Consider the following 72,089-nt stretch of genomic DNA (forward strand, 5'->3'; position numbering starts at 1 on the left):
GAAAAGGCATGCTCCAGAGGATGTAAGAAACCTCTCTATCAGGCGACCCCGGGCATCCGTACGAGAAGAGCCCCAAAGAGAATTGTGAGCATTAAGGTCGCCTGTTAGAATGTACGGTTCGGGCAGCTGGTCAACCAACACCTCGAAGTCAGAGCTCAAAAGTGTAACATCAGGAGGAATGTATATGGAGCATACCGTTATCAACCTATTAAATATTATTAAGCGTATTGCTACAGCCTCAAGGACGGTATTCAAGGTGACAGGGTGGCATGCTAAGGATTTTCGGGCTATGATGGGCACACTGCCAGAAGAGTGTGTGCAGCCATCCCTGTCTTTCCTGTATACGAGGTAACTATTCAAGAAATTAGTGTGTTTAGAATTCAAATGTGTCTCCTGAACACACATTACACTTGGCTGATTGGTATGCAGAATCTCATACACGTCGTCAAGATTACGCAGAAGGCCTCTGCAGTTCCATCGAACAATATTTTCTCTTCCCATTATTTAGTGTGAGAGCTACTGGAGTGTATATGTTATGTGTCGTCTTTCGGGGCTGTGACTCTTGGATTGGGCTTTCTGGGCCTTTCTGTAGGCTTGGACGTCCGAGGCCAATCCTTGCGCTGCGTTGCAGGCAAGAATGGCACGGTGTCCATCTCGTCGTCCGATGTCCTGGGTGTGCCCGTCGAACCGGGACCCCCGGACTTGGCCCCCCTTCGAGGGCCCTTCGTTTGACCTGCCACCGCCGCAGGTATCGGAGGCACCAGAAGTGGCACGGGCGGTGCGGTGGCAGTGGGAGCCGGTGCGGAGCACGAGGTGTCCATGGCACCCTCCAACGCACTGGACGATGGGGAGGCAGGGACGGGAGCGGCACCGGTCCCGACGGAAGAGGTTGCCACCACAACCGCCGCTGGCCCAGTGAGCGGTGCGGAGGCGGGTTGGGCTGCAAGAGGCAACCCAGGGGGGGGCGAGGGCGGGACCAAATCCGACTCTCGGTACTGGGTCCCCGCCGAAACAAGACGCCGCTCCGCCCCCCGGCGAGCTGCGTCGGCGTACCTGCCCAGAGGGAAGGAGGCGAACCTCTTCCGCGCCTCTGGGAAGGTGATGTTTTCAGTGATTTTGAGGTTGATTATTTTCTTTTCCATCTGGAACCTTTCACACGTGCGGGAGTACGCAGCATGAGGTCCATGACAGTTGCTGAACATTAATTGTTGAGCCTGGCAGTTATCTGTATCATGATCTTGAGATGAACAATTTGCACATGTTGTTTTGCCACGACAGGAGGTGGTGCCATGCCCGAACCGTTGGCACTTGAAACAGCGCCGTGGGTTCGGGATGTAAGGCAGGACAAAACAATGAATGAAACCCGCTTTGATGGATTCGGGGAGTGTCGAACGATCAAATGTCAAGATTATATGCTTTGTCATGATTTGCTTATCATCTCGCCGCATGGTGATGCGCCTCACTGTCGTCACGCCCTCGCCTTTCAGACCTTCGAGCAGATCAGCTTCTGTCTCATTTATCAGATCTGGCTCAGAGATCACACCCTGAGAGCTATTGAGGCTACGGTGGGGTGTGACTCTGATGTCCAGATCTGCCATGCGATTCTGGGTAAGGAGGCTTGTGGCTTGCTGGTGAGTGTTCACCTCGACCAGAACTTCGCCGGTTCTATGTTTCTTGGCTTGGAAAGACTTGCCCAAGATGCCTTCAAGGAATTTGGTGATAAGGAACACTGACTGGGAGGAGATAGGATTTGACTTGTCAAGAGATTCAAGAATCAAGAAGCGCGGATAGTTATCCGGCTTTTGGGATGCAATTGTTGGCAACGGTGGGAATGAAGCTTCGGTGCGGCCCCTTTTCTGGGGCCGATCACGTTTGGGGGGGGGGGGTTTGAAAAATGCCATATGATACATTGGAAAGCAGGGAGACGGGGGTACTTTCTTCTTTGACCTTACCCTGGTAGTCAAAGAGGTCCCGGAGCTCCCTGCCTGGTAGACAGGCAGGGAGCCCATCGGCGGGAGCTTGACCAAGGCTCCGACAGCTACCGTTAGAGGTTTCTACCCTCCACCTTAAAAACACGTCACCACGGTAGGTCACAGCTTATGTTGGGGGCTCGGGGTCCGCGGTATCGCCAGTACCGTCACCATGAATACTCAAGGTGCCCCGTGCGGGGGATCACCCGCAACAGACCACTTGAAGAAATCGGGGATGTTATTTCTTCCAGATGCACCTTCCTTCGAAGTATCTGGGACTGTCACTGTGTATGGATTGCGGGATGATACGAAACCGTCGCAAAACAAGGTGGAACCAAACGAATGCGGCTTCTACGTCTTTTGGGTAGAAATGTCATGGTGCGTTCGGATAGAAGCGGCATTGTGCGACCTGTCACATATCCATGTAAAAGGTCGCACAATGCGCGTTTCATCGACCAGTGGTGCACAGGTCAAACCGACGCTCTAGTAACCCTTCACGAAGGCAAACACCGTCAGCCATTTTTTGCAAGCATGCCGCCTATATATTTTTGTTACTTGCACGAAGAATTTTGGGCTAAGCATAAATGACTAGCAATTTCACAATGAAATTTCATTGGTGTAGTACCAACGTAAAGTTACGAGTTACGCATAACCGCCGTTGGAGGCCACAGAGATGGCGTTACTTGCCTTGAAGAACGCATCTACAGTAGCACTGGCCCGATGTCAGTGGTCAGTTAAAACCCAAAATTCTTAAACCAGTTGTTGTTTTATATCGAGACATTAGATGACGTAATATTTAGACAACCTAAAAAAATGTTGTGTATCAACAAAACGAAAGGGCTGACATGCCCCTTCTCGTTATCCCGTGACCTTCTGCCCGCTCGCTTTTCAATTAGCAAAGGAATTTAAATTATCCGTATGCCACAAGAAAAAAATTCTCAACGCCAGTTTACAGCTGGAATTGAATGTTTTGAACACCCAATTACAATGATTCCTCTTTTAAATGCATTTTTGAAAGTTAAAAGTGCCCTGCAATCCACTTTAGAGGCCATGGTGGAGCAGTGGCATCGAACGTTCGCTACAGTGCCAGACACTACAGGCTAGGCCCGGCTGTTGCTCAATCTTTGAATTGAAACAATTGAAACAACTACGCGACGACATTTCATTAAATTGGTCGACTCCGAATTACCTGAAGAAAGCCCACTGAGCCACTTTTAATAACTAAAGCCATATTGGCCCGCAAATCCCCAATGCTTTCTTTCATCAAATAGGTGCTTCGGGGAGCTTACCTTTGGCTGCTAGTCACCAAACCGTGCATTTGAAACGTTGGAAACTTATCCTATTACCACAGGAACAACACCTGCATCTCCGACACTAAGAGACAAAATGTCATAATTGCAGATTTGAGAAAAATCACTCACTTCGCGTGTTTGCCTTAGTTAACCTTTTTTCTGAAGCTTCAGAACGATAGAATGGCACTCTGTTTTTTAACACAAGCAGTATACGTTGTAGCTACGGCATATTTTTCGGTTTTCAAATGTCAATGGTGTCATGGTAAGCCCAGTTCTAGCTAAACAAAAAAGCTCATAGTTGGACCTATGGTTCAGTTTTAGCTATGAAGTCACCTCTGCCAACGTTTGCGTACTAATCGCAGAGTTATTAAACGAAGAACACAATATCAAGGTATGTTATGTTCACACAAAAATGCTTATTCTATATTGCTTTTGACCTGTGAGATTTGTAAATTTTTGAATCAGATGTGGGTCAAGAGTGCAAAATTTTATCATTGCCACAAATATCGAAGCATCTTTTGAACCATTTTATGCTACGAGCTATCTTGCCGGCAGAAATAAAATATATTTAATAAATTATTGCTTAAATAATGAAGACAATAAATATTGAAAAAATAATAATTTACGATTCTCCTCTGCTTCTATGCAAACTGAGTGGGTTTCTTTCAATCATGGGCATGTACGCCCTCTTGCTCTTCACATCTTTAAATGAAGACGTTCGAAACTATAGCACTTCTTTCTAGCCACACCTAGAGAAACATGCGAACGTCTCGCCAATGGAATATTTTGCACTACATTCATTACACGTCACAATGTTTTAACTGCTGCTACGGTATTCTCAATTTTAACGTTATCGAACTTGTCTGGAGTCAACCTTCGACATATTATGGTGAAGGTAGTAGACAAACAGCGGATAAACATTGAAAATACAATTACCAACGTAGTTGCAGTTCATACGAACAACGTTTCTGTGTACCAAGGTGTACAAATCCTTCTCAACCTCGTGCGTGTTTTTTTTATATTTATACATATTACAATAAACCGTAACTTCCGATTTCGGTTGACATATAGTTTTCTAGTTACCATCAGGTACGTTTTCGTATAGACCCACCTGTGCTTTTCTATGATTTATTAATTTTGGAAACGCATAAAAAACCCTATGTCCAATATGCGATGTCAGAATAAAACAATTGGCCGTTCTTTCCTCTGCTCCCGTGATGTGACCCCTAAAAAAGCTGACGTTCCATTAAAGTAAGTTAGAGTAGATCGGTCTTGTCTTCTGCAACGACTGCTTCTAGTAACAAATCCGCAAATATCCCAAGACAACGCGGACCCCTCATTGACACTGCATACAGTTAAAAACGAGAGCGCCGCAACACTTGTGGAAGCGGCGGGAAACGCTCATTTTGTCAATATCAAATAAATAGCGTAATGGAAACATCAATCAACTGCATTATACATTACGCTACCTTTGAGCCAAACTGATGATGTACATTGCACAGCAATGTAACTACAGTTGTACGGTCACAAATCTGAACTATGCAAAAAACGTAGCATCAGTCAGGTGTTATCCGACATCCTTAAAATATCAAAAAACACTGATGTACCTTTGTTCATCGTAAACAGACGATTGTGTTCACTAGTCTGGTGATGGTGTATTAGTCATACTACCGTTTGTCTCTCAGTGGGCCGTTGCCTCTTTTTGAATCTGTCGATGTACTAAGCTTTGTTCTATAAGATATTTACATCTTCCATGCACATCCAACCTTACCGGCATCCATAAATTCATAACTGGAATCTGCAGTACAATCGATTCATGAGCCGTTCAATGGGAACATAAATTTTCCAAACATAGGTGTAGCTGTTTAAAACGCAGCCAACCTACTACGATATTGCACACATGCAGCTTTGTTCATTTATTTTCCGAATAGTTCTTTCACTTCCCCCTAGTTTTAAAGCATCATTACAGCTTTTGGAACACTTCTTCTTAGCATAACACCTGTAGAAAACCCGTGCGCACTGCTTAGATTTTACGGAACAATCCCAACGTTCATACGCGCCAGTATGCTACTTAGGAATTGAATTTTGTAGTACTGCCGCGGAAGATAATCTGAATTGTCCGGATAACTACATATTTCAGACACCTTCTATGATATAAATTATTCAAATGTCTTGTAAAATAAAAATCGTTGTCTCATGTGTAACACAAACAAGACCTCGGGTATTTCGCTGCTACCAATGTGCACACAGTCACTAGAAATTATGTTGGCATTAACATAATAAAGGATTATGTGGGCCACGACGGTTAAAGCCCGACGTTGGTAGGAGCAGACACCCGCAAAATTCTAGACATTTTCAAATAAACTCGCATAAACACTACTCACACTAACGAGAAAGGATTAACTACTTTCGAGGTACATGTCATATAAGTTTGCTTACAACTTTGGGTAAGACAGCCTAGGCGCGTTTCCTGACGATCCTTTACTGCTGTTTTGTAAGTGCCATTCCGGGTTCATGAATATATCCCTGTAGAGAATTCCTGTTCCTCCATGCGGAATTCCGAATGGTGTCCATGCTGGCCTCCGAAATCTTCGGATGATTTTAAACAATTTTTAATATTTTAGTCAATGAGTGAACGATTCTTGGGATACGTTATTGGCAGAGTCAATTTTTTCTTCGGAATATCCTATTTTATGGATCGGTTCTACGCATTTGTTCAAAATCATTCTTTCCGTGAAATTACAAATGAGATATAATTAGGGTATATTATTCTTAAATAGTATACATGTAGCTACTTTATTCCGCAAGCGGTGTTTGATATCTTAATAAAGGAAGTCCCCGGGGATCCCTCTCAGGTACAGGACGTCCTCCTGTAGTGGTTATAAAAATAGGATCCGAATTTCAAAAGTGACAAAGCAGGTTCACTAACAATACGAATTCTAGGAACTCGTTTTCTGCCTCTTTTCCTTATATGCAATTTCAAAAAGAAATAAAGTTTGCTGGTACATTGTACCGTCTTTGTGCATGTACTGTTCTCGCTGACACCATATTAGATCCCGAAGTTCTGGCTACCCAGGTGAAAGAAAAAACAATAAAAATAATACGTCATAAGCCGTAATTGTGGAACGGGTCTGCACTGCGGTAGAGTTATTTGACTGTGATGAACGGGCCATCTCTTTTAAGGAAGAGATTCCGCAGAATGTCCATTTCCAGATGATTCAGATAGCAAGCGTTTTTGCTGTTATACGCAGCCAATATTACCGTTTTGCAACAGTGGAGGTACATTCAGCTTTTTAAATACATTTTTGCGAAAGGTACGTTGGATACTTCAGACATTTTAATTAGTTTGCTAACCCAGCAATGTAAAGGAGTTCCCATGATATTTCGGTTTTTCATAGCAAATAAATAGAAAACTGTAAATAGCGTTGTTGGCCGCAGTTAAATACGTGACTGTGAGTCAAAATGAAAGGAAAAGACCCATGAACATTGGTTTGCGACATATAAAAGGACGGTGGACTGACTGGTTCTTTGTCAACTTCGAGCCTTCATTTCGAAGCCACACTGAGCCATCTTCTTCAAGTTCTTTTTGTAAGCTACGATTTGATGTGCTGCTGGTATTTGCGCCTAACAAAGTGTTTCTTTATAGTAAAACGTTGCCCAGGCAGCGCAGGACTGTTCGGCCTAAAACAGGCCGGTGTACTTTGGCCGGTGATTTTCTGTCCGGCCGTTTTCCGGCAGCCATGTTCGGCCCATGTCCAAATGTGGGCCTTTTGGCCGTATACGGCCGTACTCCCATGGCTGTCCAACGGACAGTGTCCGTCGGCCAGTCGACCGGCTTACGGTCATACGGCCAGATTCCAGCCGTAGGGCTCCGGCCATTCCAAAGCCACCCGTGTACGGCCGAAGTACGGCCGACGGATTACAGCCGAGATGCGGTCGTCGGACTCCAGCCGGACTAAAGCTACCGGAAGTACGGCCGTGCTACGGGCATTGGAGTTCAGCCGCAGTACGTTAACTGTACTGAGGCCGGTCAATGCATGTCGCGAAAGCAGATGACTCATTCGCGCAGTGCAGAAGCAGCTCAAACCCAGCATTTTGGGTCCAATGCAGCCACATGAAAGTGAGCTCGCGCGCAACCACCAGCCGTCAAGCTTTCAGCGCAGCCTTGCTTAATTACCAGCCTCAGTTGACAGCAAAATTCATTTATTAAACAGTGCTCACAAATTGTCGTTCCTTTAATTGCTGTGCCTCTTTTACTGCCCAACCCAGAAAATATTCAGTTCTTTGTAGAGCTTGAATAGATGTATTGTCCAGGTCCTGATATCCTCTGTGGGGCGGCTTACCTGTAATAAACGGGAAAAGAAAAGTGGGGGGGGGGCGGCAGAGGGCGCATACTTTAGTGGGTTGAATTTCAGAGAGATAAATTGCGCCGCTTTTAGCCAATTTCTTTTAGGGCAATATTCCGGAACACTTTCATGCTATGACTACATAAACTATTTTTATAACAGTTGCTTGACCAATTTTGCTGTATATAAAACCGGCGTGAATGCGTTTACGAAGCGTTTTGGTTCTCAACAAAACACTCAGGAGCATTTAATATAACTCCTTCACAAAAAAAGTATGTCCAGTTTTTGCCCATTTTTCTTGCAAAGACATTTCTACTCGATCAACTTTTTTGATGATCTTGGGCAGGGCTGATCCTAAGAAGGAGCGAACAGGTACTTTCATTTTCAATCTATTTTAATGTTGTTTTCATGAGTATAGGTCCACACCACGTAATAGTCTAAAAGAACTTAATTTACTTCTAATGTCATACTACGTTCAAAAAATTCTAGACGCGTTGCGAATGACGCCCTGCTTCAGGTGGCTGCAGTTGTATACCTCTGTGATCACGCAAGGAAACGCGTAAAATTAGAGTTACATAATTTGTTTCAAACCAATAACATAGCAATGCTAGCATGCATACAGGAAACCTTGCATACTGCAACGAATAGGGCAATAAATATTTTATTGGTCAAGGTTGAATCCGTAGGGTTCTCAACCCGTCGGAGGCAAACTTGCGCCTCTGGAAGTTTATTTATTTATTTATTTATTTATTTATTTATTTATCTATTTCTCTATTTATTTATTTTTATTCATTTATTTATTCATTGTTTTATTTATTTATTATTTATTTATTTATTTATATTCATTTATTTATTTATTGTTTTATTTGTTTATTTATTTGATGCCTGCTTGCCTTTGCATGCATTACAGAAGGGAGATACATAACACTAAGCATTAAATATGAGACAAAATAGAGAGTTTTAGTATAGCGTTTTAGCTGTAGCGTTAACGTTTTGCGGGCCGCAATCGCGAACGGATAGCGCCTCGTTATGCTACGGTTAGCGTGCCCGCTAACGCTATGGGCGCGCTAAAGTGGTGCTTTCCGCTATACTAAAACTCCCTAATAACAAAATAATTCTACAAAGCGCGCTGAAAATCGTAAATATAAACAGTTAATGCAATCATATATAGGTGGAAGATAGTTACACTGCAGTATTGATGTAAAATAAAATGAATCGCGCAAGGCGCCACTTTTAAAAGAAAGTTAATAATTTGCTTTAAGCTAGTGGTCCCACTTTGCGATATGTAGAATGGCGCTTGGACATACTTCTCCCCTTCTACTTCAGTTTTCGAATGATAGATATTACGAAAAAAGTTCAACCTGTGGTTTCGTCTGTGATCTTTCACGTCCTGCCATTTCAGTTTACTTTTACTTTCTCTCATGCTAAGTTGAGCGTGACAATTACCTATTGCACTGACATATTCTGTATGTTTTCGAGCGTATCAACCAGCTCTTTGGTGTAGGGATCCACGAAAACACATGCGTACTCCAAGATTGAGCGCACATGAGTGAAATACGGTTGTTATTTTCAGTTAGATGGAGGTTCACTGAAATTTCGTCTCAGAAAGACAAAAGCATATGCAGCCGTAACGTTTATGGTGTGAACCTGCCTATTTAACCTCTAACCACTCCCTAAATAAACTCCTAGGTATTTATATTCCTCGGCCGTTGTCACAGCAGCATAATTTACGGTATACGTATTCAATTGGAATGAAGGTTTTCTTGTAAAGGTCCCACGTTAACACACTGTTTAACATCCAAAAACTTTTCTGAATCAGCACAGCAGGATGTTATTAAATTCGAATAAAGCTGCAGGTATACGGAATCACGCTCATTCGCTATAGTCCGGTAAACTACACAGTACTTTTTGACAAAGTTAAAGGGCCAATAGTAATAATAATGCAAAAACCATTCATTCAGTTCATAGGACGAAATGTACTACGCAGAAGGGGATATGGAACACCATCATTTCCTTTTTTGCAGTCCAAGAATATACAGTCAACCACTGTAAGCTTATAAGAACCAAATCGTGCGTGAACTCAACAATCTGCGTTGAGCAAGAAAATCCTGACCAAATCCGTGTTTGCTAGGATGCTGGCGATTATGTTTAACCAAATGAGTCATATCCCAAGAGTAGCTAAGCTCACCTTCAAACATCGGAACTAAATTAACAGCTAGGCTTCGTCAGCTACAAGGCTCTGTTGTTATCGCAAATTTAAAATATACTTTTTTTTCTAAATAGGCAGTCGTAAAATCCCATGAAGTAACATAGTGCAGGGCATGAAGTTGATCCCACCAATGCGCGAGCGAGTCTCTTCTACGATTATCACCAACAACATAGTGCAACATTGCTTGTCGCAGTTTAATTGTACGCAGAATAACTTGCGCTTTTGCTCGCACTTGCCTTTCTTTGGTGGGGAGTCCTTAACATGGTGGCGTTTTAGCTCCTGCGTGGTGGCCGCTTGCTCGACGCCCTTGAAGGCCAGTTATTCTGGTGAACCATCTTCATCTCGGATCGGACATCTCTGCCGGGTCGATGTCTCCAATGCTCTCCATTTCTTGAGGGGGCGAATATCCTCGAGCTGATGCGTCGACGAAGCCGGCGGCAGAGGCGTCGTAGCGGCGATGACTGGAGAGGCTTAGCTCACCCGTCGGTGTGGCACAGTCTTCTTGTGGCAATAAATGACATTTCGATGGCCTAAAACGTTCCCTGCTAATGTCCAGTGAGTCCTTGCTCCTTGCCCGTTCACCGGGAACACTCATTACTGTTTGAAAAACGATGTTCGTTCATTTAAAACGTAGAAACACAGAGCGGATGAAAAACGCGTCCCCGTCGTTCGGCTCCCTAACGGCTTTTTCTGCCCCCAGGAAAAACCCAGTCGGTCTCCTTCCAAACACGTCTTTGCATGAATTCTCGGCGCCCAGGCGCGTGCCGTTGTTCGGCTGTATGCCGTTTGCCGAAAAAACGACGTATAACCAGATACCTTACGTAGGCCGGTCTCCTCTTGAACACCGGTTGCCATATATTCGGTGGCCATTCGCTTGCCGTAATTCGGCCTAGGACAGCTAACCGAATGAAAAACGTATATTCTGGGGCCGTACGTCGGCCGGCATCCTTCATAACACTGGTTGCCCGAAGAAAACGCATATTCTACCGCCGGACGCGCGGTTCACCGTTGAAACAACGAATGCACGGCAGCCGCGCTCCGGCCGGTCTCCTTTCGAACACCAACTGCCGCAAGAATACGCATATTCTGTGGCCGGTCGCTAGCCGTGCTTCGGCCTGTTACCGCTTCCCGAAAAAAAAAACGGATGCCCTAGGGCCGTACTTCGGCCGTTCTCTTTCTCAACATCGGCAGCCGTAAGAGAACTGAATATCTGGCAGCCGGTTAGGTGCCGTTGTGCGTCCGGACACGGGCGGACGGAAAAATACCGAAGCGCTGGTTGCCGAATGTTGGCCGTTCAACGCATGATCAGTGGCTGCCAGAACCTGGATGCTGGCCGGACATGCCAGAAAGCGGCCATAGACGGGCCGGTCTTGGGGCACACTTTCTGTGCCGCCTGGGTGTCTAGATGAGTTACTTAGCAATTCAATTGCATTATTTCAATTATTTATAATTAAAATGTTACTATTAGAACCAGCTGTTGCGTATCGTTTTAAATTTAAAATATTTATCCTAAAATTTATAGTTCCAGGTGTTGGTATTATTTTTGTTATATACATAATTGGGGAATAAAAAATTGTCGCGCTCTATCAAAATAGCTCCTTGTGTTCTTGGAATATCAGCATGGGCGTAAAAAAGGCGATGTTATCCTTGCACTGTGAAGACAATTTTCATCCACTGTCTTTGAAATGGCCCAACCGAAATCTCTAATATGTTCTCCAATGTTCCAACTAACTTTAGTTTTTTCGCGATTTCACTGTGCAACTGTAGCGGAAGACTTGCAGCAAAATATTCCGGTTTATATAGGTATGGCAGCAGCACCTTTGAAGCAGGAGGCTTGTCACAGCGTCGCCATATCGTGTTTAACGCCATGAACCCATTTTTTGTTTCAGCAACTAGTACCATCATGTTCCGCAACTTCGGAGTCCAGATTGTGGTCGTGGTTGGAACCATTCTGGGTAATTACACCAATGATTTTATAATCTTAAATTTTTCACCACTTTGCCCTAATACCCAGACGGGTATACATACCCACAGAGCATGAAATAAAGAAGTTCGGGGGTAAACCGTGGAGTCGAGGAGTGCAGTACAGGAGATGCTGGACGTCAATGGGAGAGGCATTCATCGTGCAGTGGACCTGAGTAGGCTGGTGATGACAATCAAAGCAGTACATAGCCGCGGGTACGCAGTATATGTATATTCTATTCCGGACCACAATGTTACATGGCCAGCTCAGCAAGAATGCCGAGAGCTGGTCTTTTCAAGAGAAAATTGGTGGCGAAACGTCTCGTTAGTTGTGATAAATCTAGTACCAGATTGTCAGTAGTATTAAAGGATGTAAAACTGCCCACCATAGAAAACGTTGGCTTCATCTAGAGGCTTCAGAGTCACCTACGAGAAGGATTGCTCTGTGAAGAATTACGTAACTTACCGCTCAGAAGTATAAAGCATCTATATCGTCCCCAGCCGCAGCCCCTGCATTTGCGCCGTGAGACCTTTCAGCCCAGCGCATCACACAGACCCCGCCGCATAACTCCAAGCCAATACTTGCGCATTTTTCTTGCGATAGCCATTAGTAACGTTCAGGTGACCTTTATTGATTTAACAATAGTTTTTCAGGGTTTTGATGTGTTTTGGTAGGAATCACTACACGCTTCAAGTTGGAATATAAACAGCTTTTGTCTCGAATTCGTCTCGAAGTTCGAATATGTTTATGCAGCTTTTGTTTTGAGGTACTTTTGTCTCGAGTATGCCCAGGATTTCGATTGTACAGTGTTGTTGGGATTTTTCTGAGTCGTTCCCAGAGCTTTAGTCCTTTAAACTGATCCTGTCTAAATATATTTTCAAAACCTAATTAATTAGCGTAATAATAGCGTTTAATAACAACTAAAACTCATGTCTAGGACGGGGATGCTATCTTATTTTATTTGTGAGCAACAATGCTCATATCGTAGGGAGCAGTGATGATGACTAGTGGCGGTCGTGGCCCACTTCATTTCCGTAGCAGTGAAATATTCTGAAACGGCTCAGATGTGACAAGACATATGAAATGGGCATTCCTCACGTCTGGGAGCTGCGGGAGGGGCAGGTGAGAACTATCGCGGCTAGTCAGCGGTATGGTATAGGAGCTGTCGTGTTTTTTTTTTCTGTTTTTTTTCTGGGGTGGGGGGCTGGTTCCAAGTTTCCAAAATATTCTGGCATTTACCCGCGGAGTTTAACGCATGTCTTTCTAGGAAAACTTCCCTTTAGTGCATTTCAAGAAACGGGAGCGTACCCGTAGGTGTGCGAAATATTTGTTCCAATTGCAAGGAGAGGTCATGGTGGTCGCCTCACAAGGAACAGTAGGTAGTTCCGTAGAAGGGTATGGTACAATGGCCTTCGCGCGTTGCCGTGGACACGAATTCGGTGGACGTTGTTTTCAATCTATCATAATTTTTTGTGCTTGAGCACAAAGACGCTTCGGTCACCTATTCTCGAATGGGGCAGACGGACTAAATTATTTGAAACAATGTCCCAGTTTGTAGTTATTTATCGACAAGTATGCCGTTTTAAAGCCACGTATTATTGTTATATGCAGTTTAAATTAGACAAAGCTCTTCACAGAGAGAACAATGCAGTCCGTCAGATCGCGAGTGCATGAAGCTGAATTTACTAGATATCTGAAGGATGCCAGTGCCTAATCTGTGGTGTTAGTGCCTCGAGCTGCCATTTTCAGTGGTTGTGAAGGTTGAGCATGACGCTATGTATACAACTATTTGGCTTATGGTGGGGAACTACAGAAGTTCTCCATAGTAACACGGGGGTAATTAGCCTCCTGGCACAAAGTTTTGAGACAGAAAAGCGCGAGGTTAAATTAGAGGGGAGAATTCAAAACTCGTCCGTTAAAACTCGTTCAGGTCCGAAAACACACATGCCCGCTTTTTAGCGACATATGCAGGAAAAAACCACGCCCCCGGAAGGCCGAAGAGTTATTCCTGATCGGAAAAAGTAGCACAGCATGCATTAGACACACAAACTTTCAAACTTCAAAATTGTCCTCAATTTAGTAGAACATTTTTCAAAGTACAAGCTCTGTTACAATAGCACCAAAATACGGATACAATGGCCATTAAAACAATTGTGTAACTAATCATAAACACGAAAAGACATTTTAAAAAGGGGTAAAAGTAAAGAGTGAGCGCTTACGCATCTGAGCCGATACAAATGAGTAGAAACTAGAAAGCGAAAGTGTAAAATGCCAATGGCAAAAGCAAAGCATGCTTTCTATAACGACCTGCCACTCTATTTTTATTCTCTTACGATTGCAGCCATGTTGGCAGTCCCTGGTGCCGCTCTAGGAGGTGCAGTCGGTGGTGGCCGTGCAGAAGAAGCCATGGCACGTGCCGAAGACGCTGCCTCGCAGTAGCAGTATACGCTTGGCTCACTGCTAAAGTAACTAATTCGGCGATGATATGAGATACTGTGAACGAGATACAATAAAAATTGTTGCATCTGAAAATTGTAGCGGAAGATATTTTATTCACCTTTTTCCTAGAGTGACTCAGTACCTGTTAGGGCCTTCGCGCTAGTTTGTCTAGGGCAGAAATGATTTCGTTTTCATATTCAATGCTGTCTTTTAGAACTTCAAGGAGTTGACTTCACGCAATCACTCCTGAGTAAACAGTTAAAGCAATCGGAGGGTCGAAATGCCGAGATACAGCTGTGCAGAGTTGACTAAAATCCTTTGTGTGCTCTGGTGTTGTCAATGCAAGGTGAGCATGTTTGGATATCATTATACCGGTGTGCATTGCACACAAAATATAGTTCGGGAGAATTTCGCCAAGTGTCACTACAAAATCGTTATAAGGAAAAAAGTTATGAATGTTTGCGTGAGGAGCAATCGCCGAAAAATAGGCTGGGAGAAAATCAACAGAAAAGACTTCAAGCAAGAGCAGCGCCCACATGAAATGTTCAGGAGGGCAAATATTCCCCACATTTGTAGCTACTTTTTTTCTAGCCCTGACAGAATGCTTTTGCGATGCGGGGCTGATCATTCGTTGCTCAATTATGGTTTTTCGTTTTGTGAGTTTTTTTCACTCTAAACTTCGCCATGCTCAGGCTTCCAGTATCATGATCATGGTTGGAGATTTCGGCGCAAGGCCAGCTGGGGCAAAGAGCGCCAAACAAAACAATACAAAAGAGAATAGTAGCTACTAAAGCCAGAATAACAATAAAATCAATTAACGGCAATGGTGATGGCTCGTGTTTAAGGCCAGCTTCGATTACGCATGGTAGGAAATGAGGATTAAAAAGTTTACTTCAGAAAAATATTTCAAAACGCGTTGCACTGAAACCATGGCATCGTCACCCAAAAACAAGGAAGGGTGTTGCGGAAAGGGTTGTCTGCATAGTTCCTTGAAGTGCCTGTGTCTTGTGTCGAGTGCCTTGCATGTTATTAGGATAAGGACTACGGATAGGCCCTTCCTACTCCTGCTACACATGGGTCTTGGAGAGCCAGTGAGCGGGTGTGAGTGTGTTACATGTGTGTGGCCTATCAGCAACCTAGCAAATTAGATAACTACAATGTGTCTGTTGTACGAGTCAGTTGTGTACGGTCACAAATGTGGTTTTATTACGTATAGTTTTTATCTGTCTGTTCATTTCATCGTGCTTGCCAGTTGCTACGAAGCTGTTGTCGAATTTGTGGCTTAAGGTCACTATGTGGTAGTATTGTTATATCTGCTGTGTTTCTAAGTACGGCAACTGCGGCCTTCTGATCAGCAAACTCATTGCCAGCCATTCCAGCGTGGCCTGCAACCCAACACAACAGCAGAACAAGTTTTGGGCATATATAGACATGATAGTGTTGAACAAAATATGGACAATTCTGTTTTTTCATGGCTTGTGTGATGCCAAAGCGCGCACAACGCTCAAAGAATCTGTATATATGATGGACTTTGAGATTTGTGTTCAAAAATGTGTTCTGCAATTAGTAGGACGCCGTATGCTTCAGCTGAGTAAACTGTAGGGCATGTGCTCATGGTTCTGTGTGCATCAAAGTTTGGCTCATGAGCAGCACAAAACACTGTGGTTGCAGTTTTTTATGCTTCACTATAAATCTCTGCACATCGATACTTAAACTGCAGGGACAAGAAGTGCTGCGAAATTGCAGTTTGTGGTACCCTGGTTTTATCAATTTTCATGAAAGACAAGTCACAACATACAGGTTAAAGCTGCCAGGGTGATAAAACGTCAGTAAAAGAAGATGTGTAAATGTCTAAAGAGAAAATAGAAATCTTGTAATCCCCCGCACGGGGCACCTTGAGCAATCTTGGTGACGGTACTGGCGATACCGCGGACCCCGAGCCCCCAAACATAAGCTGGATCCAACCGTGGTGATGTGTTTTTAAGGTGAAGGGTAGAAACCTCTAACGGTGGCCGTCGGAGCCCAGGTCAAGCTCCGGCGGATGGGCTCCCTGTCTGTTTACCAGGCAGGGAGCTCCGGGACCTCCTCAGCTATCAGGGTAAGGTTGTGGAAGAAAGTACCCCCGTCTCCCTGCTTTTATACTATGCTTTATGGTATTGTCTAAAACCCCCCCCAACCGTGATCGGTCCCTGAAAAGGGGCCGCACCGAAGTATCCTTTCCTCCTTTGCCGTCGTTAACCTTTCCTGAACCGGACCATTTTTCTAGATTTCTTGTGATGGAATCCCTCAATCCAACCCACCCTCTTGCATCTCAGTCAGTCTTCTTGATCGCCAAGTATCTTGAAGCCATAGTAGGAAAATCGTATAAATGCAAAAAACAAAGGTCTGGTGAACTCTTAATTGAAATAAATGACAAGCAGCAGTCTGCAAAGCTTCTAGCTCAGACTAGACTGGCTGATCTTGACATCCGGGTCACACCCCATCGGAGCCTCAACAGCTCGCAGGGTGTGATATCCGAGACAGACCTCCTGAACGAAACCGATGCGGATCTCCTTGCCGGCTTGAAGGATCAGGGCGTCACTGCCGTGAGACGCATCACCATCCGCAGAGACGACAAGGAGATTCCCACCAAACACATTATCTTGACTTTCGACCACGCAATTCTTCCACAATACATAAATGCAGGTTTTATCCGTTGCTCTATCCGTCCGTACATCCCGAACCCGCGGCGCTGTTTTAAGTGCCAGCGGTTCGGGCATGGTACGAACTCTTGCCGTGGCCGAACGACATGTGCAAAGTGCGCGGCGCACGATCATCCGAGCGAGAACTGCTCAGCCGAAACTCTCACTTGTGTAAACTGCGGGGGGCCGCATGCGGCATACTCCCGCAAGTGCGAAAAATTTCAACTAGAAAAGAAAATCATCAACATCAAAGTCACTGAAAACATCACCTTCCCAGAGGCGCGAAAGAGGTTCGCCTCTTTCCCCCTGGGGAGGTACGCCGACGCGGCTCGCCGGGGGGCGGAGCGGCGTCTCGTTTCCACAGGGACCCAGTTCAGCGAGTCTGACCTGGTCCCTCGCCCGCCCCCCCCCCTGGGTTGCCTCTGGCAGCCCAACCCGCCACCACGCCGCTTGCTGAGGCAGCAGCGGTTGTGGTGGCAACCTCTTTCGTCGGGACCGGTGCCGCTCCCGCCTCTGTCTCCCCGCCCTCCAGTGCGTTGGAGGGTACAGAGGTGATGGACACCACGGGCCCCGCACCGGTTCCCACCGCCACCGCACCGCCTGTGCCACCTCTGGCGCCCCGGACGCCCTCGGCGGTGGCGGCTCAAACGAAGGGCTCCCGAGGGGGGGCCAAGTCCAGGGGGCCCGGTCCGTCGGGCACCCCTCGGACATCCGACGACGAGATGGATGTCGGGCCGTTCCTGCCTGCAACGCAGCGCAAGGAACGCGTCCCGACGCCAAAGCCTCCCGACAAGCCAAAAAAGGCGAGAGTCACAGCCCCGAAAGACGACACATAAACAAACACACACACTCCAGTAGCTCTCACACTAAATAATGGGAAGAGAAAACATAATTCAATGGAACTGTAGAGGCCTTCTTAAAAATCTTGACGATGTATACGAAATACTGCATGCTAATCAGCCAAGTGTGATGTGTCTTCAGGAGACAAATTTGAATTCCAAGCACACAAATTTCTTAAATAGGTACATGGTCTTCAGAAAGGACAGGGATGGCTGCACACACTCTTCGGGCGGTGTAGCCATAATAGCCCGGAAATCCCTAGCATGCCACCCTGTCGCTCTCAACACCGTCCTTGAGGCTGTAGCAATACGCACAATAATTTTTAATAGGTTGATAACGGTATCCTCCATATACATTCCTCCTGATGTCACACTTTTGAGCTCTGACTTCGAGGCGCTGGTCGACCAGCTGCCCGAACCGTACATCCTAACAGGCGACCTTAATGCACACAACTCTCTTTGGGGCTCCTCCAGAACGGATGCCCGAGGTCGCCTGTTGGAGAAGTTTCTCACATCCTCGGGAGCATGCCTTTTCAACAAAAAACAGCCCACATATCATAACTTAGGACACAATACATACTCTCATCTTGACTTGGCGATTGGTTCCGCAGTTCTCTTTCCATGTCTTGAGTGGGTGTGGGCACAGACCCATATGGTAGTGACCATTTCCCCACTTCATTAACGTATATAGGTATAGGCCCGAGCAGTCCATCTTCCCATAACAGGTTTAATGAATCCAAAGCAAACTTGAGTACATTCACAGAAACATCTAAACTACACCACACAACCATAAAACACCTACACGTGGAGGAAGCCGCCCAACTCGTCACGGCGCACATCCTCGACGCCGCCGAAAAGTCCATTCCCCAGGCCTCCAGTGGGTCCCGCAGCCCAAGGAGGCCCTGGTGGAACGAGGACTGCAGGCGGGCGCGAGAGGCCCAGAACAAGGCGTGGGGTGTCCTTCGCCGGTACCCCACGTCAGATAACATCATTTCTTTTAAACGGGCAAAGGATTTTGGAAAGCGAGTGCGTCGTGAGGCGAAAAGGGAGAGTTGGCGCACCTTCCTCACTTCCATCAACTCGTACACTGACACACATAAAGTCTGGACACGAATACGAAAACTAAAAGGACAACAGACACACAGCCTGCCCCTGGTTAGTACAACAGGGGACACACTGGAAGACCAGGCTAACACACTTGCACAACACTTCGAACACGTGTCCAGTAAAGCACACTACACAAACACTTTCATGAAACACAAAACATCTGTAGAAAAGAAGTCCCTGCGTGATAACAACAAGTCGCACACTTCTTACAATTCTCCTTTTTCAATTCATGAGCTGAAGTTTGCCCTGAGCACATGTAAGCCTTCAGCTCCAGGTGCAGACAAAATCACATACACCATGATACAACACCTACACCCAGACACTCTTGAAACACTCCTACATCTATACAACAACATATGGCTTTCGGGGCACATCCCTCGCTCTTGGAGGGAGGCTATAGTAGTGGCTTTCCTGAAGGAAGGAAAGGACCCTTCCTCTCCCGCCAGTTATCGCCCCATTGCCCTGACAAGCTGCCTGTGCAAGCTCCTCGAGAAGATGATAAACAGGAGACTCGTGTACTTCTTAGAGTACAACGGTCTTCTCGAGAGCTGCCAGGCGGGCTTTAGGGCGGGGCGATCTACGAATGATCAACTCGTTGCGTTAGAGTCATATATTAAAGATGCTTTCCTGCATAAGCAGTACTGTATGACAGTATTCTTTGATCTAGAAAAGGCGTACGACACTGCTTGGCGGTACGGCATCCTCAGTGATTTGAAGTCCTTTGGTATGTCGGGTAACATGTGGAACACGCTTGCCAGTTACCTCTCTGAAAGAACGTTTCGCGTGCGAGTTGGAACTGCACTCTCTAGAGTTCATGTGCAGGAAAACGGTGTTCCGCAAGGTGGAGTTTTGAGTTGCACGTTGTTTATTGTAAAAATGAACTCTCTTCGGAAGGCTCTGCCACCAACCATTTCCTGCTCAATCTATGTAGACGACGTGCAATTATCCTTTAAGTCTTGTAACCTGTCTATCTGCGAGCGCCAAGTCCAGCTTGGTGTTAACAAGCTAGCTGGATGGGCAGATAGCAACGGTTTTAAATTCAATCCAGTGAAGTGTACTTGTGTTTTGTTTTCGAAAAGGCGCGGCATTCGGCCGGATCCAGACATCAAACTCAATGGTGTCTCAATTCCAGTCAGAAATGAACACAAGTTTTTAGGTGTAGTCCTTGACGAAAAGCTCTCGTTCATTCAACACATAAAACAACTTAAACATAAATGCTTAAAGGCCATGAATATACTCAAGGTTCTCTCCCACTCTTCATATGGGGCTGACAAACAACTTCTTTTACGTGTTTTTACCAGCCTGATAGGTTCACGATTAGACTATGGAAGCGTTGTTTATGGGTCAGCAAGTAAGACATCCCTCAAAATGCTGGACCCAGTGCTTCATCTGGGGCTCCGGTTAGCATGTGGCGCCTTCCGGACTAGCCCGGTCGAAAGCCTCTATGTGGAGTGTAATAAGTGGAACCTACAACGTCAGCGAGCATACACAGATCTTCTTTTTGCTTTTAAAATTTCATCTATGCCACACCATCCTTTTAAATCGGCTTTTTATGATACGTCTCAGACTGCACTACTCCTAAACCGACCATCGTTCTCTGCGCCCTTCTCTTACAGAGTTAGAGAGGAAGCGTCAGAGCTTTCTGTCTCCTTTTTAGACACCATACAAAGTTCTCAAACAGATTTTATAGCACCATGGCATCTCCGCCCTGTATCATGCGACACATCCTTCACACATGTAGATAAAAACCGAGCTCCCACATGTGCAATTCTGCAGCACTTCTTGTATTTGCAGCAGAAGTATCAATATTCTGAATTTTATACGGACGCCTCTAAAACTGCCACCTCTGTGTCCTGCGCGGCGCATGGGAGCGGCCTTAATTTCACTAGAACTCTTAACACTAATACCAGTATCTTTACGGCAGAGGCTAATGGTGTACTTCTTGTTGTTAATCATATCCTTCAAAGTCACATCCCACAATCCATTATATATACAGACTCCCTCAGTGTCGTGCGGGCGTTGTCGTCATCAACGTCTTCAAAAAATCACGTGGTAAATCTAATAGTCAAGGGTATTATGTCGGTGTATGTACGCAAATTTGAACTGGTTCTTTGCTGGGTCCCTGGCCACAGTGGTATAGCCGGGAACGAAGCAGCGGACCGAATGGCTGCTGCTGCTACACTCTCGAATACAGTAGACATAACCACATTACCCTACACCGACGTGAAACCACACATCAGACAACAACTTCGCAAAACATGGCAAACACACTGGAGTGAACAAACAGACAACAAGTTACACGTAATAAAACCACACTTGGGACCACACACCACCGACACACGCAATAGATACACTGAAGTCGCCTTGGCTAGATTACGGATAGGGCACACTCATGCAACGCACTCGCACCTGCTCACTGGATCTCCAAGACCTCTTTGCAGCAGGTGCGGAGAGGCCCTATCCGTGATCCACATCCTCATACAATGTAAGGCACTCGACATTACACGACACAAACACTTCCCACAACTACACACGCGACATATTCCACCACACCCGTCATACTTCTTAGGAGATGAAGCCATGTTCTCTGTTCAGCGAACCTTAAGGTTCCTATCTGAAGTTCATTTCTTACAACTCATCTCTTATCACCCATAGTTTTACCCCTGGTCCTATACACCAGCCACCGTATTTATCTTTTAACCACTCAAGTTCTTCACCCTGGCCCTTTACACCAGACGTGCTCATAGTATTTAACTGACTTTATCCGATTTCCCTCCTTATCAAATAACTTTGTATTTGGCGCTCTTTGCCCATGTCGGCCTTGCGCCATTAAACTTAAACCATCATCATCATCATCAGAAATCTTGAAATCCGAAGCTTCCTGTCTCACTTTAAGTGAGAATGGCAAAGGAACGAACGGGCGATTTACAAACAGTGGTGATGTGGATGCATCATTAAAAACGAGTTTGAAAGGATGGTTATTCAACGATGAAATTTTAAAAGCATAGAGCAAGCCCGTGTACGTTCGTTGGTCCTCTAGGCACCATTTGTTACATTCAACGTAAAGAGTTTTTGCCGGGCTAGTGCGGAACGCACCCGACGCAAGCCGAAAGCCCAAGGGGATGTACAGGGTCAAGAATCATTAGTGTCGTTTTTGATGCCGACCCATACACGACGCTGCTGTAGTCTAACCGAGACCCGACTAAGGCGGTAAAGACCCGGAGAAGCAGTTCTTTGTCTGCACCCTAGGATTGGTGGGAGAGGACCTTGAGAATGTTTAGTGTTTTGAGGCATTTATGTTTATGTGCTTTGATGTGCGGGATAAACATGAGCGTGTCATCAAAACTGACACCTAAAAACGTGTGCTCCGTTTCAACAGAAATAGATGCACGGTTAAGAGTAATCTCAGTGTCCGTATTAAGCCCGTGCTTGCGGCAGAACAGAAAACACGCCCTTCTGTCCGGGGTTAGTTTAAAACTATTCAGGTCCGCCCATCCAGCAAGTTTCATAACACCGAGCTGTACTTGACGCTCACAAATTGACAGGTTACAGGATGTCAAAGATAATAGCAAATCGTCTACATAGATGGAACAGGAAATGGTTGGTAGCAATTCCTTTCAGAGGGAGTTCATTTTAACTCTAAACAATGTGCAGTTTTAACTCTACATTGTGGCACACCATCCTGCATATGTATAGCGGATAGGGATGACCCAACCTTAACACGAAATGTCCTCGTTGACATGTAACTAGAAATGGTGATTAACATATTACCTGACAAACCAAAGGACACTTGAGGTCGCTAAAGGTGCCGTATTGCCAGGCTGTGTCGTAAGCCTTTTCAAGATCAAAAAATACCGTACGGCAGAACTGCTTATGAACAACTCCATCTTTGATGAAGGATTCCAACGCAACAAGTTGATCGTTGGTAGATCGCCCCACCCTGAAGCCTGCCTGGCAGCTCTCGAGAAGACCGTTGTACTCAAGGAAGTACACGAGCCTGCGATTTATCATTTTCTCGAGCAGCTTACAAAGGCAGCTTGTCAGGGCGATAGGACGATAACTGCCGGGAAAGGAAGGGTCCTTCCTTCAGGAACGCCACTACTATGGCCTCCCACCAAGATTGTGGAATATGCCCCGAGAGCCATATCTTATTGTGTGGGTGTGGGAGTGTTTCAAGAATATATTGGTGTAGGTGTTTTATCACAGTGTATGTAATCTTATCTGCCCCTTGAGGTTTACATGTGATCAGCGCAACCCTCAACTCACCGAGTGCAAATTCAGAATCGTAAAAAGATCTTGACCTGTTATTGTCATGTAGGGACTTCTTTTCACAAGCAGTTTTATGTTTCAGGAAAGTGTTTGTGGAGTGTGCAGAGCTGGAAACGTGTTGGAAGCGTTGTGCAAGTGTGTTAGCCTGGTCTTCTAGTGTGTCCCCTGCTGTGCTGACTAGGGACAGGCTGTGCTTATGTTGTCCTTTAAGTTTACGTATTCTTGTTTATACCTTGTGAGTTTCTGTGTACGAGGTAATGGATGTAAGGAAAGCGCGCCAACTCTCCCTTTTCGCCTCACGACGCACGCGCTTTCTAAAGGCGTTTGCCCGTTTGAACGAGATGAGGTTATCCGACGTGAGTTACCGGCGAAGGACACCCCACGCCTTGTTTTGGGCCTCTTGCGCCCGCCTACAATCCTCGTTCCAACAGGGCCTCCTTTGGTTGCGGGACGGAGTGGAGGAATGCAGAATGGACTTTTGGCATGCGTCGAGGATGTGCGCCATGATGAGTTGGGCGGCTTCCTCCACGTGTAGGTGTTTTATGAATGTGTGGTGTAGCTGAGATGTTTGTGTGAATGTGCTCCAGTTTGCTTTTGATTCATTGAACCTTTTATGGGAAGACGGACTGCTTGGGCCTGTACCTATAAATGTTAATGAAGTGGGGAAACTGGTCACTACCATATGGCTCCGTGCCCACACCCCACACAATACATGGAAAGAGAACTGAGGAGGTAATAGCCAAGTCAAGATGTGAGTATGTATTCTGTCTTAAATTATGCTATGTAGGCTGTTTTTTGTGAAAACGCATGTTCCAGAGGATGTAATAAACATCTCTATCTGGCGACCTCGGGCATTCGTTCTGGAGGTCGCCTATGAGGATGTATGGTTGGGTTAGCTGCTCAATTAAGGCCCCGAAATGAGAGCTCAGAAGTGCAAAATCAGTAGAGATTTAAATGAAGCATAACGTTATCAACCTATTAAATATTATCGCGCGGATTTCTACAGCCTCAAGGACAGTGTTTAAAGAGAGAGGGTGGCATGCTAATGGTTTCCGGGCGACAATGGCCACACCTCGTGAAGAGTGTGTGCAGCCAACCCTGTCCTTCCTAATAGTATGTACCTATTTAGGAAATTTGTTTAGCATTGAGGTGGGTTTCCTGGAGACACATAATACTAGGCTGATTGGCATGTAGCATCTCTAGCACATCGTCAATATTTCTAAGGAGGATTCTGCAGTTCCATTGAGTAACATTCTCTCTTCCCATTATGGAGATTTAGAGGCTACTGAAGTCTGTGTGTATGTGTGTTCATGTGTCTTTCGGGGCTGTTACTCTAGGTTTCGGATTTTTGAGCCTTTCTGTTGGCTTTGCCATCGGAGGCCGCTCCTTGCGGCGCGTTGCAGCCACGAAAAGCGCGACGTCTCTCTCATCGTCCGATGTCCTGATGGTGCCCGTAGAACCGGGCCCCCGGACTTGACCCCCTTCGGGAGCACTTAATTTGAGCCGCCACTGCTGCGGGTGTCGGGGCGCCAGAAGTTGCACGGGCGGTGCGGTGACAGTGGGAGCCGATGTGGGGCCACCGGTGTCCATTCCCTCGACACCCTCCAACACACTGGAGGACGGGGAGGACGGGGCGGGAGCGGCACCGATCTCAACAGATGCGGTTTGCACCACAACCGCTGCTGCCTCAGCAAGCAGCGCGGTGACGGGTTGGGCTGCCAGAGGCAACCCAGCGGGGGTGAGGGAGGGACCAGGTCAGCCTCGCTGAGCTGGGTCCCTGTGAAAACCTCACGCCACACCGCCCCCGGCGAGCTGCGTCGGCGTACTTCCCCAGGGGGAAGGAGGCGAACCTCTTCCGCGCCTCTGGAAAGCTGATGTTCTCAGTTACCTTGATGTTGATTATCTTTTTTTACATTTGAACTTTTTCGCACTTGCGGGAGTAGGTCGCATGCGGTTCCCGGCATTTCACACAATATAGGGTGTCGCATGGACAGTTGTCGCTCGGATGATCATGCGCAGCGCTTTTTATACAGGTCGTTCGGCCACGGCAGGAGTTGGTACCGTGCCCGAACTGCTGGCACTTAAAACAGCGCTGCGGGTTCGGGATGTACGGGCGGATGGAGCAACGGATAAAACCTGCATTTATGTGTTGTGAAAGAACTCCGCCGTCAAAAGTCAAGATAATGTGCTTGGTGGGAATCTCCTTGTCGTCTCTGCGGATGGTGATACGTCTCACGGCAGTGACGCCCTGATCCTTCAAGCCCGCAAGGACATCCGCATTTGTTTCGTTCAAAAGATCTGTCTCGGATATCACACTCTGCGAGCAGTTGAGGCTGCGATGGGTGTGACTGCGATGTCTGGATCAGTCAGTCTAGTCTGAGCTAGAAGGTTTGTGGACTGCTGCTTGTCATTTATTTCATGACCTTTCTTTTTGCACGTATATGATTTTCCTATTATGACTTCAAGATAGTTTGCAATAAAGAACACTGACTGAGATGCAAGAGGGTGGGTTGAATTGAGTGATTCCATCACAAGAAACCAAGAAAAAGGATCCCGTTCAGGAAAAGCTATCGATGGCAGAGAGGGGAAAGATACTTCAGTGCGGCCCCTTTTCAGGGACCGATCACGTTTTGGGGGGGGGGGGTTGCAAATACCATACAGCATGTATAGAAGCAGGGGACGGGGGTACTTTCTTTTACAGCCTTACTCTGAAAGCTGAGGAGTTCCTGGAGCTCCCTGCCTGGTAAACAGACAGAGAGCCCATCCATCGGAGCTTGACCTGGGCTCCGACGGCCACCGTTTGAGGTTTCTACCCTTCACCTCTAAACACATCAACACGGTATGTTACAGCTTGTGTTGGGGGCTCGGGGTCCACCGTGTCGCCAACACCGTCACCAAGATTGCTCAAGGTACCATGTGCGGTGTTGGGGGATCTCCAACAAGCACTAAAATCTTCAAATGAACATTTTCGCTTTTCAATTCCATCTTAAAGAAAGCCACTGAGCCAGTATTGCACCCACATCCTAGAGCTCAGCAGCACAGCTTAGCCACTGAGACGCTGTAGTAAAATACGTAAATAAAAGGTGCAGCAGCCATTCTTGTTAAGCAACTACATATATAAAAAATGAACGAAGTACAACAAAAAATATTTTGCACGAATACAGAGTATTGGGAAAAAATTCGTGTTTTCTTTTTATTCTTGCCTGTTCCATAATTCTAATATGCATGTTCTGAATTTTGTAGCTCCCAATTTTCATTTGACAGGTACAATTTAAGAAAGCATGATGGCTTAGTATCGTTCGTTGAAGGTTGTTTGGTCTGATTAATTTGAGTGGTTTTATGAGAATATGAGGATATGTCAACTTCAATCAGCTTTTTACTGCATAATTTGACGTATTCTTAGTCGCGACCCCTGATTTGAGTCAACAGTGATCACAGCAAGTTGAAGCTGGGCACCTCACAAAAGGTAGCATAACAAAATGCCCAAACAGATGTGGCTTACACAAAAATGAACGAAATGCACTTCCAAGTTGTAGCCTTAGCACGAAAATAATCACAGCAGAGTTAATCCAGGCGCCATTCAAAAGAACTGCTGTAGCATAAAGTCACCATCATAGCCTATTTAGGTCCACTACTAGACGAAGGCCTGCAGTGGACCATTTATATTTACCAAGTTGTGTTTACACTTACAGCCAAAAATGAGTTTGAGGAGCACAGGCAACATATGGGGCAAAAAAATTTCCTTTTTGGCTCTTTTATACACACACACTTTATTAGCAACCAGAAAGTGGTTTTAGCAGTTAGTGGCATGCTACTACTAAAGAAGCTGGTTAGCATTTTTTCAATAGTAATCTTGAGCTGTGTGAATGTACACACCGCACACAGTACACAAAATTCATTTTACTGCATCTCAGGTTGTCTAAATTTAATTTATTCACACTGGCTTGGGGATGTACTAGTTAACATAAAGGTTAAGTATACCAAGCACAGTGTGTAACTTTACAACAAGAGCAGCTCTTTGCAGTACCTCTCAGGATGTCCTCTTCTGTTGTGTATGTAAGTACATATAAATATATAAAAAAAGAAAGGTCACCAACCGACATAACTTGTCTCGCCGTCGCGGGAAAGACAAAAAGCACTTGCTGATGTGCGGAATAGGGGGTAACAGTGTCTAAAAGGTAGAAAAAAAAACCGCATGGCATGGATAGCAGCAGTGATACAAATGCAAGGTAGTATGTACAATCGCGACATGTATGGGCTACTTTGAAAAGGAGAACCAGTATTAGATGCTTGGGGAAAAAAAGACGAAAGGGGGGGACTACTGATACGCACAAGTGTCAGTCGACTGCATGTGAACTGGCCACTGCAAACAAGGCAGCACAAACACACATACTAATCACACGTCGCCAAGCAAAAAACGCACTCAAACTGGATCACTATTTTAGTGCAGGGCATTGCGGTGCCCACTCCTGTGGCTTGACTGGCATTTACAGTGCTGTCGTCCCTCCTTGTAACCATGTAAACAAAGGGGACACCAAAGACATACTAGGCAGAAAGAGCAGGAAAGCGGAGGAGAAAAGTATGGTGAAAGTGTGAGGAAGAGGACAGTATTCCGAGACAGCTTAGAATACTGCCCTCTTCTGGGCCTAGCCTACATAAATATTTAAACGGCTGACCCCTAATGGCATCAGTAAGTACATTCAGACAGTTTCAGAACTTCAAACCTTACCTCAATCAGCTTAGCTTAATGAGCTTAGAACTTCAACCTTACGTCAATCAACGAATGTGATGCATTGCGCGGAAGAAGCAACACATAGAATATTGTTGGGGCTCTTCGATTGTGCATAGTCTGTAGACGCTTCCTCCACGCCCCACGAATAAATATCCAAAACGTATTTGTCCAATTATGGTTCGTTTAATTTGTCATCGCGGATCGAGTGTGAAACCTCGCGACAACAGTCTCGGGGCGTGGCAGCAAAGGAAGCGTAGAGGTATTAAAAGCATTGAATCGTAACAAACTGGTCGTATGTACTCTCCACACTCGCCATGTCGCATCGCTGGCGATCCGTTGGTTAACCTGCCGCTTTGGAAAAACGACGACCGCACATACGCTAGAACAAAGCCACCATCACGGGAGACAAAAAAAGAAAAAAAAGCCCGCTTGAGGGCGCAGAGGTCACCACCGGGAAGTGGCCTGGTAGCGAGAGTACACTCACGTTGTTTTCAGTGTGTTTTCTTTGGAATGTCGCAGCGGCGAAGCTCTCGTCAGAGAACCTGACTGCCCAAAACACGAACTTGATGTGGCTCGCCAAATCCAAGGCGCGTGAGATGACCTATAGATTCACATGGTCTTCTCTCAGCATGCAGTTTGTCAGAAAGGAGTGAGGCATTCGGGGTATGAGGATTTCCTGAGCGGACCAACTTGATAAGATCGAGTGAACTCGCATGCCATTTACAGTTTTACTTCTGAAAATCTCTTGAAACCTGTTGTTCTCTTAGTCCTATGATTTCTTTATTACCCTGCATAGCCCCCCCCCCGAATCATTTCCTTCGCGATAGACATTCTTTACATGATTTAAACGTACAAAGAAGATAGAGAAAATTGAGACTTACAACATCTCAAGCATACGTTCAATATTCTTGGATTTACAGAACTTGGTATACTTCAGACTCAGATATCGCCCAAATTGCTGAAGATGAATCATAACGATCATCAAAGGGAAGAAACGTGGTGGTGGTGTGTCCTTGTATATAAAAAATGTTTTAAACATACCAATTAGTCTTACTTCACTTTTGTTCTTGGTTGCATTGAAGCAACAGGAGTAATAAACGATGTTTATTAGAAGGTGGTCTATAGGGTGGTCTCTAGACCACCTTGTGTTAACACAGCTGTGCTCTGTTTTGCGTATTTAGTCTTTCCTTCAGTTCGCAAGTTCGAAAAAAACAGCAGGCTGTTACCTTTGGTGATTTAAATGTAGACTTGTAACTAGTTCTGTCCATACATATTTTCTCGAAATAACAGTGTCTTTAGGATCCGAAAATATTACTGACCTCCCTACTAGTATCAATCAGTGTTCAAAAACATCGCTAGACCAGTGTTTAACAAATTTGCCCATGAACAAAACCTTTTTACCGTATTTTCGTCTCCTATAACTGATCAGTTGTGGTATTTCGCGGTATTTTCTCTGGACCAAGAAATGAGCCGAACAAAATGCGCAGGGAGAAATATAAATCAAACAATGTGGCTTACTTTTGCTCAGTAATTGCTCAAACCAGTTGAGCCTACCTATACCCCGAAACTGACCCGTCGAAGACGTATGCCGTTTTTAAAAAGCTAATTCACCATTACAACCTAGCCTTTCCTCTTAACAGTGTTAAAAAGCATAGGAGAGCAAAGAAAATGCGGGTGACGTCAGAGACACTAGGTCGGGTAAAATAAAAAAAACAAGCTTTTTTCCAGTATCCTAAAAACAACAAATCAAGGCTGTGGTTTAGTTTAAAAGATTTCGGAATAAATAAGGCACGTACCTAAAAAAGGAGGTCGAACGAATACATAAAAAGGTTTTCTTCAGTTATAGACAACCGTACGCTACCATGGGTCGCGTTTAATAAAGTGAAAACTGGAAAAGGACTTCTCTGCTTTCTGAAATAAAATATGTGGAGTAGTCATCTGTGTGGTGAAACGTTCCAACAAATTCAAAGAGCTTTTCATAATTGTAGCCGAATTTCATAGCCCACCTTCACACAAGTGAGAGTCCCATTATCTTCTCTATCTAGAGCTTCTAAGGGTTTTTTATTCTAGACACCAGTTTCGGAACAGGTAGTACAGTGTATTAGCGCCACGAAAGCGCCTGCTTGCAAGGCAACAACGACGTGAATGTATCAATTAGGTCCCTCTGAAGTGTTATTGCCGCTCTCCTTGCATATAAATATATGTAATAGAATGCGGCAAAGTGGTTTGTTTCCTCACAAAATTAAAATCGGGCGCATGGCACCTATCTTTAGAGCCGCTAATAAAAAGGTCTTAAACAATTACAGACAAATATCAGTATCTCCCGTTTTTACTAAAATTCTCGAGCATACCTTATTTAGACGGCTGCTTGAAATACTGCCTTCGAACAGTGTAATTTCCGCACAACAATATCGATTCCAAGACGGCAAATAAGCAGAGACCACACCACTTGATATCGAGTGCAAATTGGTTCGTAAGTTGGAGAGCAAGTTTTTGATCATGGGCATCTTCCTTGACTTTTGTTAAGCATTTGATTCCACAAGGCATTACATCGTATTTGCAAAACTAGAAATTGATTGTATATGTGGAAAAACAAGTCTACATACTAACAATTACTTGATGGGAATTAAACCGTACGCACAGTCACATAAATTTCACATAAAATCCACAGGTACATGACATTAACTCCCTATTTTAGTGTGTAGACAGACAACGCAAAATATTTTCTTTTTTGGTTATGATCAAAAACTCCTTCAGCGCAGCGCAAATTATTGGTTCTGCCAACTAGAGTATTGGTTTGATTTGGTGGCTTACTTTTGCTCATTAGCCTTAAATGTAAGCACGAAAAAAATTATAATTGTCCACCAAGAAAATAAGCCTACTAATAATGACGTCAACTAATCTGCACGTCAAGCACAAGTGACCTGTACTTTTTGTCGACTTGGTCTACTTGGCCCCCAGTGCTCCTCTATTCTTCAAGTATTAGTTAGCTTTCAAAGTTACTATTTTTTAGGTACCTTGTTTTTATGGATATGTATCGCTTGTATCAGCTCGCCAAACCTGAAAATAACGGGTATGTTATGTCTCCAGTGAGGCTAAATTCATTCATATAATATTTTATATTCAATTTTATTATTTGTTTTTGATTACAAGCAACTGCAGCTTTCATTAGCGATATAGCACAAGTTCCGCATTCTGTACAAAGCAGAAAAAGAATTACACACAATGTAATATATCTGCCGGTCTGAAAAAAAAAATTGACCAAATCTTTCCGAGGCGGGAACCATTGGATGATGCGACGTATCTGGGCGGTGCTTGTTACGATTGCGCAGACCATCGCGGTAGCAGACCTGTTAGCCTCCATTCAAATCATCGGTGGTCATTGGATGTCATCGGAGCGGTGGCGGTGGAGCAACTGAGCGGAGCGGCGCAGTTATCGCGTTTATATGTACCGCGCGTTAACGGTGAGGGGAATAAGAGAGAGTAACGCATGCGCTGAAGCACAGCTGGCATGGCGAGGGAAGCGAGCGCTATTGCAAGATGGCGCTACGGTGAGAGCGGTGTTACCGCGCAGCTGGCGTGGCAAGGAGAATGGGGGAGAGGCGTGCGGACTACGGATGGATGGAGAGACAAGGCGAGTCAAAGAGATGCGTCGCATCTAAAAGCGAGGAATGCCGAATGATTAAAAAAATATCAAACGCCCAGATTGAAGAATCAGTGAATATTTTCGCAGACACCATACACATCATGAAGACGGACGAAAAAACATGTGAGGGGGTTAGCAGTATTTATTTACTTATTTATTTAATTTTCGATACTGTCATCCCATTGTTGGGCTATTACAGGAGTGCAATGGTACAACACACTTTGGTTACAGGAAGAAAAAGCAAGCACATCTCCGGAAATGCCAACACAAAAAACTGTTGGGAAATGCAACATGGAAGCAACACTAACATGCGCTACAAACACAGGTGATGACATGGTTCACTTTTGGCCAGGTCATTCAGGGCGAACGTGTGTGCCTTTCACAATTTCGAGAAATTCATTTGTAGATGACATCTTTACTGCAGCGTCTGTTAACGTATAATATTACTAGCCGGCGCGGCCGATGGGGTGAGGTCGCCGGACAGTCTCTAGGAAACATACCTCTGCCCGTCTTTATGGTCAAGAACAAAGTGGAAGTGTTTATTGATGGTGTACAGACGATGGCTTTAGTTGACACTGGAGCAACAGTTTCCGTTATGAGTAGGGTTTTTAAGGAGCGTATTGGGCCTAAAGTGATGTTCAGCTGGGACCGTGGTGCCATATTTCGAGGTGTTGGGGGCGAGTCATTATGCCCCATCGGTATTTGTGTGGTTGACGTTTTCCTAGCCGGCAAACACTTACAGGCTGAATTTGCAGTGCTTCCGAGGTCCACACATGATGTTATTCTCGGTATCGACTTCCTCCGTGAATGTGGCGCTATGGTGGACTGTGCGACGGGCGAGCTCTCCATAAACAGCATGTTCCATTCAGCACTCGCGGAGGAGCCTTCTCTCTGCGAAGAACGCGTTCTGGTTGTATCCGAAGACACGCTTCTGCCCGCCCGCTCAGCGTCTCTTGTTCCCGTATTGGCCCGCGGTGCTGGTGAGCCTACCTTTTGAGCTATAGCTGAGCCCATTGCATCAAACTGCATCAAGAAAGATGTTTTGTTACCGCATTGTTTGATTTCGGTAAACGGTAGGCGCAGTCTTATATGGGCCGTTAACTGCTCAGCGGCTGGTACTGTTTTGCCGCGGGGAATGAAACTAGCGGCGTTTGAAAAAGATGTGAGAGTATCCCTGGCAGCAGTGACCGAAGAAAATTGTGATTCTGGTGGGAGCTCGGCTACCCTCGACGGACCATTCCTGCAAATGATAAACAAGGGTCTTTCTTCTACCGAGAGGGAGGCACTAGCTCGTGTACTCTGCAGACATGCATCGGTGTTTGACTTCTCGCAAAGAGACGCCAAGATCGACATTCCGTCGTGCCGCTCGCGACACACCATCGATACCGGAACCTCCCGGCCAGTGCGACAGAAGCCTTACCGGGTTTCTCCGAGCGAGAGAAGGATTATTGCCGACCAGGTCAACGAAATGCTGCAAAAGGGTGTTGTGCAGGAATCAGCCAGTCCGTGGGCAGCACCGGTGATTCTTGTAAAGAAGAAGGATGGCTCTTGGCGATTTTGTGTTGACTACAGGCGCCTGAACGCAATCACAAAGAAGGACGTCTACCCACTACCACGAATAGACGACGTCATCGACTGCCTGCACTCTGCTTCGTATTTTTCGTCAGTAGACCTAAGATCTGGTTACTGGCAAATTCCGATGGATCCAGACCACAAAGAGAAAATGGCTTTTGTTACCCCCGACGGACTCTTCGAATTCAACGTCATGCCGTTCGGCCTCTGTAATGCTCCTGCTACATTTGAGAGGTTCAGGGACACAATTCTGCGAGGCTTGAAGTGGGAGATTTGCTTGTGCTACCTCGACGATGTGGTAATTTTCGGCCGTACTTTTGAAGAGCATAACACACGCCTTGACACTGTCCTGAACTGCCTAGGAAAGGCCGGTCTTGTGTTGAATTCGAAAAAGTGCCACTTCGGTGAACGCCAAGCACTAGTTTTGGGCCATCTAGTTGACAAACATGGCGTTAGGCCTGACCCGGAGAAGATCGCAGCCGTCAGCCATTTCAAGCCGCCCCAGTCTGTGCGTGACCTTCGAAGTTTCTTGGGGCTATGCTCCTATTTCCGCCGGTTCGTGCCTAAATTTGCAGAGCTGGCTGCTCCTCTGTCCTATCTTTTGCACAAGAATGTGCCTTTCAACTGGACGCCAGAGTGCGAGGACTCATTTTCCCAACTTAAGTTTTTGCTCACTTCTGGCCCGATACTTCGCCACTTCGACCCATCGGCTTCGACGGAAGTGCATACGGATGCCAGCAGCATCGGCCTCGGAGCAGTACTCGTGCAGAGGCATCACGGGGCCCAACATGTCATCGCCTATGCCAGCCGCACACTCAGCAAGTCAGAAAGAAACTATACTGTGCCGAGCAGGAATGTTTGGCGGTTATCTTCGCTGTGCAGAAGTTTCGCCCTTACATTTACGGACGTCCTTTTACGATTGTCACGGATCATCATTCTCTGTGTTGGTTGGTTGGACTACGTGATCCATCCGGGCGACTCGCCCGCTGGTCTCTCAGACTCCAAGAATACGACTTCGTTATATCCTACAAAAGCGGCCGCCGTCACACCGACGCTGATTGCCTTTCCCGGCTACCACTTTCAACGACTGCGTGCGACGCGGACAATTTCGACGACTACCTCGCGCCACTATCTGAGGAATTTCCCAACGTGGAAACCTTTCGACGAGAGCAACAGAACGATCCCAAGCTGGCCCCATTCTTCGCCTGCGCTCGTGCATCCGCCCCTTCTAATCGCTTTTCTCTTCGGGACGGCCTGCTTTACAAGGCAAACTACGGAGCATCTGGTGCGCGGTTTCTTTTGGTTGTACCAGAGAGTCTGCGCTCTTGCGTACTGCGCGCTATGCACGATGATTTGATGTCTGGACACCTTGGTTACGCTAGGACATTACACCGCGCCCAAGAGCGCTTTTACTGGCCCAACTTGCGGCGCACAACTGAAAAATACGTCGCCACCTGTACAGAATGCCAGCGTCACAAGCGTCCTGCCGCCATACCTGCCGGTCTTCTTCATCCCGTGCAACCACCCACTGCTCCTTTCGAGCAGGTTGGGGTTGACCTTGTAGGCCCACTTCCACGAACGCCTGGCGGCAACCGCTGGATTATCGTCTGTGTTGACCATCTGACGCGTTATGCGGAAACCGCAGCTGTTCCAACTGCTTCAGCAACCTCTGTGTCTGTATTCCTGCTGCATGCCCTTATTCTTCGACACGGCGCCCCTCGTGTGCTTATCAGTGATCGTGGCCGCCAATTTATTGCGGATGTTGTGGAGGAATTACTCCGGCTTTGTACTTCGCAGTTCCGGCATGCTACCCCGTACCATCCACAGACGAACGGATTGGTGGAACGCACGAATCGCACACTCATCAACATGATCTCGATGTACATCTCCTCCGACCATAGAAACTGGGATGAAATACTACCATTCATCACCTACGCTTACAACACCGCCCAGCACGAAACCACCGGCTACAGTCCCTTCTACCTCGTCTACGCCCGGTCAGCTAGGACGCCTATCGACACCATTCTACCATTTTCCTTGCACAACGAGGCATCCATTGCCAAAACCCTTTGCCTGGCTGAAGAATCCCGCCAATTAGCCCGTCTACGTACACTGTCCTCGCAGCGCCGTTCTAAGGACCGATACGACGCTCGCCACCGCAGTATTGCATTTTGTAAAGGTGACCTGGTGTTGCTATGGACACCGCTAAGGAAACGCGGTTTGTGTACGAAGTTTTTGTCCCGTTACACTGGCCCATTTGTTGTTGTGGATCGTGTCAGCGATGTCACCTACGTCATTTCCCGTCTCACTGCGACCGGACGCCGGGCAAGCAAGACTCAGCTTGTACATGTTGCACGCCTTAAAACATACAACCCGCGCGCTGCTGAATGACTCTCCCAGGGGGTTTCGTCTGCGGAGGGGGAAATGTTACACAAAATGTCAGGACTGCTTCACTGTACGGGCAAATCCTCCCCGCCAGCTGCACGGCCGATGAAGAAGGGAACGAAGCGCTTCTTTCGGGCTGAATCGATGTTGGCTGCACGCTCTCCGGTGAACCACCGCCATTACTGTGAATAAACCCCACTTCGCCTCTTACTCGCCTGCTTATCCCCGTAACACTATATTGGTCTAGGAAAGAAACTATTTAAAACCGTCATTACAAACAGTCTGATGCGGGATACATGCTGTGACGATTGTGAAAATATTCTTCAGAAGATATGCGATATTCATTTTTGTCAATTTTAATTTGGACATGAATAATCAGAAAAAGCAACTTTAATCGGCCATATTCAGTTCTCAATTCTAAAGAAGGAAGTGCGTCTGTGCGCTTATCAAAAAATGTTGCTGTGGCAGTTCACGAACAGTACGAGGCAAAGCATTCCACGACTACATTGTGTGAAAGAAAAAACTGTTTGAATTATGAGTTCAGGCCAATATTGGTGTGACACTGCGATTGTGATCGCTCCGCGAGGATGAGGGCATCAAAAAGTGATTACGGAGAGAGTGATGTGGCGAATATTCGACACAATGTAGAGGTTTCAGCGACTATATGCGCCTGCGCGTGGTTAGCAAGGCTAGATTTAGCAACAAATAGCAGGTGTGGGCAAAAAATATCTGTCGTAACAATGGCTTACAATTTTAAGCGATCTTGTTTTGACAAATTGGATTTTAAATATTTCGAGCGGCTTTGTGCGGGTGCCACTAGGGTGAGGCGTATTCGATAAAAGCAGAATTATGTCTTCTACATCAGCAATTAAGTACCTTTAGATGTTCTAGCCAACCTGCGTTCTATATTGTCACGAAGACAAGGACGATGTAGTTGTGTTGAATAAGAAACACGTTTATTGGAGCGAACTTGTGCTCCCCTAACAACTCAAAAGAATACAGAGGCGGCGAAGCAGCGGTCAACAAAGTGACTTGCACAGGCGAGTGTCGTCGAATCGAATGCCCCGGCGTCCGCACTGCAGGCTTTTTATCTTTTGGCGCGCGTGGTTCTCGAAACGTTGATTCGCATCGAGAACATAGTAGATCCAAGAAGATTATTCTGGGCTGTTCACGTTAGATCGGAATGCTCTCCCTATCACAACAGATAACACATGCGGCACAGAAAGAAAGACTGGAACACGCTCTTCCCTTGGCGCAGAGATAACACAGACCGGCGCAGCCGGGCGGTAAAAGCAAAACACAAATAAACAAACCCAATGTATGGTTCGCGGCATTACCCCCCCCCCCTCTAAGAGTGCATCGACCCGATGCTAACATAAGCGACAGTCCGACCAAATGAAAATAAAAGTTCGTCATCGTCCGTAGAAAGGTTTTAAGCGAACCACGTGGACGACTTCAGGCCGCGTGCGTTGTCGTGATGTGCCGGAGTCACCATCGGGGATCACTTCGTAGGTAAGTTGGCCAACACGTCGTAGAATCTGCTAGGGTCCGAAATACCGTCGCAGGAGCTTCTCACTGAGTCCGCGTCGTCGGATGGGAGTCCAAACCCACACACGATCCCCTGGTTGGTACTCGGCGTTTCGGCGTCGGAGGTTGTAGCGGCCCGCATCCACCAGCTGCTGGTCTGTTATACGAACTGAGCGAGCTGGCGGGCCTCCTCCGCACGTTGGAGATATCCGTGGACGTCGGCGTTGAGGTCGTCGTCTTCTACGTGCGGAAGCATGGCGTTGAGCATCGTAGTCGGCCTTCTACCGTAGACAAGCTCGAACGGCGTCAGCTGTGTCGTCTCCTGGATAGCCGTGTTGTACGGAAACGTGACATACGGGAGCACTTCGTCCCGAGTCTTATGTTCAACGTCAACGTACATTGACAGCATATCTGCGATTGTCTTGTTCAGACGTTCTGTTAGTCCGTTCGTTTGGGGGTGGTACGCCGTCGTTCTTCGGTGATCCGTGTTGCTGTAGCGTAATACTCCTTGCATCAGCTCCGCAGTAAATGCCGTTCCGCGGTCTGTGATTAGGACTTCCGGGGCTCCATGTCGCAGCACAACTTGGCTTATAAAGAACTTCGCCACTTCTTGTGCAGTCCCCCTCGGAAGAGCGGCGGTCTCTGCGTAGCGCGTCATGTAGTCTGTCGCTACGATAATCCACTTGTTCTGTGATCGTGACGTAGGGAACGGGCCTAAAAGGTCCATTCCAATCTGTTGAAATGGTCTCGATGGGACGGCGATCGGTTGCAGAAGTCCGGCGGGTCTTGTCGGCGGCGTTTTTCGTCGCTGGCAGTCACGGCAGCTCCGGACGTAGTGGGTGACGTCAGAGGTAAGGCCGGGCCAGTAGTACCTCGCCTTGATTTTTCCAATACTGCGGGCTGTGCCCAGATGTCCGGAAGACCGGTCGTCATGGCACGCTTCCAAAATTTCTTCACGAAGGTCCGCGGGGAAGACGAAAAGGTAATTCGCTCTTGTTCCGGGGCTGAAATTCTTCTTCACAAGGACCGAGTTTCTCAAGCTGAATGCTGGTAAGCTGCGTTTGAAGGTCCTAGGAACGGCAACGTTGCATCCCTCGAGGTACTCGATTATGACGCGTAAGTCGGGGTCGGCACGCTGCTGAGCGGCTAGATCGCTCTCCGTCACGATCCCGAAGAACGCGCTGTCTTCATCAGAGTCTTGTGGTGGTGGGTCGACGGGGGCGCGGGACAGTCAGTCGGCGTCGGAGTGTTTCCTGTCGGATTTATAAACGACTGTAACGTCGAACTCCTGCAGGCGCAAGCTCCACCGCCCAAGCCGGCCAGAGGGGTCCTTCAAATTGGCGAGCCAACACAGCGCATGGTGGTCTGTTACAACCTTGAATGGCCTTCCATACACGTATGGGCGAAATTTTGAAATCGCCCATATAATAGCCAGGCACTTTTTCTCAGAGGCAGAATAGTTTTTCTCCTCCTTCGACAGACCACGGCTAGCATAGGCGATTAACCCGCCGCGGTGGCTCAGTGGCTGAGGCGTTGCGCTGCTGAGCACGAGGTCGCGGGTTCGATTCCCGGCCGCGGCGGCCGCTTTTCTGATGGAGGCGAAAAGCAAAAACGCCCGTGTGTACGAGATTTCGGCGCACGATAAAGATCCCCAGCTGGTCAAAATTAATCCGGAGCCCTCCACTCCGGCGCGCCTCATCGCCTGCGTTGCGTCGGCGCGTTAAACTCCACAATCAATCAAAGCATAGGCGATTACCCTTTCGCAGCCGCTTTGCTTTTGGACAGGGACGGCACCCAAGCCTATATCACTGGCGTCTGTATGCATTTCCGTTTCGGCATTTCCGTCGAAATGAGCGAGAACGGGCGGGCTTTGCAGGCGTTTTTGCAGCTCGCCGAATGCTTTTTCTTGGTCGTTTTCCCAGCTGAAAGGGGTGCTATCTTACGTCAAGCGCGTGAGTGGCTCTGCGATGCGTGCGAAGCTTGCGAAGAAGCGCCGGTAGTATGCGCACAGCCCGAGAAATCTCCGCACGCCCTTCTTGTCTTTCGGCCTTGGGAAGTTCGCAATGGCTGAAGTTTTTGCCGGGTCAGGTAGGACTCCAGCGGCGTTGACGACGTGGCCCAAGAACTTGAGTTCCCCGTATGCGAAACGGCACTTTTCAGGCTTCAGCGTCAACCCCGACGTACGAATGGCCTCGAGTACAGACTCCAACCTTGCAAGGTGTTCGTCGAAAGTCCGGGCGAATACCACTACGTCGTCGAGGTATACGAGGCAGGTGTGCCACTTAAGGCCAGCTAGCACAGTGTCCATGACTCTTTGAAACGTCGCTGGTGCTGTGCACAGCCCAAACGGCATCACCTTGAACTCGTATAGGCTGTCTGGGGTTATAAATGCAGTCTTCTCTCGGTCTCTCTCGTCCACTTCAATTTGCCAGTAGCCGGTCTTCAGGTCCATCGATGAGAAGTACTTCGCGTGGCAGAGGTGGTCGAGGGCGTCGTCGATTCGGGGGAGGGGGTACACGTCCTTATTGGTGATTTTGTTCAGTCGCCGGAAGTCAACGAAAAACCTTAATGTGCCGTCTTTTTTCTTTACGAGTACGACGGGCGCAGCCCAGGGGCTTTTCGATGGCTGTATAATGTCATCGCTCAGCATGTCGTCGACTTGAGTCCGGATTGCTTCCCGTTCGTGTGAAGAGACGCGGTACGGTGACTGTCGAGTAGGTCGGGCTCCATCTTCGGTTATTATTCGGTGCTTCGCTAGAGGGGTCTGACGTAGTTTTGCGCTCGACGAAAAACATTCGCTATAGCGACGCAGCAAAGCCAATAATTTTTTCCGTTGTTCTTGCGGTAGCGCCGGATTCACGTCGAATGGCTGCGGGAGCTTGAATGTTTCTACGGGTGTGCGTTCAAAGACGGCGACTGCGATCACATCACTTGCTTCTTGCGTTTCTTCGAGGAACGCAATTGCAGCTCCCTTGTTTAAGTGCTGGTACTCTTCGGTGAAATTAGTGATCAAAACGTGAGATTGGCGTTGCCTAAAGTGCGTCATGCCTCTTGCGACGGAGACACCGCGGTCGAGAAGCAACCTTCGATCACTCTCTACGATAGCGTCGATGTCAGAAGCAGCATCCTCACAGTACACGGCGATCATCAAGCTTGCGCGGGGTGGCAGGGTGATGTGATCGTCGGCGATCATGACAGCAGCACGGTGATCGGGGTTCGGCTGCGGCGTCGTGGAGTGATTGGAGGAAAATGTTATCGACTTGGTCTACAGGTCAATCATTGCGCCGTTGTCCGTCAAAAAGTCCATTCCGAGAATCACGTCGCGGGAGCAGTTAGGCAGAACGACGAACGCCGCAGGGTACGTTGTGCCGTCTATGGTGACGCGCGATGTGCACGTTCCACTTGGCGTCACGAGGTGGCCTCCTGCTGTGCGCATGTGCGGACCGTCCCATCTGGTCATAACTTTCTTCAGTTTAAACGCAAATGGTCCGCTCATTACCGAATAGTCAGCTCCCGTGTCTACGAGGGCGACTACGTCAAAGCCGTCGATGGACACCTTGACGTCAGATGCAGTCGTCCTCGAGTTCCGGGTTCGTCGGGGCGTCGTATCTCTGCTTGTACGTGTTGATGGTCGGGCACTGTGCATCGTCGTTGTCGTCGTCTTCTCAACGGACGTCTCGGTCAGGTCGGGTACGCGTCGCGCCGTGTAGCTATCGTCGTGTTCGGGAGTCTCGTCAGGGTTAGGTCGGGTCGTCGGGATGAGGGCATGCCGTGAATCACTGTCTTCAGCGCGTCCTTGCGTCGTTGGAGGGTTTCTGGTTTTTCGCCGTAGAGCAACTTCACCTCCAGAAGTTGCCGCCTTCAGTTTCCCCCGCGTGGGCTGGGGGACCTTCCACGGGCGAAGTCAGCGTTGCTACGGCGGTTCGGCGATTGGCCGGGGTAGGGCGACGGCGAACGGTTGAAACGCGCTGGGCCACGGCTGGTTTCAGATAGATACTCGTCGATCTCACGTGGTCGTTGGCCAGGGAGAGGGCGAGGTGCGTTGACGGAGAAACCACGCAGTCGGAGTCTTTTGTATGGGCAGCGACGGTAAATGTGGTCGGCCTCTCCGCAGTGCTAGCACAGAGGACGGTTATCGGGAGTTCGCCATACGTCCGTCTTCCTCGGCGTCTGGTTTCGGGCTACCGGTGGTCGGGCGGGTGACAGTGGGCAACGGTACGGCGGGGCCTCTTGACGGCGTGTTGGAGCAGGGCGGGGTCGACGAACAGCCGCGCAGTATGTCATAGCTTGTGGCTCTCGGGGTACCTCGGATGGCGTAGAAGTTCCCAACGCTTGTTGCACTTCTTCTCTAATCACGTCGGTGAGGGAAGCGACTTGGGGCTGCGGCGGCGCGGGGAGAAGTTTCCGCAGCTCCTCTCTCACTATCGCGCGGATAGTCTCGCGTAGGCTGTCGGCCGGGATCCGCGTGCTGCCAAAGTCGTTCGCATTGGCCGCGACAACAAAGTTGCGGTCATACTGCTTAGCACGCATTTCGAGGGCTTTCTCAATGGTGCTGGCTTCGGTCACGAATTCGGCGACGGTTTTGGGCGGATTTCGGACAAGTCCAGCAAACAGTTCCTCCTTCACTCCGCGCATTAAGAAGCGCAACTTTTTTTCTTCCGTCATTTCGGGGTCCGTGCGGCGAAATGGCTGCTTCATCTCCTCAACGAAGATCACGACACCTTCGTTGGGGTGTTGCGTGCGCGTTTCCAACAAAAGGGCGGCTCTTTCTTTCCGCACGACGGTAGTGAAGGTCTTAGTAAACTCGCTTTTGAACTGAGCCCAGTTTGTCAAGGAGCTCTCGTGGTTCTCGAACCAAGTGCGAGCCGAATCTTCCAAGTAAAAGAAAACGTGCCGGAACGTTTCTGCGTCGTCCCACCTGTTGAATTTCCGGACGCGCTCCAGTTTCTCCAACCATCCTTCTGGGTCTTCTGCGGGGGCTCCTTGGAACGATGGCGGTTCCCGGGGCTTCTGCAGGACGATTGGCGACGTTGTTTCTTGCACCATGGTGTTGGTTGCAGCGTTCCTTTTCTTGGGCCATTCTGGCATCAAACCGAACTCGGGCGGTAAATCTTGCAGGCGGGGGCTGGCTCTTGTTCGACTGGCTTGGCGGCTTTTCGAGGTTGTAGTGGGCATGAAGGGTGCGTACCCAGCACCTCCACCAGATGTCACGAAGACAAGGACGATGCAGTTGTGTTGAATGAGAAACACGTTTATTGGAGCGAACTTGTGCTCCCCTAACAACTAAAAAGAATACAGAGGCGGCGAAGCAGCGCTCAACAAAGTGACTTGCACAGGAGAGTGTCGTCGAATCGAATGCCCCGGCGTCCGCACTGCAGGCTTTTTATCTTTTGGCGCGCGTGGTTCTCGAAACGTCGATTCGCATCGAGAACATAGTAGATCCAAGAAGATTATTCTGGGCTGTTCACGTTAGATCGGAATGCTCTCCCTATCACAACAGATAACACATGCGGCACAGAACGAAAGAATGGAACACGCGCTTCCCTTGGCGCAGAGATAACACAGACCGGCGAAGCCGGGCGGTAAAAGCAAAACACAAATAAACAAACCCAATGTATGGTTCGCGGCAATATAAATAAGTGGTTGTACGGCTTGATCTCGGATCTAGTATAGGTGTTTCGCCCATGATAGTTTGTGTCAAAGATAACACAAAGATACTTGTAATAGTTTACCCAGACAGACAGCAGTTGTTAAACCAATAGAAGATCTCAAAAGGGGATAAACTTGTACTGAAGGTTAAGATAATGGTCTTATGAGGCTTAATTTGCGTCACCAGCGCCAGGAATAGAAGCTAGCAAAAGATTCGTTGAGAAGTCGGTGATCGTTTCGTGAGCTTATTAGCCTATATTTAAACGTAGTCGTCTGCATAAGTTTGTATATTAAACGTTACATCAATCCTTAGGTAATCAATACCTAGTAGAAAAAACATACGTCCAAGGGATCAGGTAAAGCATAGGGAAACCATCAATGGACATCCCCAGTAGAATATTAAGCAGAATTCACAGACAGTTTGCGAGCGCACGGAAGAAAATTTATAAATCCCTTCAACGGAAAAAGGTTTTCAGTATTGTGTTTCACACAGTAATTCGGAAGGAATTACTGTATCAAATGAATGTCGAAACTTTGAAAAAGGGCACAAGCAAAGGGAACAAAGGACGACCGCTTACTCACAAATGAAGGTTAATCAGAAGAGACGAAGAACATATACACTTCCAGTGAGTACACTTGAAGTGGGTACACATATACACTTCCAACAAAACAGCTACAACGACTGCCACAGTGTGAGCAACTCCATAACTACCAAGATACGCAATCTTTTTCGAGTGTAAGGCAATAGGTTCGTGAGTGACACAATCGTTCCTTGTCAGGCTTATCTGGAACGCCTCAGCTATTTCCCTGGACACAATCTTTGTATCATAGAAAAAAGGCCTGCAACCACCACGATACCACGATTTCCTGCAATGCTCCGTGAGATGTGACCATAAGGCCATTTCAGGGACAGTTCATGCCCTCTGAGGCGCAAGTTGGCGAATTTTGTCCTACACATTCGCTACTGCAAGCCAGTGGGCGCGCGTAAAAACAGCCGACATTGCACATGACATGACTCGTTTCGTGTTTCACACTGCATTCATTCCTGCCTGCGCGATGGTCACGGGAAAATATTTTATCGACCAAGAACAAGCCGTGCAAACTTTGTTTTTCTACTGTCAACAGAACCCTACCATTGCACCTGGAAGCAATCGTTATCAACGCGTGTGACATTTGAGCATATAGAGAATTATTACTGGCCTCGTACTCCAACAGTACAATACTGAAATCGTACAAACGGAATCAATGTTTCGTACATTAGGGCTCGTCCTCTGTTCCCTTCGTTCGTGTCGAGTTTTTTCACTGTTGCGCTTTTTGAAGTTGTCGAACAGCAATTTCACCAACTAGCCCAACTCGTCATTCCGCTGGGGTAAGAAGTGCTTTTGAAAGGCCTGTAAATATGGCATCAATTTGGCTACCCGATTCCATGCTAAGAGATAAACCTGAACCCTTTGTAATAACTATGCTGCTTCTTTCACTAGATGGCGTTTGATTAGAAATTACCCTTATATGTTTAAAATTCCTTCCTGCACCTTACTTAGGTGTGAGGTTATTAAGATGGGCCTTCTGTTGGAAAGCAGGTATCCATCGCCCGTTTTAAAATAAAGAACCTTTGCATGTTTCGCTGCCGTAGGGACAACGCCAGTGGAGAGCGATATTCCAAAACCGATAATGAGCTAACGGCATGCCCAAAGCAAGTAGCGTACGAGGGATGCACTTGGGGTATAATTGTTTCCAGCCCCTTTTTGGTATCTAAGTGCAATATAAGGTTTTATACCGCTTTCTCAATCTCTGAAACAATCTCTGAAACATCTCTCACACAATCTCTGAAACTAACAAAGTCCAACTCGAAAATGAGGGAATAACAGTGTTATCATCAGTAAAGACTGAAATAAAATGTGTGTTGAAATACTTGGATACTACATTACATTGGAGGTTATTTGGTCTCCCGAAACAATAGATTGGATGAACTGTTAAATAGTGAAACCGGTATCTAGAATTACAAGGGATAATTTCCATACCCCTTCAGATGGCAGTGCAAATAAAAGTGTTTGCCTATTATAATTTTGGCATAAAGAAGCTCTTCGCCTTTTGAAAGCGGTCAGTGCCCTTAGCATCGTCGGAATTTTTCCGACGGCGAAAAGGGTAAACGTTTAGCGATGTACGTAAAAAGTGGTGTTTAATTCAAGATATGTTACGGTACTTTTCTTTGTTTTAACAAAAACGAAGCGGTCAATGTGATATTCAACGACACTCTCTAAGTAATTTCTCAGAATATTTACATCGCCATTGAGATTACATAAAAAAATCGATAAAAGAGGTATCAAGAGCATGATTGAAGTCCATAAATGCATGTGGTTTAGGTAATGGACAGAGAATAGAAACAAGAACACCTTTGTGGTTCAAGAAACCATCAATCATATCTAAGCAAATAGTCCGTATCTTTCAGGAGTTTACCAAGAGCTGGTCAAGCATTGCATTCAGTCTAATGGGATCACCGACAACCTGAAAAAGATGAATACTTCAATTGGATGGCAACCACCTCACTCACAATTGCTGTGAAACTGCCAGAAAACTTTAAGGAGGCCAAGTCAATTCCTGGGATAAAATTAATAAGAAATTATCCCGTTCAAAGTTGTCACTGAGACAAAAAGAACTTATGTTTCGCAAGAGTCAATTAGAGAGCGAGATCACCGGGTAAAAGAGGCCTACAACTAGAGATTGTTGGATTGGTCACCAGTATAGTGGTGGCGCCGTCATTAACAGTGAAAACGGCGGAAGGCAGCAGCAGGCATTTGCGGCGGAACAAAATATCGGAAGGCGTAAAAAAACAGCGGCGTCAGCAACAGAGGTACAGTGCGGGGGCACTATGACGGAGGAGCTGGGCGGGACATCGATGTCTTCAGCGACAAAACATTTTGTAGGAGCATCACAGGAATCGTTGAAAATAACAAAAAAGCACTACTTCAGCACGGGAACAATTATTGGTAGAGTTATTGTAGGAAAGAAAGTCCCACTCGAGGATGATGTCGTGACAGCAACTTGGTAGCACGATGAATTGAATGGTATACGAATTGTTCTGGATGACGGCACGAGCAGTGCAGGTGGATAGCGGCTTAATGGGCCGTGCGCAACAACAGTCCACAAAGGGACGTCATGACTTTTGGAATAGAACGGCAGAGGTCGGCGCGGATGAAAGAAACCTCGGATCCAGTGTAGATGAGAGCAATGGAAGGGACACCTTCCAGAATTACGTCGATAATATTTCTAGGCGAGAAATGAGGACTTCTGCGATTCTATAGTGACATAGTTCTTGCCTCCGGAACTGCGGCTTTTAGTTTTCTTCTTCGGCATCAGTGTGGCGGCGACGCATGGGAGACCACGAACAGTGACGTGGAGAAGCTGAACTGCGGCTTGCGGAAGTTGGATGGTCATTTGGCTCAGAGGGTACATACTACGCGACTGGGTGAGAAGCATACGATAGAAAGTAAGGTTTGGCGTAAAAAGGCGCCTGGGGAGTGCTGGTGGCCGGCGGCAATATGTGGCAGTGACAGTAGCGGCAGACATGGCCTGGTGTCCACATGCGAAACAAATCGGACGACTGTCCTGCGTGCGCCATGCACCGGTTAGCTGGGGACTGCTCACCGGACTTATCGGCGGTCGTGCTGGTAAAGAAGCGGGGACACGGGGCGTTGGTGAAAATACAGCTGAAGGAAAGGAAGTGGCAGGTGGGTATACAAAAGTTCGGCGAGGAAACGAAGCAGGCTGGTGGGATAGCTGTCCTGCTACCGAGGCGTTATTCTGAGCTGATGGCAGTGCCTCAGCGACCTCTTTCTAGATCACATGCTGACGCGAACGCGCGAGGGTGGAAGACGGGTCTGAGATGCAAGGAAGGAAGGAGAATTGGCGGGCCACCTCTTCGCGAATGAAATTTTTGACTCGAGCAAACATCGCATGGTCCCCTTCATACACCTCCTCCACACTTGACCCGGGCTTTCCACGAAGACAAGCTTGCCGACAGAGGCCTCTTTACCTACGCAGCTCGTCGGAACTGGCAAAAGTAGTCGACTTCAGCGACACTTCGGGGGTCCGTGGATATTGGTCATTAACAATGGTCATTAATGAGGGGTGAAACCTTAAACACTAAGTAAACTCAGCAAAAACAAAAGTAAAATCACAAAACGACAATGAGCATGACTGGTGTATAGGGCCAGATTTCATTATGCATGATAGGAAATGAGGTTTAAAAACTTGACTTCTGACAAAAACTCAAACACACGTTTCACGGAAACAATGGCATCATCACCTAGAAAAAACGACGGATCTAGGGGAATATGTAGTCTGTAGAGTTCTCTGAAGTGTTTGTGTCGTGTTGTGTGAAGTGCCTTGCATGTGATTAGTATGTGCAGTACGGATAGGGCCTCTCCGCACCTGCTGCACTGGGATCTAGATGATCCCGTCAGCAGATACGAGTGCGTCGCATGGGTGTGCCCTATCCGCAGCCTACCCAAGGCAACTTCCGTCTGTCTTTTGTGTGAGTCAGTTGTGTATCGTCCCAAGTGTGGCTTTATTCCGTGTAGTTTGTTATCTGTCTTCATTCCACTGTGCTTGCCATTTCGTACGAAGGTGTTGTCGAATTAGTGGCTTAAGGTCACTCTGTGGTAGCACTGTTATATCTACTGTGTTATTTAGTGCAGCAACTGCGGAGTTCTGATCCGCTACCTCATTGCCAGCAATCTCGGCATGGCCTGGAACCCAGCAAAACACCAGAACAAGTTTTTGGGCATATATAGACATATTAGTGTTGAAAACCATATGGACAATTCTGTTTTTGCATGGCTTGTAAGATGTCAATGCGCGCACAACGCTCAAGGAATCTGTATATATGATGGATTTCGAGATTTTGTGTTCAAGAATGTGTTTTGCAATGAGTAAGATGCCATATGCTTCAGCTGAGTAAATTGTGGTGTATGTGCTCATGGTTCTGCATGCATCAAAGTTTGGTCCATGAGCAGCGCAAGACACTATGGTTGCAGTTTTTGATGCATCACTATAAAACTCTGCATATTGATACTTGTACTGGAGGGACAAGAAGTGCTGCAAAATTGCAGTTTGTGGTACCCTGGTTTTATCAATATTCGTGAAAGACAAGTCACAACACACAGGTTGAAGCTGCCAGGGTGGTAAGACGTCAGTAAAAGAATATGCGTAAATGTTTAAAAAGGAAATGTCGAAATTTGAAGCTTCCTGTCTCACTCTAAGAGGGAACGGCAAAGGAACAGACGGGCGATATAAAACAGTGGCGATGTGGATGTATCATTAAAAACAGGTTTAAAAGGATTGTTATTCAAAGATGAAATTTTAAAAGCGTAGAGAAAGTCCACATACGTTCGTTGGTACTCAAGGCACCACTTATTGCATTCAACATATAGACTCTGGGCCGGGCTAGTCCGGAAGGCACCCGACACAAGGCGCAGACCCAAGTGGAGTACTGGATCAAGACTTTTTAGGGTTGTTTTCGATGCCGACCCATACACAACACTGCCGTAGTCTAATCGAGACCCGACAAACGCGGTAAAGACCCGAAGAAGCAGTTCTTTGTCTGCACCATAGGATTGGTGGGAGAGGACCTTGAGAATGTTTAGTGTTTTGGGGCATTTATGTTTAAGTGCTTTGATGTGTGGAATGAACGTGAGCTTTCCGTCAAATATGACACCTAAAAACTTGTGCTCCCGTTTAACAGGAATAGGTGCACGGTAAAGCGTAATCTCAGGGTCGCCGTTAATCCCGCGCTTGCGGGAAAACACAACACAAGTACTCTTGGCCGGGTTCAGTTTAAACCCGTTAAGGTCCGCCCAGCCAGCAAGTTTCTTAACACCGAGCTGTACTTGACGTTCGTATATTGACAGGTTACAGGATTTAAAAGATATTTGCACATCGTCTGCATAGATGGAACAGGAAATGGCCGGCGGCAATGCCTTTCGGAGGGAGTTCATCTTAACAATAAACAAGGTGCAGCTTAGAACTCTTCCTTGCGGCACACCATTTTTCTGCAAATATACAGTGGAAAGTGCACCGCCAACCCTCACTCGAAAGGTTCGTTCTGCCAAATAACTACAAAGAGTGTTCATCATGTTGCCAGAGACACCAAATGACTTAAGGTCCCTGAGGATGCCGTAGCGCCAGGCTGTATCATAAGCTTTTTCAATATCGAAAAATACAGTAAGGCAGAACTGGTTATGAACAAATGCATCTTTTATGTAGGATTCCAGTGCAAGAAGTTGATCATTGGTAGATCGCCCGACACTGAAGCCTGCCTGGCAGCCCTCGAGAAGACCGTTGTACTCCAGAAAGTACACGAGCCTACGGTTTATCATCTTCTCGAGGAGCTTACACAGGCAGCTTGTCAGGGCGATGGGACGATAACTTGCGGGAGAGGAAGGGTCCTTCCCCTCCTTCAGAAAAGCCACAACTATGGCCTCCTTTTAAGACCTTGGAAGCTGCCCCGAAAGCCATATTCTGTTGTAGAGGTGTAGGAGTGTCTCAAGAGTGTCTGCGTGTAGGTGGTGCATCATGGTGTATGTAATGCTGTCTGCCCCTGGAGCTGAGGGCTTACAAGTGGAAAGAGCAACCTTCAGCTCATGAAGTGTGAATTCAGAGTTGTAAGCAGAATTCCACTTGTTCTTGTCTCGTAAGGGCTTCTTTTCTGCATATGTCTTGTGTTGCATGAAAGTATTAGTGTAGTGTGCTGAGCTGGACACGTGTTGGAAGTGTTGTGCGAGTGTGTTAGCCTGGTCTTCCAGTGTGTCCCCTGTTGTACTAACCAGGGGCAGGCTGTGTGTCTGTTGTCCTTTTAGTTTTCGTATTCGTATCCAGACTTTGTGTGTATCAGTGTATGAATTCATGGAAGTGAGGAAGGTGCGCCAACTCTCTCTTTTCGCCTCACGACGCACTCGCTTCCCAAAAGCCTTTGCCCGTTTAAAAGAAATGAGGTTATCTGACGTGGGGTACCGGCGAAGGACACCCCACGCCTTGTTCTGGGCCTCTCGCGCCCGCCTGCAGTCCTCGTTTCACCAGGGCCTCCTTGGGCTGCGGGACCCACTGGAGGCCTGGAGTATGGACTTTTCGGCGGCGTCGCGGATGTGCGCCGTGACGAGTTGGGCGGCTTCCTCAACGTGTAGGTGTTTTATGGATGTGTGGTGTAGTTGAGATGTTTGTGTGAATGTGCTCCAGTTTGCTTTTGATTCTTTAAACTTTTTATGGGAAGATGGACTGCTCGGGCCTATACCTATATACGTTAATGAAGTGGGGAAATGGTCATTACAATATGGGTCTGTGCCCACACCCCACTCAAGACATGGAAAGAGAACTGCGGAACCAATAGCCAAGTCAAGATGCGAGTATGTATTGTGTCCTAAGTTATGATATGTAGGCTGTTTTTTGTTGAAAAGGCATGCTCCGGAGGATGTAAGAAACTTCTCTCTCAGGCGACCTCCAGCATCCGTTCTGGAGGAGCCCCAAAGGGAGTTGTGCGCATTAAGGTCGCCTGTTAGTATGTATGCTTCAGGCAGCTGGTCAACCAGTGCCTCGAAATCAGAGCTGAGAAGTGCAAAACCAGGAGAGATGTAAATGGGGCATACCGTTATCAACCTATTAAATATTATCGTACGGATTGCTACAGCCTCAAGGACAGTGGTTCATTTCATTTCATTTCATTTATTCAACCTTAAGAGCCCGAAGGCATTACATAAGGGGGGGGGGAAATCGAAGTTGGAAGTTTCATAACAAGGTAACAATATGAAGGTACACACTGATTACAAGAAATAAAGAAAGAAAAAAAACTAAAATAACATGCATAACAACACCTGAAAATATATTATAGGCGATAAATTCTACGAGCACAGTAAAGACACAACTATAAATGCAACAGGTAAATGGGCTGTTAGGACGTATCATTTGTATTTTGAAAACGGGTTAGTTTATCGCGAAATATTTTGCGGTCTCTGCAAGAAACAATGTTATCTGGTAGTGCATTCCAAACTGTTATGGCATGGGGGAAAAATGAGCTGCTCATCGCCGCCGTCCGGCATTTTATGGTCATCAAAGGGTGCGTATGGGACAGGCGAGATGATGTTCTTAATGGGCATTTTAGGAGAGGATGTCCCGATCTGCTAAAGTAATAGAAAATGTGAAGGAGGCATACACGAGAAGTTATGCGACGTGAAGCGAGCGATGCGAGTGGCAAAGTTTGTTTTAGTGCGGTTACGCTGATGTGTCTTGAATATTGTGACGTAATGAAACGAGCTGCGCGGTTTTGAACGGCTTCCAAATCATCGGCGAGATAAGCTTGTGAGGGATGCCAGATGGACGATGCGTACTCGAGTTTTGGTCGCACGTATGTTAGATGTGGAAGTTTCTTTATTTCAGGAGATGCAGATCGCAAGTTACGTCGTAAGTAGCCTAATGTGCGCGAAGCTTCTGAACGAATTGTTTCAATATGTTTCACCCAAGACAGTGATGACGTCAGATGAACTCCTAGATATTTGTGAGTGCACGTGCGGTCAATTGGAACAGAGTTAATGCAGTAGGTTTCGTGTGTGGTAATGTGTTTACGCGTAAAGGACAGAACTTTGCATTTAGTGAGGTTTAGAGGCATATGCCATTTTTCGCACCATGAAGAGATCGTGTCAAGGTCATGTTGTAGGGTGATAGCGTCGTTAGAAGAATGAAGGGAGTTATAAAGAACGCAGTCATCTGCAAACAGGCGCAACTGTGGTTTTATGTTACTGGGAAGGCCATTTACGTAAATAAGAAATAATAAAGGTGATAAGCCGGCGCCTTGGGGGACACCGGAAGTGACACTGGTAAGGGTTGAGTGGAAATTGTTAGCAAAGGTAAACTGCACGCGTCCGGTTAAGAAATGTTCGAGCCATTTTATAAGGTTTGGGGGGATACCAAGAGCGGCTAATTTGGTGAGCAGGTGGTTGTGGGATACGCGATCAAAGGCCTTGGAGAAGTCTAAGAATATTGCATCAATTTGAATATGATCGTCCATTTGCCGCAGTAGGTCATATATGAATTCAGCCAGTTGAGTTTCGCAGGAAAGATATTTTCGAAAACCGTGTTTTAAAGGGTAGAAAAAACTGATTGATTCTAGGTAGGCCATAAGATTTGATGCTATGATATGCTCTAGCATCTTAGACGGAACACTGGTTAAGCTAATCGGGTGGTAATTCGCAGGGCTTTCGCGCCTTCCCGCTTTAAAAATTGGGACTATTTTAGCTTTCTTCCAATCATCTGGCAAGGTTCCTGTGTTTAAAGATTGGTTAAATATAAGGTACAAAAATTTGCTAGATATTGCTACAGTGTTTTTTAGTAATTTTGAATTGATGTCATCGCAGCCAGCCGAGGATGATATTTTAAGGGAGCGGATTAGCTTGCATACGCCATCGAGGTGTACTTGTATTTCAGGCATGGTCTGAGAAGAGAAGTCCGGCTTAGGTGCAACAGCGGTGGTATTGGGTATGTTAAACACAGACGTGAAAAAGTTGTTTAGAGCGGCAGCTGTTTCCTCGGGGCTTATCGGTTCATCATCAGAGTTAACAAGATTTATATGGTTAGTTTGCGGCTTTGCAGAAATTATGCGCCAGAATTTATTTGGGTTTGATATAAGGATTGTAATCAGGTCGGCAGAAAAAATATTTATCCTTGGCTGCAATAACTGCCTCTTTGTATTCAATTTCACACAGGCGGTGACGGTTTCATGCTTCTGGGCTATTCTTGCTTTTCGCTATTCTATAGAGACGTTTTTTTCGTGTGGGCAATGATTTTAGACTTTTATTGAACCATGGGTTATTGGAGTCGGACTTCACAATTATTGTTGGAATATATTTATTTTTTAAGCTCAGTAACGCACTTTTATAAAGTTCCCAATTTGAATTAACAGAGCGCGTTCTGTAGGATTTTTCAAAGTTCTCGTAAAAGCGAGCAAGTTCCTCGTTAATTAACTCGAAATTTCCCCTGTTGTAGTCAGTTATTGTCTTGGTTGTAGGTGCTTTTTTTTCAGTGGAATGGAGAGGGATATATGAAGAAGATTGTGGTCGCTAATTCCGGGGAGGACTGTGACACTCGATACGTCATCAGGGGAACTGGTCAGCAACAGATCTAGTGTGTTATCTCCTCGAGTGGGTGTGGTTATTGCTTGATGGAGGTTGAAATCAAGTACCAATTCCAGAAATTGTTTGGGTTCGCTTAAAGACGATTGATTAGGTGCTGAAAGAAGAGTCCAATTGATATGAGAATAGTTGAAATCACCGAAAAGAAATATAGATGCGTCAGGAAATTTATCTTTTATGTTTATAAGAGAACTGCGCAGGTAATCACAAAATAGTGGATGACTGTCTGGCGGTCTGTAGCAAATACCAAACACTGATTTCACCGAACAGTTATGTACACAGACCCATGTTAGTTCTAGGTTAGGATCATGGCAGATAAGTGAAGACGAGAAGTTGCTATTGATTGCCACAAGAACGCCTCCTCCTCTTCTATCCTTGCGGTCATTACGGTATAGCGTAAAGTTCTGGTTACAATGCAAGACTTCGGAGTCTTGGATGTCGTTTGTTAGCCAAGTTTCTGTGAGAAGGATTATGTCCGCGCCGATGTCTGTGATGAAACCGTGTAAGTGATATCTTTTGGGAACAACACTGCTGATGTTTGTGAAACCAATGTTGGCATTGAAAAATGAAGACGGGTGATTTTTCGGACGGCACGGGTTATTTAAACTGCGTCATTTGGCATCTGATTGGATACTTTCACGTGCGTCAGGAGGAGTAGGTGCAAATGTGGAACTATTCGCGCACTCTAGAACCGTATCAGTTGCAGCATCGTAGAAATATGTCTTGTTACCAACATGCAGTTTGTCTAACGAAAGTTTGAAGGCACATTTCTGCGGGCGTACAAATTGTATTAACTTAGAGCACGCCTGGCGAGTAGCCGGAGCGAAATCTTCTCTTATAGCACTGTCGGTTCCTATTAGTTTACGGCCGCAAGCAAGAATACTCTCTTTTGTTTTGAAATGGGTTAGTTTTACTATGATAGGCCTCTTTTTGTCGTTCCCAAATTTGCCTAAACAGTGCGCGCGTTCGATGGCGTTTGTGTCCAGTTGTAGTTAAAGTTTCGGAGCATAGTTTCATAAATTTTGTTTCAGATTCCTGCCATGTTGCTTTTTCTGCGTCATCGAGGCCAAGAAAAAGTATATTGTTCCTGCGCATGCGGTTGTTAGTATCGTTGTTAGCAGCTTTCAGGACCTCGATATCATGCTTGATTTGATTTGCCTCGCTCACAACTGGATCAAAATTGGTTTTTGGGTACGTGATTTCAAGTGCAGCTAGTCGGTTATTAATCTCTGTGAGCGTTTTGCTGTGTGCAAGTTGGGTGTTTTTTAGCTCATTTAGCTCGGTACGAATTCTAATTTGGCTTTGCTCCAGTTTGGTTATGGCTGCCAGAATTTCTTTTGTGGGACCGGGGTTTTGCTCAACATCGCCGGAAATAATCAATAACAGGTGACACAACGTGTCGTAGGCAAAGGCAACAGTACTTTTACACAGGCGAATAGCACGGCACAAATCAGGGTCGTAGGGGCACGACACCGCGACAAGAGTGACAGGGTGGCAGGCTAAGGATTTCCGAGCGACAATTGCCACACCTCCTGAGGAGTGTGTGCAGCCAACCCTGTCCTTTCTGAATACCATGTACCTATTTAAGAAATTTGTTTGTTTAGAATTGAGGTGGGTTTCCTGGAGACACATGATACTTGGCTGACTGGCATGCAGAATCTCATACACATCGTCAAGATTTTTAAGGAGGCCTCTGCAGTTCCATTGTATGATGTTTTCAGTTCCCATTATTTAAATTTAGGAATACCTGGAGTGTGTGTGTGTTTTGGTTCATGTGTCGTCTTTCGGGGCTGTTATTCTAGGATTTCTAGGCCTTTCTGTGGCCTTGGACATCGGAGGCCGCTCCTTGCGCTGCGTTGCAGGCAGGAACGGCGCGACATCCATCTCCTCGTCGGATGCAAGAAGGGTGCCCGGCGGACCAGGCCCCTCGGACTTGGCGCCCTTTCGGGAACCCTTCGTTTGAGCCGCCACCGCCGAGGGTGTCCGGGACACCAAAGGTGGCACCGGAGGTGCGGTGGCGGTGGGAGCCGATGCGGGGCCCCCGTGTCCATCCGGTCGGCACCCTCCAACGCACTGGAGGACGGGGAGGCAGGGACGGGAGCGGCACCGGTCCCTACAGAAGAGGTTGTCACCACAACCGCTGCTGCCTCAGCAAGCGGCGTGGCGACGGATTGGGCTGCCTGAGGCACCCCAGGGGGGGGGGGGCGGGTGAGGGACCAGGTCAGACTCGCTGAACTGGGTCACTGTGGACACCAGACGCCGCTCCGCCCCCCCGCGAGCTGCGTCGGCGTACCTCCCCAGGGGGAAAGAGGCGAACCTCTTTCTCGCCTCTGGGAAGGTGATGTTCTCAGTGACCTTTACATTAATGATTTATATTTCTTGCTTCAATTTCTCACAAGTGCGGGACCACGCTGCGTGGGGCCCCTGGCAGTTGGCACACGTGAGGCTTGATGATGGACAATTATCGGATGGATGATCATGCTGAGTACATTTTGCGCAGGTCAGACGACCACGGCAGGAGTTGGTTCCGTGCCCGAACCGCTGGCACTTAAAGCAGCGGCGCGGGTTTGAAATGTAGGGCCGGACATTACAATGTACAAAACCTGCATTGACGTACTCTCGGAGTGTGGACCGGTCAAAAGTAAGGATAATGTGCTTGGTCGAAGTTACTTTGTCATCCCTCCTCATAGTCATGCGCCTCACAGCTGTCACGCCCTGATTTCTCAGGCCCTCCAGCAGGTCAGCATCTGTCTCATTCATCAGGTCTACTTCGGAGATGACACCTTGAGTACTGTTCAGGCTCCGGTGGGGTGTCACCCTGATTTCAAGATTGGCTATGCGAGTTTCTTCAAGGAGGATCTTTGCATGCTGTTGGTTGTGTACTTCCACCAGGATTTCTCCAGTTCTTTGTTTTTTGGCCTTATATTTGTCACCATAGATGCCCTCCAGAAATTTCGATATTAGGAACACGGACTGTGATGCAAGAGGCTTTTCTTGGTCACTGGATTCCAACACCAAAAAACGGGGGTAGTTATCGGGCTTTGGTAGACTGAGGGTTGGGAGTGGCGGAAATGAACCTTCGGTGCGGCCCCTTTTCAGGGGCCGATCATGTTTGGGGGGGGATTTACGATTTACCATATGGCATGTAAAAGAAGCAGGGGACGGGGGTACTTTCTTCTCAAACCTTACCCTGATAGCCTTAGAGGTCCCGGAGCTCCCTGCCTGGTAAACAGACAGGGAACCCATCCGCCGGAGCTTGACCTGGGCTCCGACGGCCACCGTTTGAGGCTTCTACCCTTCACCTTTAAACACATCACCACGGTAGGTTACAGTTAATGTGGGGGGCTCGAGGTCCGCGGTGTCGCCAACACCGTCACCAAGATTGCTCAAGGTGCCCCGTGCGGGGGAGGCATATTCGATAATAGAGCAGAATTATGTCTTCTACATCAGCAATTAGCTACCTTTAAAAGTTGTAGCTAACCTGTTTCTTATATAACGAGGTGGTTCTACGGCTAGATCTCGGATCTAGTATAGTTGTTTTGCTCATGATAGTTTGTGTCAAACATAACACGAAGATATTTGTAATTGTTTACCCTAGACAGACAGCAGTTGTTAAACCACTAGAAGAACTGAAAAGGAGATAAACTTATACCGAAGGTTAAGATAATGGTCTTATTAGAGTTAATTTGCGTCTACAACTTGTTGCGCCCGGAACAATAGCTAGCAAAAGAGTCGTTGAGAACTCGGTGATCATTTTGTGAGCTTATGACCCTATATAAAGCGTAGTCGTCTGCATAAAGTTGTATTCTGAACGTTACATCACTCCATGGGTCATTATCACATGGAAAAAAATCAGCGGTCCAAGGAATGAGCTAGACCATGAGGGAACCATCAACAGACATCCACAGTAGAATATTCAGCAAAGTTAAGAGATAGTTTGCGTGTGCTTGGAAAAAAATTTATAAATCCTTTGAACATGAGAAGGTTTTCAGTACTGTGTTTCACACAGTAATTATTAAGGAATGACGGTATGAAATGCATGTCGAAACTTTGAAGAAACGCTGCAATAAAAAAACGCGACACAATCGAAGAGAACACAGAACGAGCGCTTACTCACAAATGAAGATTAATCATAAAAGACGAAGAACATATACCCTCTCAGTGACCAGATGACGTATGCGTCTCCAATAACCAGTAGGGTATAACCCAACAACCACAAACAACTACAAACTCTACAAAAGCAAAAACAAAACAGCTACAACGACTGCCACAGGGTGTGAAACTTCATTCCTACCAAGGTACACAATCTTTTTCGCGTGTAAGGCAATAGGTTCCTGAGTCACACAATCGCCCCCTCTCGGGCTTACCTGGAACGCCTCAGCTAATTCGCTGGACACAATTTTTGTATACTAGAAAAAAGGCCTGCAACCACCACGATACCGGGATTTCTTGCAATGCTCCGTGAGATGTGACCACACAGCCCCTTTCCGGGACAGTTCATGCCCTCTGAGGCGCAAGTTGGCGAATTTTGTCCTACGCATTCGCTACCGCAAGCCAGTGGACGCGCGTAAAAGCAGCCAACATTGCACATGACATGACTCGTTTCGTGTTTCGCATTGCATTCATTCCTGCCTGCGCGATGGTCACCGGAAAATATTTTACAGAGCAAGAACAAACCGTGCAAACTTTGTTTTGTGCTGTCAACAGAACGCTAACATTGCACCTAGAACCAACTTTTTTCAACGCGTGCGACATTACTTCTGGCATCCTGTTCCTACCCTCCAATACTGAAAATATGCCAACTTAATCATTTTTTTCGTATACTGCGGCTCTTTCTGTGTTCCCTTCGTTTGTGGCACGTTTTTTAGTGTTGCGCATTATGAAGGTGTTGAAAAGCAATATTCCCAACTATCCCAGCTTTTCATTCCGCTGGAAGGCCTGTAAATATGGTATCAATTTGGCTACCCCAGTCTATGCTGCAAAATAAACCTGAACCCTTGGTGATAACCACGCTGCAGCTTTTAATTGATGGTGTTAGATTAAAAGTGCTCCAGTGAATGTTTATAAAAAAATTCTTCCTGCACCTTCCATTTGTCCCCTTCCTAAAATCTCGAACTTTTTTCAGGTTGTCGATGATCCTGCTTTACTGAATGCAATGCTTTAACTGCTTTTTGTAAACTCCATACGCATATAGACTATCTTCTTGGATACTGCTGCGAACAATGCATAGGATTTGTTTATTTATGTTCTTGCTTTTGAGGCCCGGCTGGTCCAGGCTGTGTTATCTGTGTACCGTATGAAGCGCATGTTCCATTCTTTCTTGCTGATGCCGCACAGATCATCCCTTTTGATAGGGAGAATGTTTCGCCCAATCACCACTGTCATAGAATAGACTTAGTTTATCCACAGTGTGTTTCATGTAATTCGACGGTTCGAGAAACACCCGCACCCGAAGATGAATTGCCGCAGAGCAGACGCCTCGCCGTTCGATTCGCCGACACTCGCTTGCGTACGTCACTTTGTTGACTGCTGCTTGGACGCCTCTGGATTTTTAGTTGTTAAGGGAGCACAAATTCAGTCAAATAAACTTGTTTTTCCTTGAAAGCAGCTGCGTCATTTCTGGCTTCGTCACAATATAATTGATGGTATCTTTTACCACAGAGGTGTTTTTCTATCAATTCTCTTTTCATTATCTTAAACATGTACGCTCTTCACAACGTTTCATGACATCAACCGCACTGACGATGCCTCTACTATCGGTACTTTAGCTTGCAGTACTCATCACTTTTGTGGCGTAAACCTCCACAGCGAAGTATATATTCGTATATATTACTTTTCAAGTGTCGTTGAATGTTTTATTGACCGCTTCATTGCTGTTGAAACAAAGAAAAAGAAACTTAACATTCTTAAGTGAACCGCGACCTTTTGCAGACATCACGAAAAGTTTACCATTTACGGCGCCGGAAAGATCACCACAATTCTCAGCGCATTCATCGCTTTTTAAAGGTCAACGAGTGTTTGCATGGGAAAATTAAGAGGGCTAAAATTTTCTATTTCACTTCAAGCGGTAGGGGCTATGGAAGACTAACCCACGTTAATTCTGATAATCTGTTTCACCAACTAACACTTCATTTACTTGATGTTTTCCTGGAGTCCGAATATTCTCCTATTCCCAAGTAATATGGATTGCCGTGAACGCTGTTTTAATTCTGTGTTTGCTGACGATAACTGCGTTATTATCCCATTTTTTAGTGCTTTTTGCTATCCTTTCATGGCCGATGTTACAGAAGTAGACAAGGGATCCGAATCAATCTTTATTTACAGAAAAATATTCGAGACCCGGCAATATTTCGAGTCGATCTTTCGTAACCTACATACTTTGCGCATCGCGTTATCTCACTATCATTTTTCGAAAATCGCTCTCCACTGGCATTGTACCTACAGTATGGAAACTGTCAAAGGTATTACCGTTTTTTCAAGTGGGCGATCACACACTCTTTTTGAACTACAGGCCCATGTATATAACCGTACACTCAATTAAGCTCCTCGAACACAAATATTAAACATATAATGGAGTTCCTTCAATCAAATACCGTACTTTCAAAAGTGCAGCATAGTTTCCGCCGAGCTTTTACATCGTGACCAAACTGGTAGAATTTATAGATGACATATTTTGCGCATAGACTATGATAACCATATACTGTAGATGCCATATAATTAGGCCTTTCAAAAGCGTTTCATACTGCTATTTATTTTAAATTACTGCTTAAGTAAAGCGCAATACTGAAAAACCCATCCTTCGTTGGATGAACTTCTAACATTCTTTCCGTTTTATTCTGTTTTATTCTTCTCAATCTTCTAGTACGCTGCCTCTTCCGTGGGTTCCACCAGGCTCTGTTCTTCGACCACTGCTTGTTGTACTACTGACGAATCACCTTCAAGGTAACGTTAGATGCAGTTTAAACTTTATTCAAACAACTGAGTGGATTATCAGGTAATCAGCTACCAAAACAATCGCCAAATTTTCAAAAAATTATCTTTTGCGATCTTGTGTTCGTGGTGAAACAGGTGGCGACGAAACATTAACATAAGAAGACCGTAATCGTAACCTTAGGTACATGCATACCCTTTTTGCAGTTCTGCTACTCGCTCAAAAACTGCTCTCTCTATACGGTAAAGAATTACAAGAATCTTCATGTTATCATTAACAACAAACTTTGATGGACGAAAGGCATGTGCTACAATACTGCTAAAGCCATAAAAAGCCTTCGTTATTTAGGGCGTACGTTACCAAAGCTACCAAAGGTACCAAATTGCTGTTTTACTAGACGATAGTCCACTCAAATATAGAATACGCCTCACCCGTATGGAAACCACAGAAGCAGTTCTGAATTAACAAAATTGAATCCGTCAACAAACGAGTGATTCAATTTCAATGCCGCCGTTGCGGACAATAGTTTTTGCCCACCCGTGCTCTGTTCTTCCTAAGTCTAACTTTGCGTACCATACTCGGGCACATAGAGTCGGTACAAGATTTACATTCTGCCGTAATTTAACCATATAACTTACGCAGCAATCCTTAATTCCCCTTTTTGAGGCCCTCGTCCCCGCTGAGCCATGACAATAGTAATCTTACACCAATATTTGCCCGAAAGCAGTATTTCAAAGATAGTTTCTTCCCTCAAAATTGCACAATATTTGGGTGGAATGCTTTGCCTTTGCTTTGCAGTTCATCCGAGGCAATATGTTTTGACGGCCGTAGGACGCAGTTAAGTTCACCCCTTCACATATATTACCCTTCAGCTTCACCTTCTTCTTTATTGTATGGGTGTGTCTCAGACCCACTGTGGGTACAATCTCGCTGATTTCTACATTGGTGCTTAGTTGCTTTTTTTTGTTTTCAACCAGGAGTAGATACATTACACTGACTGTGTGTTACCCTCTTGCTGCACTGTTCGACAGACTGGTAAAGAGATACGTATCCATAACAATGAGGTACCAGGGAAAAAAGTCAACCCAAAAGTTAGATGCTTCCTCAACTGCCAAGATCCCATAGGGGTAATAAAAAGAACGTCCGCACAAAAGATCAGTAAATGCATGTTTATGACACGCATCTGACGATTTACATGTGTTGAAACATATATTGAAAGATCATTTTAAAATTACGTGAAATAAACATGCAAGAGCATGAGAAGAAAGGAAGGTGCACATAAAAGCTGCGAAACAGGTAGTTTCGAGTTCCACTTGAAACTATCAAAGCACGCATCCCGAGTGCGGCCCGAACACGCGTTTGCTTTTATTGTCGAATGCTTTACCAATTCGGCTATCCGGGCGGCTGTGTTCCCGTCAGTTTCTGTGGTATTTATATTTAGAACAACTATCTGTAAGGCTTGAGGGTGGTAGCCAGTTCCACTCTGACAACATGGGAAGGAGTGAAAAGAACCTTCTTTTTAACCCCTTGGGCCGTGACGCGTGCGTCTACAGCCATTCATGACAAGTGGACGAACGAGAAAGCCTCTTATGTTACCTTTCGGCATCAACGCAGCCAAAACTAAGGCCCTCGCTGTGCTTTCCAGAATATTATGGTAAGGGATGTAGGACTCGTTAGGGGAATTCAGAAAGAATCGTTAGAAGTCTATAATGCCGAGGGAAGGTTGGCCGCCAGGGGGCCAAGACGACCGCACGCACGTCAAATCAGATCCGTACCAAAACAGCCTTCAATCAAAAATTCGTCCCCAAATCCTGCCGCCAACCTCTCCATCGAAAGAACTGGACGCCCGGTACTCGCCGTCAACTCCATCAGCTCGGTGAGGCCATTCTTTAAAATTTCAAGAGCGTTTAACTTTCCCTGCTGCTGAGCTCCCGCAAAATGGCGGCCGACAAAAATACCTGCGTCGCCTGCTCACGAAAACTCACAAGCAAGCAGAAGTCTCTCCGAGTACGTCGTGCGGCAAACGCGCCCATTCGAAATGCATTGCTTGGCCCGACGAGGAGCTACAACTCCTGCGATCCGGTCAGATCGAATTCTTATGTTGTGCGTGTGATGAGCAACGCAAGCCCTCCGATAACATTGTCCCGACCGAAGGGGCTCCATCGGTTGCCTCGCCCCGCGACGAGGAACCATTCGCTCCCCAGCCGGGCGACCTTGACGGCCACTTCGGGGGGCTACGCGAGCTTCTTCTCAACGCGCTTCAGGGGATTTCTCTCCTCACAGACGAGGTCAACGCTCTGCGTCAGGAGAGCGCCCGTCTGCAGAGGGAGGCCGCCAAGAACTCCAGCCTGCAGGCCGCGGCGATCTCTTCTCTCCAAGACGAGGTGCGTGCGCTGCGCTCCGAGCTGGGGAGGAGAAAGCAACAATACCCCCCTCTCGCACCGGCTACGGGAAACAAAGCGACGGAAGCTGCTTTGACCAGGGCCCCCCTCTCCGTGGATACTCTCAAAAACCTCTGCGCGCCTGATAATGCCTCGTCGCCTGTTTCCCTGCTGCCGGCCACAACAAACTGGGCCTCCCCCGCTAAAGAGCGCCCGGGTGACACGCGCCGACCTGTGCGTGAAGTGGCCGCCGGAGCGAATACCAGCTCAGCAATCACCAGTGTCCCCCGTCCACCCGCCAGGAAAGCCTTGTTTGTGTCGCGCCTGCACCCTGACACCTCTGTGCCCGACGTTCTCGGGCTTGTCAACTCTGTTGTGACCGACGAAAGCGCTGTGTGCACGAGTCTAAAGAGCAAGTATCCCAGCTACGCATCCTTCCACATCAGCACCAGTGCCGATTCTTATGCTGCACTCAACGATGCTGCAGTTTGGCCTAACGGATGCTTGTTCCGCCCTTTTGGAGGGTTTCTGAAAGAGGACCGTGTGCTTATCTCTAACAACATCAATTCAGTATGAGCTTCACACTCTACTACCAGAATGTTCGAGGGCTCCGCACAAAATCTAAGCCCTTCTTTGATAACGTCGTCTTGAATAATTATGATGCCTACTGTATCACAGAGACTTGGCTACCTCACCATATTGTGTCTACCGACTATTTTACAGACGAATACACCGTTTTTTGCAACGACCGAAATTATGGTGCGACAGGGCAAAAGTATGGCGGTGGAGTCCTCATCGCCTTGAAGAAACCTTTCCGTGCGGTCAGACGGTCAGATCTTGAGCTCTACAGCGAATGCCTATGGATCGAGGTGAAAGTTAAAGGTGCGAAAAATGTTCTTATTGGAGTGTACTATTTACATCCCGCTGTTGAAAATTCTTTGTTTGCTTCAGCCCTACAAGGTTTAACAGAGGTACTTAAACCTGAAAGCTATAACATTCTTCTGTTTGGCGACTTTAATTGTCCGGGCTCTTGGTGGGACCCCGCAAAAAATACCAGCGGAGAGTCCAAAGCAGCTCATTTGTTTAATTTCTTTTCTTTCAATACCATCCAGCCTGCCGTCTTGCACCCAAACCCTGCTGGAAACGTAATAGACACTGTTTTCACAAACCTTAACTCTGTCGTTGTCGATCAGTTCCCCGAACCTATTGTGGCCGTTGACGCGTAGCACCCTCCTTTCGGAGCCTCAGCCCACATATGCATGGCGCACAACAGCGTTTCAACTCCCAGACACGACTTTGCTCGCGGAGATTACACATATCTCTACCACTCGCTCGACAACGCAGACTGGACCTCTGTATACAACGCGCCCTGTGTAGACGTGGCCGTCCAGGAGCTAACCCAAACTGTTCATTACTTCATGGACTAACACATCCCAAAGCGGCGAATTCGCTCCTCTACATTTCCATTCTGGTTTAGCTATGAGCTCCGAGGCGCGCTTCGAAGAAAACGTCAATTTCACCGCTTGTTTAAGGCCCACAATGACCCGTCTGCTCTCGCTAGCTTCAGAGAATGGCGCTCCTCAGTGAAAGAAGCTCCCTGCCCGGGATAAAAAGATGTTTACGGACTACTCTGAAACATCCCTTACCCACTCCCCTCGGGAGTTTTGGCGGTACGTCAAATTCCGCACACGTCATGCACGCGAAAGCATAACCCTTCAGGATGGTGACAAGATTGTGTCCGACCCTGAAGACGTGTGTGAACTTTTCGCACGTCATTTTTCTTCGACATTCTCGACCTCTCACGACAGCGGCAGCGAACTGGATTTCGATTTTCACGGTCCTGTATTGCCAATCCCCAACGTAACCGAAAATGATGTTGTGTCCGCCATCCGCAAACTCCCATCGAAAAAGTCGGCAGGTTGTGACAGCATCCCTTGCTTCATCGTGAAGGGCTGTTGCGCTGTTTTTGCCCCTTTGCTCTGTCACATCATACGTATGTCACTGGTTGAGCAACATTTTCCAACTGACTGGAAAATTCATTCCATCTTCCCTTTGCACAAATCCGGAAGCGCCACAATCACAGCAAGCTATAGGCCAATCTCTCTTCTGTCTTCATTTTCCAAAGTATTCGAAAAGGTCTTGCATCGATACCTTTTATCAGCTATGCATCCACTAATTCATTTCAACCAACACGGCTTCATGCCCGGAAGGTCGGTAGATTCAAATCTTGCCTGTTTTCTAAACGATATCGACCCTCCAGTACTGTCTCGCCAACAGGTAGATACAGTATATTTTGACTGTAGCAAGGCCTTCGACATTGTTAATCACGATCTACTACTTCGCAAATTGTCCGCATACGGTCTTTCCCTTGAGTTATGCCAGTGGTTCGGCAGCTACTTAAAAGGCAGGTCCAATTGTGTTAGTTACGAAGGCGCTACTTCCCGGCCCTTCCCGATGACCTCAGGGGTACCTTAAGGCTCGACACTGGGCATTCTCCTTTTTAACATTTTTGTTAATGACATACACCCCGCTATTAAGCACTGTTCGCTCTCCCAGTATGCCGAGGATATGAAGCTCTATCGCACTATTTCTTCACCTTACGATCGTGTACTGCTACAAAATGATATCAACGCAGTTTCTGCATGGTGTGACTGCAAGTATCTAAAACTTAACCTCTCAAAAACCATCGTAATTTCATACACTCGCAAGTCTTCCCCGCTCACTTTTACGTACTTGCTGCTTGGTGAACCTGTAAAACGCGCTACCGTAGTGCGCGATTTGGGCGTAATGATGGATGCGAAACTGCTCTTTAACGCGCATGTGAACTATCTGACCAACTCCTGTCTCCGTACGCTTGGCGTAATTTCCCGCGCGACCAGGGATTTCACCGACCGTTCATGCTTTGTTTCACTGTATCGCGCTCTCATTTTGCCCAAGCTCGACTTTGCTAGTGCAATTTGGAATTCTTTAAGCCCTTCGTCCTCCCTTCGACTAGAAAGGATTCAGAAGCGCTTTACTAGAACCATGTTTTCTCGCCACTCACCTATGAGCCGATATGAGCACGGTGGGCTTCTGAAGATCTTGAATTTAAATGAGCTATCAGCGAGGCGCTCCAGGCGCGACCTGGCTTTTCTGTTTAATTGGATTCACTCGAAGTTCGACTGCCCTTGCCTCGTAAGCTCTGTCCATCTTCGAGTGCCAAGCAGACCACTACGGCCGCATGGATGCTTTGATGTAGACAGATCAATGAGTTTGGCACCAGCCAGCCGGTGCCAGCTCACCTATAACAGTCTGTTTCCATCTCCTATAGACGTTTTTGCAGCGATTTGGTACTGTTTAAGCGCTCTCTGAAATGTATGATATTTTGAATACGCATGCTGTCGAGAGGTCGCTCCTGCACTTCTCTCCCTGCTCTCGTGTTTCCTCACATACAGCACTACCTTGCCTATCTTCGTACGTGTTCGTACGTTCCTTGCCATGTTCGTACGTTCTCCTGTGCATACTCCAGACACATCCTCCGAGCCTTTATCGTTCAAAAATGTTTGCGTCTCCTTTCGATAACATTGTATATATCTATCTGCACTTCCACATTAACAAATTTCTGATTTATACGCTGCCCATATTTGTACTGTTTGTATTCCTTGTATCCATGTATTCCTTTGTATTCCTTGTACCCATGTATGTTGCCTGTTCGTATTCTTTGTACCTATGTATGCGGTGCATCACCCGAGAAGGCCCTGTGCTGTTGGTGAGCACTTCAAATAAATAAATAAATAGGGGAGTGTTTGTCTTTTTTTACTACGGGTAGTTAAGGTAACAATTTTTAAATTTTATATAGCAAACAGGTGAAAAAAAATGCGTCCAGAGGGGGGACCACGTCTTCGGATGTAATCTCTGGTGCCTACCAAATCTGCTGGCTTGGTGCCTGTGTTCGCTGTCACTTTCTGGGATATTTAAATTTAACACTATCGCTAACGTTTTAGGGTGTAGGCATTCGTTATCAATAGAGACATGCAAGCTTGAGTACCTGACGACATCGCTTAACCGCTAAAAAACCGAACACAACGAATCCGACAGTACAAACCGTACTGTAAACTGGTTTATTTCAATGAGGTGCAAAGAAATAGATATCATGATGGCGAGACGAACTGTGCGCGCAACTCACAAGACGACTTAGCGAACAATATATGGGCGGTACCAAACCATCTAATATAACACTCGCAAAGGGAGATGGACGTGTGACTGGCACAAACACTTTCTTCAGCGTTCGTCATAAGCCTTCAACTAATGGCTGGGCTTCTGCCTAGAATTTGGGAATTGCAATATATCGGCTCACGCATGCTCTTTAGGCAGTAGGATAAAAGATGGGCAACACGAACTTTTTTAAATTTTGGGGGTGCTCCCTCAACAAGTTGTCAATGCAGCGGCAAGTCAGTATGATAATTTCTCGATGGCTACATACCCTTACGAAGTTGCAATATATTCATATCTTTCATCAATACTGCATCTGACGTGCCGGCCTAGTGTAGACACAGCTGTTGGAAATTTGGCTTTTCTATAATTCACCCTGTCCTTAGAGCGGAATAAATAAATGCCGAGGAATAACCCACAGCACATGCTGGTGTAGATGCATTATCATGAGCGCGCCTGCTCGGCCAATCTGTGCCATTAGTGTCGATTTTGTGACTAGTCAGAAAATGTGGGCACTCATTTTGCTATACTTGCATGATGACAATGTGCAAGTTACTATGCTGGTTGCATTGGTTAGTTTTTTGTGGGCGTGGCGGTGCAGCGTATTCTTCTGCAAGATATGATGCATGCAAATGAGTTTGAGGTCAATGAAGTTTGTGTCTGTTCTCGCATCCTTCCTAGTGCACTGTCAAAATATTTCTTGCACTCATGCTGAAGAAAGCCATACGTATAGAAGAAACTGAGTGCCGAACTGCAAGGCATCGCCCCACATTAGCAAAAGTAATAACTATTACCACGGAACCCGCAGTCTCCTACGATGTGCTCGCAAGGTAGCACATCAAGAGGGCTCGAAATATCTGATGTAAAAATTAAGGCCAAAGTGGTACGCAGGACTGTGTGGTGAAGTGGATGTTGGCATCCTCCATTTTGACCCGAAAAACTTCTTCTGGCTCAGGTGGATGGCATGGATGTGTCCCTCACCACTAGTGGGTTTTTTCACCACAAAATATGCACAAACCTTGCAATTACTGTTGGTGTTCCTCTTTTTCTTTTAGTTGTTGATATATAACAATTTTTCTAGAGTTCTTCCTTATCCCAAAATGAACTCGTGCGCACGCCACTGAGTGCAGCGCAAAACGGAATGCACGATCGAATTCTCGCTATTTGCATTGGTTTGTAAGCAATTATGATGGGCAGGTTGAATTGATTCTCTTACTGAAAAGAGGACTGAAACACGACACAGGCACTTCAGACGATACAGGTGCTGTTGGGCTGTCTTGAAGTGATAAAAGAACCCCAGAAGTAGTAAATCATTCCACAATAAATTGTGGTCTGAAGGGCGAAAACCACACACATTTATTCATTCACATCAAGGGGTCACAATGCTAAGCGCTCGGCTTACTGTTCTTTCCACCATGCCAACTGTGTAGGATTATTTTAGAACTCGTTTCTTTAAAAAAAAAGGATATTCGACAGTGTAAAATCTCAATTGCTTGTTTTCCTGCGATGTGTGGAGCGACGGAAGAACCGGCAGAGAGCCTCAACAGTTCATGAAGAACATCACCGTGCAGTGCCGCTTGCTGCCTTATGACGCCATGGAGAATATCTGCGACTGAAATAAGTACAAGGGTAGAACCAGAATCCCTATCTTCATGCACCACGACACTTCGTGCCGAGCAAGTTACTACGCAAGCTCCTAAGTTTCTTAGGCAGTTAACCTTGATGTGACCTTATCGCCATTAAGCCCATGCGCAGTAAAATATTACCAGTATCGTTAGTAATAATGTTATAATTATATTTTCACTCTCCAAAATTATGAGTATTATCCAGCCGCTATAATCCCCATGCCTCGTGTGAGTCATTAAGCAGTCACAGGTGGACGCGAATTGAGACATCAAGGAATCAAAAGAACGACGAGACGAATATCACGAAAGCATTAACCGAGCAACAAGTGCGGCGAGACAAACTGCCGAAAAAAAATCTGTAATACAACGAGGAATTTTTTACCTGCACAAATGGCAATGGTACCTACACTCAGCTGCGCAAAGAGAAATGACGCAGCTGGAAAAGCACAACAGCTGGTGGCTCCTCTCCCGTCGTTGGAGACCAGGCCTTTTCACTTTAGACAGCTTTCCGAAATTGCCTCTGAATGTTCTATATGCCCGGGAGCACCGGATCGTATTGTAAGAAGGTTGTCAGATCTCTCCCACAGTGGACAGCTTTATTACGCGTTCGCAAACTCGGCGTCTGTAGCGCGCACTCGGAATTGGTGCTCCCCATTTGAGGGACAAAAGCTGGTAAACTGGCGAGTAGAAGAGCACGCGACAGATCACGTCACGAAGGCTGGGCACAGTGTTCTAGAAAGTCGAGCTAGCAGACGCTGGGCGCTCTTCCAGAGGTGCGCGCCCACCTGCGCTTAGTGTTTTGTCGTGGTATGTTTTGAGTGAACTTTATACTGAGGAACTGGACGCTTAAAAAGCTCTGCTGTTAAAACCATTAAAATGGCGGAAAACAGCGGTATTCAGATGTTCAATATGGGCAATAAATGACATAAAAAATGTTTATACCTACTTCACTTTAGTGACTACTGGCGCGGGTTTTAATTTCATTAAAGGAATACGGGACATAAAGGCCACGGGCTATTTTCCGTAATACAGGTACAGCCGAGGCAGTGAAAACTTTTCAATGCTCATACGTTTTGTCTACGCAAGCTGTGTGCAAAAAGAGTTTACACCTAAACAAAAAGCAGTAGTCTAGAATGCCGAGGAACGTGCATGAAAACGGTTTGAGCGTTTTGCCCGACATTCACCGTTTGTAATGTTAGGGAAGGAAGGGATCAAAACTATGCCTTAGCAGACACCGAGCACACTCTTGCAGATTACACATTCGATTCTCAATCAATAAAGCTATTTCGGTGACAGTGTTCATCGATACTGTCTTTGAAAATTATTGTAATGTAATTGTATTTTATCCTAACGTTGTTCCTAGTGCTGTTGTAACAACTCAAGGAGCAGAGGACTTTGTTTTTAACACCCACACTGTGACTCGTGTGTCGACGCCATGTGAAGGGCATTCGGCTGATGCGCAGTGGCAGTTCTTTTCCCTTCGTATTCTATGCCTCTTACTTTCTGTGTAAGACACCAACATGGACTCAAACCACTCCATTACTGACGACATATGAGAGGGCGCACTGAGCCATGACATTTCTACGTTCATATCTCCCACCCGCACATCGGTAACGCCACGAAGCCCAGCTGTGCGTGCACGCCCACTTTATTCACACCCCTACCCTTACATGCATAGCCCTGAAATCGGTAATAAGCGGACACTTACCAGTGAAATACACCGGCAAAAATGTCTACCCGAAAGCCTTTCAAGATTAACAGGAATTATGCTCTCACGTCGGCGATCAAATCGGGTGCGTGTATTTGAACCGGAAGGATTCGCGGCTAGTTGGCTAGGTGAAACGCTAAAAGGCAATGCTGGCGGCTACATCGTCAGCGGCGGTGATTTTCGGTTTTGTGTACGCCCATTCGCGCTTCGGTTGATTCTCCGCAATCATCTCACAACGGCGCTACCGCCGCTCTCAGCCCATTGCCCAACTTGTGAAAGAGGCATGTGTAGGAGCGATGGGAATAAGAGTTATGAAAGAGAGGTAGACATTTTTTATTCCCCCTCTCCCCTTCCCCCGGACTGGGTTTTATGCTGGTAAACTCCAAACTGAGTTCAACATCTCCTCAGTCCATTTCTTTTCCACTTTCCATTTCAATAAATCACTCACTCACGTTTGGCGGCTGCGAGAAGAAGCGCCGGACCGGCTCCGAGTAAAGCGGCTTCGCCGGTGGGAACACTCGGATGTTTATACATATAGTGCTTCGTAGTAAAAACTCTAGCGTTCGCCGTTATCGTGCCAACACTTCCTCGGAATGAAAAGACACGTAATAGCGTGTTTCCTCCATGGTGATGTCCAAAGATTATCACTTCCCCAAAAATTAGGGACGCTCACACTTACAGCAACAATGAAGGAAAACAGGTCGTTGCGGCAGCGAAGAAGCAAATCGGCAGCAGTCGTAAAGTGAAACCACCATGATGGTTGTTAAGGTTGCGTACAGATTCCCTACGTTCAAGACTTACTCGTTAGTGGGAGATTCCTTGATTTTTTACTTGTGTCTTTCCCTTGCGCGTCGGAGACCGTGGGGGTAAATGTTGGGAACGGCTCCTAGGGATCTATAAAGCCCCTCACCGCCCCCCCCCCCCCCGAGCCCCTTTTATGTGCTAGGACTTTAGGAGTATTCTTTGTGAATAACTTGTTTGTTTTTTTTTGCGAGTCACCTGCACGCCATCGAAGTCAATCCTGTGGTCAGCGTTCTCAAAGCATTCAGCCAATGCACTGCGCAATATTCCAGACTTCCTAACGTCGTTTTTGTGGTGTCGGAGGTGTTCTGAGAAATTGCTGGCTCGCCTACGCAACTAGCGGGGTATTGTGCTCAAGAAACTTTGTAGGCAACCCATTCGACTTTTACCTTTGACGGGCTTCAGTCGTACTAGCGTTGAGACCAGCTTATGGGCGAGGAATAGGCCTTCCTTCGAAGAATGCGGGAAACTATTTGGCTCGTTCCTTGGTCATAGGGGAGAGATAACCTTGTGCGTCGTCTGGATACGAGGGAGGGCAGGGGGCAGGGGAATTTGTTTATGTATATGGCTATTCGTCATTATTTGTCTGCAATTTACTTTATTGATTACTGTTTCCAAGCCGTAAAATTCACTACTTTATAGTTTACATTAACGTTTCTTGCAAATTTTTCGCGCCAAACTGTATTTATTGGCGGAATTCTCCGTATTTTACATCACCCGCACTTTCGGACGCTTTGTTACGGCCCCGAAAAAGTCTTGTAATCGGGGTCATACTGCTCGTTTCACAACTCCGTCATTTCAGAAGTGGCATCTTCAAGTGCCGCCGTTGCTTCTGTATAGGCTAAGGTAGCGAAGCAAACTTGTCAGCTGAAGTTTAACCAAGGAATACTTCACCGTGCATAAAATACGATGTTTACGCGATCATGGACGATGAAATGAGGCTACGTTTTTCAGTTATGTATCAGAAAAGTCAGAGAGTGCGTACTTCATCGTCCAGCGATAACAAAAACTTCCCGTTTACTTTATTACTTTTATTTCACCCTTCGGCTGGTAGATTTTAGAACTCTCAGATGCTGAGCGGTACGACGGCATGCAGTAGGAGTCGACACGTGGCTTCTCTCGCCTCCTGCCGTCAGCGCGCATGTGGCGGCTGCCTGCGATCCTAGCTACTTCTTGTCGCCGGCGCTTCGCAGAGCGCGGCGGCCTCGTGGTCGCCGGGTCCTTTTACCAGAGGACCGAACTTTACACTTCTGGTCGAGACAGCAGAATAGCAGAGCCCAATAGGTCAAAATACTGGCAGCGAAACTAATTAGGCTGAATATTTGAAGAAGCAAATTGCAAATGACAAATAGAATCAGTTCGTTATTGTAGGGGTGTACGCCAAAATAAGCTTCCCCAAAACAGAACAAGAAGGAAAGTAAATCACATGCCGGTACTTAGAGCACCACTGCTCAGGCATCCGCCTGGTCTAATTATAATCCAAGAGACCATATGAATCGTTTTGATGCTAGTTGCCAGTAGGGTGGTTTTCCTGGTAGTTGTGTCATTAGTGTTGTGTTGCGCGGTGACGCCTGGCGTAATTACTCTTCTATGACGCTTAATAGTGCGTGCATGTCTGTAATGCATTCTTCAACTTCGAAGACCACAGCGT

General features: G+C 46.6%; 1 long non-coding RNA gene across 1 annotated transcript; it reads left to right on the forward strand.

Moving 5' to 3' along the window:
* The first annotated feature begins 6,761 nt into the window (after window positions 1-6,761).
* LOC144164940 (uncharacterized) lies at window positions 6,762-14,312 on the forward strand. The gene is made up of 3 exons (XR_013321257.1): window positions 6,762-6,850; window positions 11,707-11,772; window positions 14,122-14,312. It is a non-coding gene; the product is annotated as an uncharacterized LOC144164940 (long non-coding RNA).
* Window positions 14,313-72,089: the final 57,777 nt, after the last annotated feature.

The sequence above is a fragment of the Haemaphysalis longicornis genome, unplaced genomic scaffold (genome assembly GCF_048455015.1).
Source record: "Haemaphysalis longicornis isolate Haplotype H1 unplaced genomic scaffold, Haemaphysalis longicornis Haplotype H1 scaffold_14, whole genome shotgun sequence".
Lineage (NCBI taxonomy): Eukaryota > Metazoa > Arthropoda > Arachnida > Ixodida > Ixodidae > Haemaphysalis > Haemaphysalis longicornis.